The following is a 72,089-nucleotide window of genomic DNA, read 5'->3' as shown; positions in this document are numbered from 1 at the left end:
CCTAGATTCTGAAAACTGACCTGCTCATTTTGCTTGTCAGTAGATTAGAGAAATGGATAAAAAAAGATCCTGGGAAACCTCATATTTTTAATGACAATCACAGCCACATTTTTGTCACAGAATAACTAGTTAAAAGACATAGCAATTTGCACCAATACTTTTTGGGTTTTCCATTAATTACTTTACTTGGTGATCTGTACATATAATATATTCTTTACAGCTTTCTCCTTTAAATACTGTCATTCATCTGTTTTCCTCTTTGACTGGAAGCTGAAACATACTTTTTTTTTTGGTATTCCTTGATTATTCATTCATCAAAGAAGGGCTGCATAACTGGCTCGTCTTTCCTCTGTTGAGGAAGTAGAAATGTTTCCCTCTGTGATCTCTATATTCTGATTTTTTCTCTATTACTTTAATAAGAAAAAGAAAAATCAATCCCTCTCAGTTTCCAATTTCCAGAAAGTTGACAACTTTTCAATTTCTTTGCCGATACAGGATTCTCCTTTTGTGAAAATCTGTATATTTTATTGGTTATTAGCAGGGACTGACCATGTCAATTTCATTTCATTTTCTACTTTGTCATATTCACCTCAATAAATGGAGCTTGTTTTTTTCTTAATTTGCAGAACTTTAGTTTTTGCATTATCATCTTTCATGTGTGTTTAAGTTACAATAATAATGTATTTTTTACACTGCATGTTCTGTCTTATGATTTGAATTTTAGAACACTGTACTTTCTTATTTCTCTTCAACAAGAAGATTAATCTTTTCATGTTTTCATTCATCCAAAGGTATTTCTATTTAATAAATATTTAATATATGTAATTCATGATAGTGTATAGCAGGATTAAAGGATGAAGAAAGACCAGCTTTTACTTTAGAAGAACTCACACAGATGTGACTCTTATGCAATGCTTGTTAGACAGCTAACTTGAAATTTGCACTGTCAATGCAATTTAAAGATCCTGTATTCCAGATTCTATTTAGCTCCCTCTTGACTTTGGTTCCCTTTGCAAAAATTGTCACTCTTGTCTTTCTATATAACTCACTTAACTCAAAGTTGAAAGTGAATTTTTGCCTGTATGTATTAGATAGTCTTCATATTCTTGGAACCCTCATTTATAATGTGATATCCCCACCAGGATAACAAATAGGATGAAGAAATACTTCCAACTCCCTGAGGTTAAAAAAAATCACAGATTAATTGCCTTTTCAGAGACCTATCTCTGCCTTTAATCAGAATTAGTTTTAAATATATATGTACATAAATAATTAAATTAAATTAAATTATAATAAATTGCACATGTTTATTAGGTTAGAGTACTCCCCACATACCTGATGAAGGAGAAACGGGGTATTTGAATAATAGAGATTGTGCCTATGTGTGTGTAAGGAGAACAAGTTTTCTTGATTGAGTGGTTGGTTGTTGTTTAAGATAACTGTAACTTTTATGCAACTTAACCCAATTACATTTTTTTTCATGCTATTTGAACTTTGAATGTCTCTGAATATAACAGTTTTTACCAAAGTCACTTTGAGGTTCAAAAAATTACCAAAATATTGACAAATGGCATTGTTGAAAACCTTTGTTTTGTCAACTAAAACTGCCTAAAAATTGAAAGTAAATATGTTTTCATCAATTTGGTATTTTCTTCATTATTAAATACAAAAGAATGTTTTGAGATATGACAAACAGCAAGAATATAATATAGCCATCTCTTGCCTCAGCAGAATATCAAGTAGCCTCACATTCTGTGTACCAGGTAGAAGGCTATTAGTTATGCACAAAACAGTATTCTGCTCTAGGAAGCATACAATTCACTTTGCTGTTTAAGACAAAAGAAAGCAATTTTCTTACTCTTAGAAAATCCATGTAAGACATAGGAATCACCAGTTTCTTAAAGCACTCTAATATAAAATAAAATATCTTTATAAGGAAGCTAACTCAAACTTGACCTTTGCAACATGTCACATCCTTTTGTCATTCTCTTTATTTCAGGATGATTTTTGGGGAATTGATTTTATGTGCTTCTCCGATAATTTTAAATTTCAATATCATTTTTGCTGTTACTATTTTTGTTTTCACCATTTCATTAATCACGTGGTGGGTGGGTAGAAGCATGTTCCAATTAAGTCTATATAAATAAAGAAAACTGAGGTAAATTTAAAGATAACTTCATCAGTTTAAAGGCACATTCTTCCACATAAATTATCACAAAAAGTACCGCTTTTCACTGGCAATCATGGTGGAGAATAGTAAATACATAAGCACTAGATAGTAATTCTAAAATCAGGTTTCTGAGTTAAGTCTCAAAGGATCTATTTAATGCAAGACTAGATGGTATTGCCTCAGAAAAAAAAAAAAAAAGAAATATTTGATTGGGGCTCAAAAGAACCTTATGGAAGCATCATACATTATACAATGTATGAAAATACGAAAGCTACTTTGATTTATAACCTAGAGATGCTGCATAACTTAAGGTCAATAGTACTTGATGAGAAACACCATTGCCAAAACAAGTAATGAGATATCAGTGGTAAGCCTAGCTTGTCTTAAATGTTTCCTTTGTGATTATAAACACAGCTATCTCATCTTCCATACTGTTAAAATTTGCAGAAGTACTAAGAGGAAAACATGGAAACTTATCCATGTTGAATATTACAAAAAATTAAAAATAGATAAAACTGACCATCACCAAATGGCTCTCCTTTATGTGTGTTTGACTGGTTCTTATTTATTTTTCGGAATAAAATAAAAGGATTCATAACATTATTCCAAAATAGTTTATATATTTTTGAATTGAAAATGTATGTCGTTTGGTGGTTTTCTGATATATGTTCAAGAAATAGAACACAACAAAATCAAGAATTTTTACTCTCTGCTGTTGTATTCTCTTTTGTTATTCCACTGTCATTTTATTGGGATTCTTTTGTGACCTAGCCCGTGTTTTCTAGGACCTTTAAGTTGTTTTATGGGATAAAGTTACTTATCTGCCACTTTCACTATCAGGCCTAGAAAATAACCTGTTTATATTTATTTGCACAACAAATCTATAGCCAGTTTCCCAGTACTCTGGACTTTAAGACTTTCAAGGGTTTGCAAAGGAGTTGGTAAGGGGCAGAGGGAAAGAAAGAGGGGTCTTAAAGGCAGTCACTTAAGCAGTCAGAAATAAACAAGCAAACAAAGAGTGGCCTCTTTTTCTGTTAGTAAATACCATTTCCTTAAAAAATATTTCTAGCACTTTGTATGTTGTCTATTAATTTCCTATGATACAGAGGGAGGTTTACCTAAGTTACACCTCTCCCTTCCTTCTTTCATTAAAAAAAAAAAAAAGGTCTCCAGTTGCCATTTTTGTTTGTTTGTTTGTTTTGGCCATGCCGCACCATCGACAGTGAAAGTGCAGAGTCCTAACAACTGGACCACCAGGGAATTCCCTGACATTTTATAAAATAAGGAAATAAGCATCCCTATGCTTTACCATCCCTTTCTTCTTTTCAAGCCTTTGACATCTTATTTACTCATTCTTGTTTTAATGATTTCTCTAAGTAATTTAAAATGAGAGATTTTAAATTTCTCTTCAGAATCCTATATTATCATCTCCTTGACTACTAGATTTTTTATTGTTATTGTTTTGTGTATTGGTTTCATATTACAGATTTTCTCAAGTCTCTGTTCATTTATGTTGTCTCTTCATATTTAAGAATGAAGCCACATGAAGACTAACCTTTAGTGGGTGAGGGTTGTCTCCTGCAGACTTCATTTTGTAGTTGGATCAGGAATTCTTCATATCCTTAGGAGTCTTTCCAAATGCTAGAAGAAAATGGCTTAATATACAGTAGCTACCTTTTTTCTTTGACAAGTATTTCTTTTAATGTATTTTGTGAGACCCCCCTCCCCCTCTCTCGCCAACCACCTAACACTCTTTTTATTCCTTTAGAATAAATGTCAGGCTCTTGGATATCTGAGGTGAGAAGCAAGGCAGATCCAGTCATTCACTTTCAATTGATTCCTCTCTTATGAGCACCACTTTCACCTTTCCTTGTAACTGGTAACTCTGATTCAAGAACTTTCTTGTTGTTTGTTGTTTTTTTTTTTTTCCAGGATTACTGAGGTATGATTAAAAAATAGAATTGTATATATTTAGGTTTTACAAGGTGATATTTTTTAAAGTGTATAACATGATGATTTAATATGCACGTACACTGGAAATGATCAACCTATTAAGTCACTTAACACCTCCATCATCTTACCCTCATATAGTCACATTTTTTGGTATGTGTGGTGATAATATTTAAGGATCTACTCTCTTAGAAAAGCTCAGCTATACAGTATAATATTATTAACTAGAGGCACCGTTTTGGATATTTGATCTCTAGAACAAAATCATCTTATAACTGAAAGTTTGTATCCTTTGACCAACATATGCCCATTTACCCCACTCCCTAGCCTCTGGCAGCCATCATTCTACTCTTTGGTTCTATGCATTTGACGTTTTTAGATTCCACATACAATCATGCAGTTGTCTTTCTGTGTCGAGGAGCCTCTGTTTTGCAGAAGCTTCCTCTGTTTTAGCCCTTGGCATATGCTCTAGGACCTGGCTTTGGCTAATCGTTCCATCTCTTCCTTGAACTTGCTGACATCAGCCTCTTCTGTCTCCTCCTCATTCTCCTCATCCTTCTGTTTTTTTTTTTTTTTAAACCAACGTTTTCCTTTAGTGTAATTTTACTTAAGCCTGAGGAGTGAGAGGAAATAAGCTCTATCTACCACTGGAAACTTGAGGCATCAGGTTTTATTTCAGGACATAAATAATCTGGACAAAAATACTTACTTTCCAAACTGAATAATAAAAAGTTATACACTTACAGTTATTATCAATTCTATGTTTCCTAAAACATTGAGAATAATTACTTACTTTGAGCACAATCTATATAATATAAGTTTCTACCTTGGTATTTTATTGATTCTTTATTTTTGTAATTCTCCAAGATAATTGATTTATTACTGCCAATAATTATGCACTTAACTATGGGTGTTCAAATTAGGTTCAGAGAAAATAATCTTGATTTGAGCTTATAAGTTTAAGATTGTCCCACTAAAATGGACTTTTGTATGTTATATTCTATTCATGCTATTGTTTCTTTCTTCTCCCACACCCTCTTTATGTTAGTTTATAGGATCACCTCCAATGCATATCTTCTAAACAGAGAAGCTTGAAAATGTCTTCCTTTAGTTAGGCCATCTGTAAAAATTACATCCATTTTTCAGTTTCCCGTTCAGGCAAGACCTCCTAGGCGTTACCATCATGCCCTCTCAGAACAGAGTAAGAATACTTCATCCACTGCTCTCATGACCTGCTATGGAAATTAAATTGTTATATTTTTCATATTTGTCTCAATTTGTTTATATATTTTGTAGTGAGAAATTGTGCTTTTAAGTCATTGATTTCTGTTTTTTCACTTAGTCCTTTTCTCTTAGGATATGGAGAACATATGTATTTAAAGAGTTAATTATGTGCATATGTGTTGCTTGTACATTGTCAAATTAAAATTGCACTGGACAAGTTAGACAAGCAAGAAAAAAATTATTCAAAACTACTGCAATAGGGAAGAGAGATTGAATTCAACTCTCCTGAAACAAAAGGCAGGAGAGTTTTAAACACTGGAGGGAACTATTGGAAGAGTGCATGGATTTTACAAGTCGGCCTCCTTTCAAACCTCTCACAGAATTGCTTTGAGAAAATGTTAATGTGCTGTGCTTTTTGCCTCTTCAAAGGAAGGTTGTGTGATGCCCTTGCCAATTTTACCTATTGTCTCTCTCATTGTGTCCTGTTTTACACCACATGTTAAAACTTATTTTTGAACTGAGTATGAAAAGGTATTTCTTCCGTTAAAAAACTAAAATATTTTCCCAGTAGATAATGAGAAGAATGTGACAGATTGTGTTTCTCTGTTGTGCTTTGATCTGCAAAAAGTTTTCTAAAAATACAATTTGACCTATAACAATTGTACATCCCATCTATATGTGTCATCTTTTTTTTTTTAACATTTTCTCGATTTTAAATCATAATGCATATCTTTCATGGTCTGTATTTATTTTTATTTTTTACTATGCTATTATATCTCCTTTTATAAAATTTCCTGAAAATCTTTCTGATATAATGTGGAGTATAAATATAATAAATCTTAAATACATGAATACTTAAATAAATAGATGCTTAAGGAAATGCTTAAGTAAATAAATATATACTTAAGGAATTGCTGAATTGAGATGTAGTTTAAATACACATCTTCTCTAATGTCTATAAAAATCAACTGTTGAAAGGGATCATATTGTAAAATTGAATTTTGAAGTATTGGGGGAAGAATACCAGCATCTCTGGCTTAATTATTTTATGTTTAAAATCCATGGTTCTAAAAAATTATTTCAAAGAAGACACTGTGTTTTTTGAGTTTCTATATTTTGCAATGTTTTGTCCTTCTGGAAGAACAAAGGGTTGGATATTCATCCCACACACCACTCACTTTGAGGCTATTTTTATAGAAATGGCATTTTACTTTCCATAGGCTGCTTTCACTGTGTGGTTGGTTTATTGTGAAGACATGATGTAAAGGAAAAATTCAATCTAAATCTATTGGGTTTATTCATCTTTGATTGTTTTCTGTTGAGAAAAGTTATGGCCTTATTTGCTTTTTAATTATATTTTATAATTTATAAAAGAATATGTGAAATGTGTCTATTATATCAGTTTAAAGACATAGAGTTATCCCTAGCCCTCCCTCTTGCCCTTTCCTTTGCCTTCTCCCTCTCCCTCTTCCTCTCGCTCTGTGAGAAGAGAGGAGACCAAAAAATAAGTTTAAGATTAAACTGGCTGTTTAGGAAGAAAGATAGTACTATGAGTTCAGCAGACTGGCAGTGGGGACTTCTTTAAAATTTTTATTGGAGTATAGTTGACTTACAATACTGTGCTACTTTCTGCTGTGAAGTGAATCAGTTATACACATACTTATATCCACTCTCTTTTAGATTCTTTTCCCATATAGGTCATTACAGAGTATTGAGAAGAATTCTCTGTGCTATACAGTAGGTCCTTCTCAGTTAACTATTTCATATGTAGTAGTGTGTATATGTCAATCCCAATCTCCCAATTTATCCCTCCCCCCATTACTTCAATAACCATAAGTTTGTTTTCTACATTTGTGACTCTATTTCTGTTTCATAAATCAGTTCGTTTGTACCCATTTTTTAGATTCCACATATAAGTGATATCATATGATATTTGTCTTTCTCTGTCTGACTTACTTCACTCTGTATGATAATCTCTAGGTCCATCCATGTTGCTGCAAATGGCATTATTTCATTCTTTTTATGGGTAGGTAATATTCCATTGTATATATGTACCACTTCTTCTTTATACACCCCTCTGTTGATGGGCATTTAGGTTGCTTCCATGTCCTGGCTATTGTAAATAGTGATGCAATAAAATTGGTGTCCATGTATCATTTTGAATTATAGTTTTCTCTGGATATATGCCTGGGAGTGGGGTTGCAGGATCATATGGTAGCTCTATTTTTAGTTTTATAAGGCACCTCTATACTGTTCTCCATAGTGGCTGTACCAATTTACATTCCCACCAACAGTCTAGGAGGGTTCCCTCTTCTCCACACCCTCTCCAGCATTTATTGTTTGTAGATTTTTTGGATGATGGCCATTCTGACTGGTGTGAGGTGATACCTCATTGTAGTTTTGATTTGCATTTCTCTAATGATTAGTGATGTTGAGCATCTTTTCATGTGCTTTTTAGCTATCTGTATGTCTTCTTGGGAGACATGTCTATTTAGATCTTCCTACTATTTTTTTGATTGGGTTGTTGTTGTTTTTGTTTTTGTTTTTCATATTGAGCCTCATGAGCTCTTTGTATATTTTGGAGATTAATCCTTTGTCAGTCACATCATTTGCAAATATTTTTTTCCCATTCTGTCGGTTGCTTTTTCACTTTGTTTATGGTTTCCTTTGCTGTGTGAAAGCTTTTAAGTTTAATTACATCCCATTTGTTCATTTTTGTTTTTATTTTCATCACTCTAGGAGGTGGGTCAGAAAAGATCTTGCTGCAACTTATGTCAGGGATTTTTTATTTAATCTGCTTAATCCAGCAGTATTCTGTGTCAGATTCAGTGAGATTTTTTAAGGTAAATATAAATGAAATATATTCTTGGGTAGGCAGTATTTTGTTTTAATTTTAATTATAATGCCCTATCAATAAGATTAAGTTTTCTTGAGAGGGTAATAGATAGATCACACAACTTATTTCAAGTAGACTTTCAAAGCTCTTGTTTGATTTCTGTTTTTATTTCTTCTCTATTGTAAAAGACTCATATCACTACACAAGCATGTAAAATGAACAAGGTAATAATCTCTACATGCAATTAAATGAAGGCAGTAGAAATAGTACCTTACCCAATGTTAGCAGGCATTATTACATAGTTAAATAGCCTATTGTAGGTAGCACTCTTTTCTGAGACAAGAATATACTGGGTACATTCTGTGCTGCATTTACTGAGATTTTCCATATGTGGTAGATTTATATATGTATCTATGTATGTATTTATTGTGGTAGTTTTAGACATTGAAATAACCTTCATTCCATAGCCATCTCTGTGTCAACAGCTAATTCATTACAAATTTCCCCAAGGTACTCTTTTTTTGTGATAAGTAAATAGAGCTATTTTTTAGAACAGTTTTAGGTTTACAAAAAACTTGAGTGGAAAGTACGAAGATTTCCTATGTACGCTACCTCCATATGTGCATAGTCTCCCCTATGATCAGCATCCCCCACCAGACGGGCACACTTGTTAAAACTGATGAACCTACATTGACACATTATAATTACACGAACTCCATAGTTCACACTACAGATTACTTTGGGTACTATACTTTCTATGGTTTTGACAAATATACGTTATGACATGAATCCGCTATTATAGTGACATAAAGAACAGTTTCACCACCCAAAAAATCTTCTGTTCTTGGCCTGTTCATCCTTCTTCACTCCGAACACCTGGCAACCATTGATCTTTTTACAATCTCCATAGTTTTGCCTTATCCATAATGTCATATAGTTGGAATCATACATTATGTAGCTTTTTATTATTGGCTTCTTTCACTTAGTAATATGCATGTAACTTTCCTCTATGCCTTTCCATGGTGTAATAGCTCACTTATTTTAGTGCTGAATAATATTCTATTGGCTGGATGTAGCACAGTCTATTTGTCCTTTTACATACTGAGGGACATCTCAGTTGCTTCTAAGTTATGGCAGTTATGAATAACACTGCTATAATCATCTATATTCAGGTTTCTGTGTGCGCATAAGCCTTCAACTCTGTTGAGTAAAGGAGCATGATTCCTGAATGGTGTGATAAGAGTATGTATAGTTTTATAAGAAGTCACCAAGCAATCTCCCAAAGTGACTGTGCCATTTTGAATTCTCACTAGCAATGAATGAGATTTCCTGTTGTTCCACATCTTCCCCACCATTTGGTATTTTTAATGTTCCAGATTTTTGCCAATATAATAGATATGTAGTGGTATCTCATTGTTGTTTTAATTTACATTTCTTTTATGATATATGATATGGAACATATTTTCAGATGCTTATTTGTCATTTATTTATCTTCTTTGGTGAGATGTCTTTGGCCCCCATTTTCTAATTGCCTGATGTGAAATATTCTCCTTCCTCCTGGGCTGGGCTGGTGTCTGTCTTAGTCTGCTCAGGCTGCCATAATGAAATACCACTGTCTGGGTGGCTTAAACAACAGACATCTATTTTCTTACATTCTGAAGACTGAAAGTCTGAGATCAAGGTATCCAGCAGGGTTGTTTTCTGATGATGCCTCTCTTACTGGCTTGCAGATGGCTGTCTTCTTGTTACGTCCCCACACAACCTTTTCTCTGTGTGCACACAGAGAGAGGAAATTCTGATATTTCTTAATTTCCTTATAAGGACACTAATCCTGTTGAATTAGGACCCCACACTTATGACCTCATTTAACCTTAGTTACCTCCTCAAAGGCCCTATCTTCAAATACAGTCACACTGGGGATTAGAGCTTAGATACATACATTTGGGAGTGGTACATTATTCAGTTCATAGACGCTTCTAATGCAGACAGGTTTTATACCCTCTGAATCTATTGATGCTGGATATGACCTACAGTAGTCTTGGGAAACTGTACACTTGGTTGAACTTAAATTAGATCCTCTGGGGGTGTTGCAGTAATGTTTAGCAGATTTATATTTATATCATGCAATAGGGATAAGAACCAAATCATACTTGTTTCACTGGTTGTCAGGACAGTTAGAATCTCAACAAAATGATATGTTTATTATGTACGGGAACTGTACTGAAATATTTTCTGGGTTTTCCAATTTAATCTTGACAACAATCCAAGGAGGTCACCCTATTATTAATGGTAATATTCAGATGAGGAAGCCAAGCCTCTAAAAAGTTATGGTCCTTGCCCAAAACTATGTTCTATGGTGTTTCACAACCAACATTTTATTAAAATAACTGAGTTCATACTTTGGTGCAATTATCACCTAAACAATTTAGACATCTAATATATCTAAGCTTCAGCTACATGTGTCTCAGAGATAAACAGATTTGTTATGTCTTTGCCTTTATTACTTGACATGTTGATGATTTCCATCCTTTGAATCACTGGGTCAGTATTATTGTTTTATTACTTGTAGTATCAAATATTACCACATTCTAATAATCGCCACCTGTATTATAGGTGTTTACATATATCAGCATAATTCTCAAAATAACTAATTAAGATAGTGGAGATTATGGCTAGTATGTAAAATAGCAAACTACAGTTTCAAAATATCAAGCAACTAGCCCGATGTCAGATAAAAAATGTATTTGGACATGGATTATTCAAGTTCTTCCATTCATTTATCAAATACATGTTGAATATATACAGTATCTGGATTTTTTTTTTTCCTGGATGTTGGGGACAGAAGGAAAGCCCTACCTGGCTAAAGCATAGTGAAGGTCTAAGGCAGAAAGGTGGAGGTAGAGATGAGGCAGAGCCCAAATGCAGGTTTCTACATGTGATGGTGAAGATTCGGATGCTATTTTAATTGGCAAAGGAAAGCCAGTAGGTAATTTAAACAGGGGACTGTTATAATGTGATTTAAGCACTTAAATGATTATGCTGTGTACCAGCTAGAGAATGATCTATCTGGAGTAGAAATAACATTAAGAAACCATTAAATTTGCAATATGTGGATACAAATATTAGACGTCTGGACTGTAGTAGTAAAAATCTTAGTCAATTCTGGAGATACTTTGGAATTAGAACAACTGGGTACTCTGTAGATTTCAACATGGAATGCATGGAAGAGAGGAATTAAGAGCGACACCTTGGGTTTAACCTGAGCACTTAGGGGAATTAGGTGACATTTAAGGAGAAGGGGAAATCTTAGACAAAGGATAAGATTTTGTGGGATAAAATTTGATTCTGATATGTAAATTTAAGCTTATTAGGCAATTAGATTTGTTAAACTGACAATTGTGAATGCCAGTTCCAAAATGTGATCAAAGCTCAAGATACAAATGATTAATTAAAATTGTGTCACTAGATAGAATCACTCAGAGATTGAATGAAGAGCAGATGAGAGGGAAAGAATGAAGCCCAAGAACATTTCACTATACAGTGTTGATCTGAGGAGGAGAAACCAGCAGAGGAAAAATAAATCTTCATTGAGATATGACCAGGACCAGGAGAGGGAGTCATCGTTTGTAAGGGACAGGAGGGTTAGAAGAACTGATGATTTGGGGGACTTCCATGGTGGCACAGTGGTTAAGAATCTGCCTGTCAATGCAGGAGACACAGGATCGATCCCTGGTCTGGGAAGATCCCACATGCCATGGAGCAACTAAGCCCGTGTGCCACAACTACTGAGCCTGCAATCTAGAGCCCATGAGCCAAAACTATTGAGCCCCTGAGCCACAATTACTGACCCTGCGTGCCACAACTACTGAAGCCTGTGCACCTAGAGCTTGTGCTCTGCAACAAGAGAAGCCACTGCAATGAGAAGCCCGTGCAACACAATGAAGAGTAGAAGCCACGACTAGACAAATCCCACATGCAGCAATGAAGACCCAATGCAGCCAAAAAAAATATAAATAAATAAGTAAATTTATTTTTTTAAAAAGTGATGATTTTGTAAAGTGTTGCTGAGAAAGTGGAAGGAAAGGGAAACTAAGAAGTAACTACTGTATTTCATGGGATAAAACTATGGGTGAATTACTTTGAAGGCAATTTCAGTGAAGTGGTTGGGTTTAAGTCCAATGTGGACAAGAATGGAGAGAGACAAGGTAGAGGCAGCAAATACAGTGAAAGCTTTCAAGAGTTTTTCTGTGTAAGACGCCTACATTCGAGAGTCACAATTGAGAAATATTTGGAAAGGTTTCCCTTTAAATTAAGCTATGTTTACTGGTTTGTAAAATCTGGAGGTCGTCAATAAGTATCTAATATCAATTAAGAATTCAATGTTCCAATATCTCAAAAAGGATTTCTGGTTGGGAAGTTAACCATAACACCAATAAGAATAGTGTATATCTGTGAAATACTTCTATATATTAGGAAGTTCCAATTTTTTAGAACTGCATAGCCACCTGTAGACTAATTGCAGCTATGGCACTATGTCGATATTGCCTTCTTCACTGACAGAGAAGTTATACACAGAATAGATAACCATATAATATTGATTCGTTAGTTAACTCTAAAACAAATCAACTATCTCAAAGAATAAAAAATAGCTGATAAAAGAACATTGTGTCTTGGCTGTGATGTGCATGAGTTAGTATTTGAGACTCAATCCACAGCAAATAACAATGTTGAGACAGAATATGATGGAGAAGTAAATCTTTGAGTTCTTCATCTCCTTCCTGCCCCCATCTCCAAAAAATTTTATGTCCAGGTTTGGGTTTCTCAAAAGCAAATCTTGAGATATGGATTTGAGGACACATAATTTTGAAGAAAGGCAATTTCAGGAAGCACTATGAGATGCTGGGAAAGTGAGACCAGGAGGGGAGATGGCAAAAAAGGGTACACACATTACCACTATGAGAAAGTGTGGTTCAGTCCCTCTGGCCACCCTCTAAGATCAACTGTGGAACATGCCTCAGCATTTTCTCACTGAGGGGTGGGGAAGCTGGAATATTTCTTAACTGTCTCCTGTCTTTCAGTCGTTGTCCTGACCCACAGCTGGTCAGATATGATATAGTGACATACACAAGAAGCATCACTTCTCCAGGAAACTACATGCAGCCTGGAGAATAGGCTCAGCGATAGGGAGACACTGAGGCTTGGCTATAACCACCTAGCATGTCAACCTCTTCTTAGGATCTTTCACATTCTGTGGTGAGTTTTTAAGGATAAAAAAGACCAACATTAATTGTTCTAATTTTTTAGAGATTTTAAAATGAGAAAGCACTGGATATACTGCTTTTATTGTATATCTAGACACATAGAAATACACTGTGAAGATGTAGACTATACAAGCTAGACAAGATATGGCAGAGTTGCAACAGCATCAGAGCAAATATTTTTAAATGCTGTGCTCCACACACTCCACTTCCATTTATTACTTTTATGGTGGTAACAAAAGTGAGAACAGTATATGTACAAAAATGAACTGTCTCAGCCATGTTATCTAGACCATCCTTGCCAGCACCCTTTTTGTTAATTGATATATTTTGTGTGTACTTGAAGTTTTTAAAGTTATTATAGGAGTATAGTGAATGGTAGATTAGGAGGAAAATAATAAATGGAGCCATCAAGTAGATTTTTTTTGTAAGTCATAGATTCAGGAAGTGTCATGACATTTATTAAACAGGCTTAAAGAAAGTTCAAATTTAAGATCAAATTAATTATGCAAAGTGATTGACAGAATAATCAAATTAAATTATTTCAATCCTTTGGATCCAATGTAGTTTTTTGCTTGTAAAAGCTACCCATGTGAGGTTAATAATGGAGGTGTGAGGGGAAGGTCTCCAGGGGAAAAAATGGTGCTCAAGAAACTTATTTTCAATCGCTGTACCATTTAGTACTGTAATTCTCCACTCAAAGTGTTTAATGTATTGCATCTTTGTTTCTAAAAATTCTCTTAATGTGTTTAGACCAGTTACCTCTTCAAATACTGAGTAAACTATAATTGATGTTAATTAACCCACTATCAAAACATATTGAACAAAATATGATGTATTAATTGATGCATTATTTTTATTTATTTATTTATTTTTATTTTTGGCTGTGCTGCGTGGCTTGCAGGATCTCAGTTCCCCGACGAGGGACTGACCCAGGCCACAGCAGTGAAAGCCTGGAATCCTAACCTCTGGGCCACCCGATACATTATTTATAAAAATATGTTTTTATATTTTTATCCCAGATAGGCTATATTAACAGCCCTGGAATATGTTGCCACACATTTTATTTTTATCTCAAATTAAGAATGCAATGTAAATAGAAAAAATAATTGCCCTTTATGAAGCTTATCTAATCAGAAAAGTACTATAGTTTAGACAATATAAGAGTAATATATTAATCTGACAGTGTTCTTTTAAAAACAAATCCATTCTGCCCTGAGGGGATAATGGGCTGCCCGCTAATTAAGGCATTTGTTCTCCCACATTCTGAATCACCTGTAGCTTCTTGTGATAGGTACATCCCTGCATAAACTCTGAAGTGTACGTGCAGCTATGTAACAAATCTCTTGTTCTATAAAAAGAGATCCAGTAAATAAGGGACTAGAGAGTCACAAGATAACCTTTAAGAATAACTTTCACACTAATTCTCCCTATTCAGTTTTGTTACATGACTCTTCTGTTTTAACTTTTTAATTACAGGAGTTCTAAGGTTAACTTTCCTTAGGACACTTTTCTGTTTTGCTTTATAAAATAGCCCCCCACATGGGCATGCATCATTTAAAATAAGTCAGTATGATTTAAAATGCAAAAGTTGTCTCCTAACGCATGACCCTCTGAAGCACTTGGCAATCCATTTTTGAAATGAATATATATTTATAGATAGATGGATAGAAAGGTAGGTACGTAGGTAGATAGAATAGATACCCCTGTAGAATGTGTAATACATATCCTTCTATCTACTATCTATAGATTTAATCTATTACATCTATGTATGTATCTATGTATCTATCTATCTAATCTCAGATGAAATACTGAATAGATTAGCTGTTTGTTTTGCATTTGCTTGAGATCAGAGTAAGATAAATAGGCTTGCCTTTTGTAATGCTGTGAAATATGTGAACATTAAGATTATAAGTGGAGCCCTAGAAAATAAATTTACTTTGACACACCATGCACAAGCCTTTTGATATATCATTAAATATGTGTATACATATGGATAGTAGTTCTCCTGTCTTTCATAGAACAGCACATCACACTTTCTTCTTTCTTGACTATGTAGAAGTGACATACTTTACTAAATTAAGATGTTGGCTTATAACAGAACCTTGCCTAATGTATGCGCTCTGTGATTTATAGTGGAGTTCAGGATAATGCTAACTGAAAATTTCAAGAACTGTCTTTTCTCCAGGTATGCAGCCAAGGTCTCACAATATGTTACAGATAGGGTATTACTTAACATTATCTAAATTAAACTGACAGTACACATGAAAGACAGTATATATGATTGCTTTGTTTATACATAGAAGTTTGTGCAATAAAATTGTCTGAAAATGACAGTTTTCACAAATCTCTCATTTTTTTACTTTTACCCACTGCTGCTATTTCTTTCCATAATTTATACTCATTAATGTGCATCCTTATCATTTACTCTAGAATTAATATATTGAACAAAATAGTAGATTATAGTTTTCTGACAACAAATCTAGACTGTGTTTTACTAAAATTATTATTTACCTCACACATATATTTAATGAAACAGATATTTCACATAATTTTTGCCAGTAAACATTTTTCTCAGGTGCCCTGATAATTTTATCTTGTACTTTAGCAATTGTATATAAGTTGAAAGATGTCAAATAAATGAGAAAAATAGAATGAGTATATTTTACACATTATTTTTGCATCATTTAAATATATAAAAGGAGATATTTATGGATTAAAACATAATTATTAACAATCATACATATGCTATCTTCAAGACATATCTTTATTTTTCTGAATGTTTACCAAATGTTCTAAAATAATGGTCTGAAACTACAAATTGTAGAGATTTGTACCCTTATTTCAGTCTTAGTATAGATTTTGTTATGACCCTGCTATTCTTGTTTCCCAAGCACATCCTGAGTCATCTAGGGATCTATATTATAGCAGTTTTATCTGTCTTTACCTTGTCGTACATGTCTCTTAGTATGTTAATTCTTGTCACACAATTTCAAACAATTTCATGGCTCAAAGTGGCAAAAGTATGACCTGCCACTGCTGAAGCTAAAGATAGTTCTAGCTGATTTAAATGCTGTTTCAGTGGCTTTCTGTCTACATAATCAAGATAACCCAAGAACATTCTTTATAGGCAGAGTGGCCCCTGTATTGATGGATATTGAGCCAGCAAGGCAGATGGCTTCTTTAAGTCCTTTGAACTACATTGCTTTAAGTGTCTCAGCACAATGACCTAATCAGTTTAGGGTAAGGAATCTGTCTTCCCTCTTTGCATACATATTCACCTCAAAGTTAGCCAGAAGCACCTTGTAAAAACCCATCATAAGTTCACCTGTTCAAACAACAGACAAGTAAATGAAAACTCATGTTGCGTTTTGTGTGTGTAGGTGTGGAGACTGGTATAGTATTTTTGCCACTTCTCACTAGAATATAGTTAACCCTTAGCTTCCTATAATTAAAAAAAAAATGATGGTTACCTGTCACCTCTTTTTCCAACATGACACATATGATTCTCTGACATTTGATGATGTGTTATACTACAGGGGATTTTTTTTTTTTTTTTTTTTTTTTTTTTTTTTTTGTGGTACGCGGGCCTCTCACTGTTGTGGCCTCTCCCGTTGCGGAGCGCAGGCTCCGGATGCGTAGGCTCAGCAGCCATGGCTCACGGGCCCAGCTGCTCCACGGCACGTGGGATCTTCCCGGACCGGGGCACGAACCCGTGTCCCCTGCATCGGCAGGCGGACTCTCAACCACTGCGCCGCCAGGGAAGCCCTACAGGGGATTTTTAATGCACTCAGTACTCACTCAGGATGGATGATCTGAGATTACAATATTGTGGATGCTCTTTTAATCTTTGTACAGAATGTGACAGTTCTTGAGCTTATAGGAAAAAATCTGGTCTTTCTATAGAGTGAGAGTGTCTGGAATTATTCTGTAGAATTAGTTCCTGTGGCCAAATAATTTTATCTCATTATATACAGAACCCATCTATCCTCATCAGTTATCTTCTTGTCATTCTTTTGGCTGTTTCATTTTTCATCAGATTTTAAACAATGGGAATCTCCACTTGGGAACCTTGTCTAATTTCACACTGCTATGGATGAAGGGAAGGCAATTGTGATGACTAGGAGACAACCTAGAAGAAAGAAGACAATATTGACCCAATTTTTGCCTAATTATTGTCTTTTTTCACTCCTTCTACATATCTTTCTTTTCAATTCTGTAATTTTTGGACAAGGAGAAAGAGAAAAGTTTTGACTTTTTTCCAGATTTTTTGAAACATAATTGACATATATCATTGTGTAAGTTTAAGGTGTACAGTGAAATCATTTGATATGTATATATATTGCCAAATGATTACCGTGGCGAAGTTAGTAACACATCCATTACCTCACGTGGTTAGAGTTTTGTGTGTGAGAATGGTGAGAACTTTGAAAATCTATTCCTTTGGTAATTTTCAAATACACAATTCAGTACTGTTTACTCCAGTCACCATGCTTTACATTACAGCCCCAGGACTTATTTCTTTTATAACTGGATGTTTGTACCTTTTGACCACATTCACCCATTTCCCCTACCCTCCACCCACTGCCCCTGGCAACCACCAATCTGTTCTCTATTTCTGAGTTTTGTTTTTTTTTTAGATCCCATGTATAGATGAAATTATACAGTATTTTATATATTTATATGTATATAGGTATTTTCTATATCATAAACATGTAATTATTATTGATTTGTGTGTTACTTATTTTAAGGATTTATATATATGTGTGTGTGTGTGTGTATATATATATATATATATATATATATATATATATATATAATCAACATTTTCTTTAATCATTCATTCATTAATGGACCCTTAAATTGTTTACATATCTTAGCTAGTGCAAATAATACTGCAATGAACATGGAGGTGTAAATATCTCTTTGAGGCAGTGATTTCAGTTCCTTTGTATATATAACCAGAAGTGGGTTACTTGATCATATGGTAGTTCTATTTTTAATTCTTTGAGAAACCTTCATACTGTTTTCCATAATGGCTTTACCAAGTTACATTCCCATCAACAGTGTACAAGAGTTGAGATGGAAGTGTTTACATTACTGATTTGTCCTGGGTCACTAAAGTTTCTTAGGGGTGCCTGTAGCTGCTTGTTAAGAAAAAAAAAATAAGTGTATTTGAGGTGTTTTCATTTAAAAAAAACTGGGCATGTGGTTTGAAATATGTTTACAGGTATTAACATTGATGCCTAGGGAAAATATCTTAGAACCAAAGATTTATACTAGGACTATAACTTAACTTGGAAACTGTGAAATTCAACATCATCATTTTAGATATAAGACTTCTGAGGTTAAGTCCATTAAATGTGCTTAACATAATGAGAGCTAGTGTGTAGCAAAATTGTGAACAGAGCCTAGATTATCTTTGCTTCTTTTGTTAATTTCTTTCTGCACTGTAGGTTCCCCAAAGTGAAGAAAGTCAGAATATTTCTTCTTGGGTAGTTTTCATATTAACTTTTATTTTCCTTTTGGTAATTCAGTATTAGAAACACTGACCCCAGTGCCCATGTTCAATGAATATTAATCTAAGAGATCATAGTTTAATTATTAACAACTTTATTATTAGTGTAAATGACTGTTTTGAAATAGTCACCAAATATTCTTAAGTCAATCATTAATTGGTGAAGATTGGCTAGAAATTTTGGAACTCTCACTGTCTCAATCATATAAATTTAGTATCTCAATTTGCCAGATTTTCTGATGGGCTTTTTATAGTCAATAATAAACAGGAAACATAATACATTACAGCATTCAATATAATTTTTTAAGAAATCTTAAAGCTGTGTGTGTACGTGAAACCAGAAGAATCACATGCTACATTGCTGGAACAATCTACTCAATTTTGCTATATTCAAAGGTGTATAATTTATTCTCTTTTTCTGTGAATAATATTAAGATGTTTGTTGGTAATGTACAGGTCTTTTGTGCATTATCTCATTTGATCCTCCTATAAACCCTATATCATGTCTGATGTAGGCATTTTTAATCTGTTTGGCCCTTGAGAAACAATGGCTAAAAGGTAAAGTGTTTGCCTTGAGTATCAGAGTAAGCTAGATATAGAGGTGGAGAATAAACATAATTCCCCTGGTTCCAATTTTACTTCTCTTTTCCCTTAATTGAAGAATTGTAGGAACTGAGAGTTTTCTTTGACCTTATTAAATAAATTACTAGTAAAATCATTTTTTTTTTCTATTTGAGAAGACACACAGAGGAAAATGCCTTGTGAACAAATCATTTTTATTGTTATTTGCCCATTTAGATGTTACTGTCAAAAGTCATCAATGCCGATAAACATAAAACTGAAGTCAAACATCTGTGAATTCCACACACACTTTTGCAAAGAGTGTTATAATCTGTATCATAGGCATCATTAACTTAAGCAATTAAGTTCAATGTCCTAGTTTCTGTTGACAAGTGTTACTATTTTTAGAATTTCTTCATGTCTTACATTGCTTTGCTGCTCTTGCACCTCATGAGAAAAAATAATCACATTTATGTTAATTCTTTTTAAAATTTCCCACTGCAGCCGAAGGGTGATAAACATGAACTGCCTCAGTAATTAAGTCAAAGTGTTACTCTTAAGGAAGTTCACTTAGAAAAAGCCATCACTAAAGGTGGTAACTTTAAATACAAACCAATCATTAATTTCAAGGCCACTTCTGGGGATTCTCCTGGTGATTATAAATCACTGAAATTGGTTTACAATTGCATTAATATACTCTAAAATAACTTAGTAGAAATCATTATTGAACGGCCGTGTGGCAATCTGAACCACTTTTTCTTCTTTACATACTTATTTTCTGCTAATTATTCTACAAGAAGTGATTGGTTGGATTTCAGAGGCAACATGTATAATTATTTACTAAAATGGAAAATAAATTTACTTTTGTAAACAAGGTAGAATTCATGTAATAGGAATTTGTATGTCAGCAGGAACATCAGAGTTTGTATTAAGAGAGTTATGAATAGTATCTTTTCTTATTCTAACCTGCAGATAAAAATATTTTGCAGTTATTAATATTGATTAGACATTATAAATTAAAAGCAAGATCAGAAAACTACCGTCTCTTAAATGTAACGTAGTCTTTCTTCTAAGGTGTGTCCTCCTTTCAAAACTTAGCAAAGTGTTATATAAAGGTAACATAAGGTCAATGAACCTCATCTTTAGTGACTTTACAGTCTAACTGAGCAAATACAAGCAAATGCCCATGAATCATTTCTGCTCAATTCAAAAGAAATATACCAGTAAGTCATAGGGTATTGACACTAGATTCAAGTCCTGGAAGAGTCAGAAAAATCCTCATTCTAGTCCTAATTTTGGCAGGTATGTGTCTTTGGAAGAGCCCTGAAGCTTAGATCCTGATTTCACCTACTTGTAACTTGAGAAGCCAGGATTCTATCTCTATCTATTCTATCTCTATTCTGTCTCTAAGGTCTAGGTCTCCAGTCTCTCATTTGTATCTGTGGATGCAAGTGGGTTTTGAAATCAAGACTTTGGGCACCTCAAAATGATAATGGGGCACACACAAGGAGTTTTACATAGCATCACCACTAGTCTGTGAGACTGCACCTTCTCATCAAACACATTATCCATTTCATCAAACACATTATCCTTTCTACAGGGAACCATGAACAACCTCACTAAGGAGTCACTTTCACTCTGCAATGACCTTCCTTCTGATGAGGTTTTGCTACCAAGTGAGTTGGTGCCAAATTTTGAACAAATATTTTCACCTTCAGTACATTGGAGATCTTGGAATTTTAGGCAAAACATGGTGTCTCACACCATACAGCTTGCCAATTCTAAAATTACACCTATTTTAAATGTTAGGGCTTGACATAATTTCACCCAGTGTTGTGCACTTAATCTCACAATTCATGTGCAAGTTAAGAGGCAAAACCATGAACTGAAGAGTGTTTGGCAAACTGCCAAAGCCTCGCAGCAGCTGCATGTCCAGGTGAGACTTTATGGGGCTTTGACAGGGGAAGTGTCACTCAAGTGTCTGACATCATTGGCTTCTCACAGCAAGAGGTGGGACATTTGATGGCTTAGTGGGCATGAGAGCCAAAATGAATCCTCCTGGCAGAAATGGCTTTTATCCAGGACTTATTAGTCACTTCTAAAAATACACCCTAAATACCAAGAAACAAATGACTTCCCCTTGGAGACCAAGAGACTGAACATCTCTTCTCCCTTACCAAGATAATCATACCAGTAAGAGTGAGATCATTTTTACATCTCAACTGAGAAATATTTAAAATATAGAGACTGCAAATCATGAGGCACAGGTGTGGGTAATTAATTAAAACTTTGAAAATAATTGCCATATATCTAAACACATGTTCATATATCCATACATAACTGATGTGTCACTCATCATATGATAATTTTGTTTATCAGAATTAATACTTCTCTTTCTAAAAAAATTTTGAGTCTTTCTGTTAAATTACTTTCTTGAAACTGGTGGTGAACAGATGCCAGAGCTGTACAAGTGAACCTGGCTTTGCACATTAAATGTATTCTTTGAATTTGAATGTGGGTGGATTCATATTTTAATTTCACAGAGTAGCAGGTTACTAATTAATGAAGTGATACAGAATTTCTCCCTCTCTCTCTCTCCATTCATAATATATACATTATGTACATAATGTATACATAACATATTATATATGTATAATGTATACACATACACATATATATCAGGACATACTCACCCTGAGGCTATATTGTGTGATATTTTGGTAATTAAAATATAAAATTGCTCTATGCTAAAAAAATAAACATTTTGTCTCTGTCATTCAGCATGCACATGTTTTGCTGTTCACTTGGAGTACTGGCCTAAAAAGAAGAAATCACAGTAGAATATCTCATTGACATTCAATAGGAAAATAGTGCTGACAGAACGTTACAAGAACTAGAGTGGATCGAGGCCAAGAGAGTAGATTAAAAACAGTCTGATAGCTGTCTTAACATTTTACAAGGCAAACAATATGATCAAGTTGTTGAGTTGACATCATAAAATCATTTGAAACCAAGATTTGGTTCTGTTTCAGAGATACAATTTTTATAACCTTGCTACTTTGATTAAATAGTGCAACTTTGAAGCTTTGGAAAGTAGGGCATCTATACAGATGGCATGCATGCAGACCACTCATTCATTCATACATACCTTTATGTACACCCTCAAGGACAAATGAGCAAACTTTCCCTGGAATTGAATGTTGGCCTCTCCTCATTTATTTGGCCACTTATCTGTATCTTGGTTTATAAACATCACATATTTACACCAACTTCTGACATGTATTTTCATACAATACATCATCTTGATGGTGTAAACCCTGTGGACAAGCAAAGGAACTTGTCTGCTGTACCACCTGTTACAGAAAGCTTTTTCACCATCCTTTTCAGGAAAATCTTGTATGCCATCAGTCCTTTATTCCCTCACTCATTCATTTATTAACTGGCAACATGGTCAAAATGAAATTAATAAGACACTCTTTAACTTGATACATATTAATTGAGCAGTTATTGTGTGCTCAGCATCATTCTTGATGATATGCAGATTCAGCCTTTGCTCTAATAAGGTCCCACTTTGATAAAGTATCTTGCATTGAAGCCACCTACTTTCATAGATTTAAGGAGGAAAACTTCTAAGTGACCTTTTCTTTCACTCATGCATTCAAGAAATACGTGTGTGAATATATAAGTAGGCACTGCTCTGGTATTACACAGAATATCAATATGCACAAGCATTGCTAGCTCTTCTAAAGAGCTCACTCCCTGACATCTTGTGTGCAAGCTCTGCTTAGACCTGAGTATGGATCTCTACTTCGGTGTTGTAATATTTTTAAAGTTGTCGCATGCATTGTTATATAATGGATTAGTACAACTCCTGACTAGAGATCCGTGGTGCTCCATTTTAATGTCCATTTATAAGGACTACTCCTCAAACATTTTGATATCTGAAAGAACTAGACATAAACTGAGCATCAGTGTTGCATAAATGTTTTTATAAAGTTATCAGTCTCAAATAGATCGGAATTTTTTTAAAAAATTGGTCTTCCAACAAAAAATAGTTTGAGAAGTACTGCTCTGGACCAATGTTTCTCAAATGGGTGTGACTTTGCACCCTGCTTCTCCCTTGAGGACATGGGAAAACCTCTGGAGACATTTGTGGTTGTTACAACTAGGAGACAGATGATGTCACTGGCATCTGGTGGTCAGAGTTCAGGGCTACTGCTTAGCACCCCACAATGTACATCATAGTTCCACACAGTAAAGAGTTGTCCAGTCTAATATGTCAGTGGTACTGATGTTGAGAACCCCTGCATTAAAGCTAATCAGGAAAATTTGGAGTTTATAGTATAGAGACTACACCATCTGTGATAAGGGTTTTGAAGAGAGAATTTCCCTGAGGGAAAAAAAAATGTTAAAAGAGTTGTAAGGGAAGTGATATAGGACTGAAGAGAGTAGAATGCCTGAGAGAGTGTTGCAGTAATTCAAGCGTGAAGAGATGTAGGGTTTTAGATTAAGGTAGAGATGACAGTGAGCAAGAGAGGGGAAAACAAATATGAACTGTATGGGGTGGGGTGGGGTGAGGGAAGGAGGAGTTTCATGTCTCTTGACATAACAACCCCTCATGGCCATGGGGACATGCTGCTTAGTGTACTGGCAGCAACTCAAAGAGATGGAAGTAAGAAAGATGAGCCAGGTGTTAGATGTCTGTATTATTGAATACTGCTTAGCGTCCTATAATACACAAGGCAGTCCACAAGAATGGATCATCCAGTTCATAAAAGAGCCATGGTTATAAAACCTTGCTGCTATGGACTGAATACTTGTGTCCCCATAAATTCATATGTTGAAGCCCTAATCCCCCCAGTGTAATGATATTTGGAGATGGGATCTATGATAAGTAGTTAGGGTTAGACCAGTTCATAAGGGTGGGACCCTGGTTTGATGGCATTAGTGCGCTTGCCAGAAAAGTCACCACAGAACTAGTTCTCTCTCCCTCCGCCATGTGAGAACACAACAAGAAGGTGAGCATAGAAAAGCCTGGGAAAGAGATCTCACTAGAAGCCAACCATACTGGCACCTTGATCTGAGATTCCCAACATCCAGATCTGTGAGAAATGAATGTCTGTTATTTAAACCATTGAGTTTATGGTATTTTGCTTTGGCAGCCCAAACAGAGTAATACACCTGGTCTAGAAAATTGCAGACTACTATACACAGTAACCATTCTTGTCTTTTCTTAAAATTTTAAGATGTAATACCACTATATTAACTGCTTTTGAGATTTCATAAACACACTATTTTTATTTGGAGTTAACCTTTCTCCTATATCAACTGGAGTGGATTTAAGTTTTTCTTTTTCCTGTTCAAGCAGTCTCTTCAAGTCATCTTTAGTGGTTGCTTTTTTTTTTAAGTTTTTGACCACACCTCACAACATGTGGGACCTTAGTTCCCCGACCAAGGATCGGACCCACGCCTCCTGCATTGCAAGGCAGAGTCTTAACTACTGGACCACTGGGGAAGTTCTAGTTGTTGCTTTCTTAACATAACAATTTAGCAGCCACATTCTCACCCAGCTGATAATTGGATATAAAGAATATTTCTTTACCAATACTTAATCCCATTGCCTTCAAAGTTTTGCTTGATGTGCACACTACCAGAAGTTTCAGCTTGCTCTAATGCTCACTTCTATTAACAGCACACTAAGTAAATGTCTGTGTCTCAAGGTCATAATAAAAGGTGCTTATTTGGTCCACAGGATTTGGAAGCAAAGGCCCTCAGTATGTCAGCACTGATGAGGTCAAAGCCCAAGGGTTAGGGCTTTAATCTTTTTAATAAATTTTGAATATTCTTTTTAAAATGCAATGTTATTCCTATAGGTCACACAAGAGGCCATTTACATCAGGAAAATTATAAAAAAAGAAAGCTAAGGAGAGGTCTTTGTGCACTCAAGTGGATGCAGAGCTGAGCTAAGCATCGGAATGTGTAGCTTAAAGTTCATACAATTAACCTGCAATGTAAATAAACAAAAAATAGTTCATGGTCCCCAAATAAATTGAATTTTTGATCACTAGGTTAGTGGTTTTAGCCCTACATGTTTACCTATGCATGTTTCCTAAAATCAAATGTTATTTTGTATACTATACAGAATTTCTAAGGAATAGGCTTTTAGGTAAGACAGTCAGTACAGCCATACTTTATCAAAGTCATATATGTTATGGGCTGACGTAACACATTAGCACAATTCTCAGTAAGTAAATAACTACATTAGGACCTGTAAAAGTACCATACCCAATATCTAGCAAATAGAATGCCTAAGATAGGTAACAACAACAAAAATTGCTAATATTTATGGAGCACATGTAATATGATAATTACTATTTTAATCTTTTTACATTTACTATATTAAAATCCTCATAGCAGCCATACAAACTAGATATTCTAATCACTTTTTTTTGTAGGCAAAGAAAATAAGACAAAAAATAATGAGACCGCTTACCCAAGATCAGACGTGGTATCTAGACACCCCGAATTGTGATGGGGTAAAGTTCAAAGTGAACACAAAGCAAATATCTGCCACTTGAGAATAAAGGATATACATTTTCATAGTCTCATCCCACAGTTAATGATGTCACTCTAGTGCCTGTAGGCAGTTTAGTAAGAAAGGGTTTTGTGGTCAAATAAATTCTGGGAACATCTTGGTTTATATTTGTCTCTTGGAGAATCACAACATATTAACATACTAAGGCTTACCTGTCCAATTTATAATTTAAAAAAGTTTCATTTCACTTTAGAATACCACAGTTAAGGTATTTTTTTAAAACATCTTTATTGGAGTATGATTGCTTTACAATGGTGTGTCAGTTTCTGCTTTATAACAAAGTGAGTCAGCTATACATATACATATATCCCCATATCTCCTCCCTCTTGCGTCTCCCTCTCACCCTCCCTATCCCACCTCTCTAGCTGGTCAGAAGGCACCCAGCTGATCTCCCTGTGCTATGGGGCTGCTTCCCACTAGCTATCTATTTTACAAAACCCTTTTATCTCATATACACAAAAATGATATGTAGAAATATTCATATTTTGAATCTACAGGTAATCCATTGCAACATATTTAATTAATAAATGTTAGTCTAAAAATGTCATTTATGATAGATAAAAATACAATAGGAGTGATAAAGTGGTCTAGTTTAAAGAATCATACAACATGTATTATAAAAGTTATTAATGGTAATTAGATTATGCAGCAGTAAATTTTTAATAAAAACTGTTCACTATCTTTTGGTTATGTAACCATTAACTACCATGTTTTAGTCATCTAATGCCCTTTAGCAAACTACCCAAAAAGTTAGTGGCTTAAAAAACAACAATTGGCTTATTATTTCTTAGTGGACAAGTGTCTTAGGGTTGTCCAAAGAAAGAGAACTGATAGGATTTATATATATATATATATATATATATATATATATATATATATATATATATTTAAGAGATTTATTTATGAGGAGTTGGCTTATATGATTTTGGAGGCTGAGTGAGAAGTCCCATGTTCTGCCATCTTCAAACTAGAGACCCAGGAAAGCTATTGGTATATTTTGCTCCTATTCTGAAGCCTAAGAACCGGGAAGCCAGTGGCATAAGTCTCAGCCTGAGGTCAGGAGATGACAGATGTCCCAGCTCATTCAGTCAGGCAGAAAAAGGGGGTGAATTCTTTCTTCCATTGTCTTTCACTCCATTTACGCCCTCAGTGGATTGGATAATGTCCACCGATATTAAGAAAGACAATGTGCTTTACTGAATGCACTGATTCAGGGGATGGGGAAGAGGAGACTATAGGTGATGTCAGTCAAAGGGTACAAATTTTCAATTATAAGAAGAATATTTTTTTAAGAATCTAATGTACAGCATGGTGACTATAGTGAATAATACAATGTTATACATATGTATCCCCTACTTTACAAAAGTTCTTTTTAGATCACTTCACTTTTAAGAAATATCTATGTTAGTACTTGTTTTAGTTAACCAAAAGAAACACTAAGGGGATTTTTCCTTTTAGGAAAAAGATCAAAAAGTAAAAATAGCACTCAGAGCAGCAAGAATGGCACCACCAAACTCCTTCCCTACGAAGTACACTCAGAATCTTGACATCAAGCTGCCATAAATTGGAACTGTGTCAATGAGCATCTTCATCTCGATTTATTTTGTGGTCTGTTAGCAAGAGGTGTCCTAAGATAATTGCCTCTTCACCTTACGCTGTTTTGGCTTATGAAAGGTTTCATAGGAATGCTTTATTTTTGGATACTGGGGGAAACCTGTGCTAAATCATTCTCACCACATAAAGTAAAAAGAAAGTTAACTATGTAAGGTGATGGATGTTTTAATTATCCTGATCTTGGTAATCAGTCCACAGTGTATATGTCTATCAAATCATCACATTATACATGTATACATTTATATTTCTCAATTATCCCTCAATAAAGTTAAAATATTTTTTAAGCTAAGACTTTGGCCTATCAAGAAAAAAAAATGCTAATCTCATCCAGAAATTCTCACATACACACTCAGAAATAATGTTTAGCAAAATATGCAGGCTTAGTCTAGTCAAGTTGACATAGAAATTTATAAATTTTACCATTATAACAGGGGCAGTTGTATGCATTTTCTGTTTCATGGGGTCCTGTCTTCACTCACAAGTCTGAAATCCTTTCTTTCTCCACACAGTGTCTGTCTGTCTGTCTCTTTCCCCCTTCCATTCCCTCCATGAGGTGTCTCTTTGTTCAGTAGTCTAGCTTGGACTTTCTCATAGCATGGTGGCAGGTCTTCAAGAGGAGGACATAGAGGCTGCATCTTTTCTTAAGGTGTTGTTTAGAGGTCCCAAAACATCACTTCCAGGGCAATCTATCCTAGACAAACTAGATTCTACTCCTTGGTGTGAGAGCATATGCACGTCCATCTATTCAGTGCTTTGAGGAAATCTTAAAATCAACAATAAACCATGTTTTAATGGTTTTAGACATGTTTAAAGCATAAGGAGAATCAGACAAGCAAGGGCTTTTATTGCACATTTTATGGAATTTATTCTAAAAACCTTTCACAAAAGCAAGGACTACAACTTCTAAAATTTCAAATATGAGAAATATAGATATTATATATGTATATATTTTTGAAATTTATATACATACCTGGAAATATCAATATATATATATTAATCTAACAAACAAGCACCTAAAACTCCTTTATATTTAACTCATAGATTTTATTAAGTTTTTATTCTTTCTCAAAATGTTTCAAATATCCCAATAGCACAGAAGTCTTCAACTGTGCTCAAGACACTCTTGGAATTACCATAGGGGTTACTATACTTGAATTCTTAACCAAACCTCATTTCAGCATGGGAGGGGTATATTGATACTTTGATCTGTTTTATTTATTGGGCTTTCAACATGAGGTTTATTTAATGAATTACTTACCTAAAAATCACGGATAAAATCTAACCACACGACTTACACTTGGAGAAACAAAAGTCACAATAGATTTAATGACTTATTCAAGGTCAAGTAACAAGTCTACAGGAAATATACAAAGAAAAGTGCTCCTGACTTTGAATTTTAACTCTTCAAAACCACAATGTTTCTTTTGTTATAACAGATATATTTTGACGATAGTAGCATTACACAGGGAAAGAGGACTTGGAAGAAAGATGAGAAGATATAGAACAAACTTTCTTAACCTTACAACTATGGAAGTTTTTCCCAATTAATAATTTTTGTGGGGGGCTGTCATATGAATAGTAGGATGTGTAGCAGCATCCCTAGCTTCTATATATTAGATGCTAGAAGCATCCCTTCCTCAAGTTGCAACAACCAAAATGTCTTCAGACGTTGTCAGATGCCCTCTGGGTGGCAAACCCCTGCCCCCAATTGGAATCACTGGTATACAAAGAAAAAATTCAAAACTAGTTGGTGGTTCAGGAAAAATACAAGAGAGAGACAGGGTACAAAACGTGGGAACATCCAGTTCCTTTGATAATTCAAGGAGGGAATTTTCAGGATACACTTCTTTAGAGCATCAAGTAACACAGTGATTTGCCCTACATATTTTTGTACTATGATTACAATAGTTTCATTAATGTCATTTGTCTTAGATATTTTTATTATTAAATGAAATAATGGCATTATGCAATGTGTATGATATGTTTATTATTTGATATTCTAAAATTTTGACTATACATTTGGTTACAAAAAGTCACATAACCACGCTTCAAGAAGTTTTTAAGCTTTACTATAAAATCTCCATCAATTCTAAGACTTTTGGGGATCAGTTCCAGATTTTAGTTATACCATGTTAATATCAATTCACATCTGAGACTTTGTAAACCAGAAGTCATCAAAAAAGTTAAGTGTAAGAAAAACTCAGCATACTGTAGATTTAAAAGTCAAAGCTAAATATATACTTCCCCATGGTGAAATTAAATCAAGTCTTAATTCAGCAGAAGTTTAAATTAGCAGAATTAGAGCTTGATTAAGTTATTTTTGAGCTCTGGGAGACCTGTGTTTAAAAATCTGGTATATCCAACATTGATTGAAAACAGATTTTTCATAAATTGCTGAATTTTTCTTATGATGAACTCTGAAACTATTGGGTAAGGACAAAGTATGAGATATCTATCATTTAACCATCAGAATTGTCTATACTAAAGCAAATCAGACAAATCAGACCATAGCTCCCTTCCTACATGTGTCATAGTCTTACAGGTAAAATCCTCTCAGTATGAATGAAGACGCTTTGAAGAGGTACAAGTAGTATAAGCCAGTTACAGTAGGGCCACATGTGATTGTACACGAGTGGCGGGTCAGAAAGCCTTGCCAGATATGTTTGAGCACATCATGGTTAATGTTTTCTCTTTTTTTTCTCTTATTTTCTGTTTCTTATTTGGACCTATTGTGCAGCTCCATGTCGTTTGCCCCTAATAGTACCTGAGATATTGACCCGTTTCCACATTTCATAGTACTGACTAAACCCCTCTCAGCATGGCATCCTCATCCTCAGGCCTACCTGGTAGCCCGGAGTCCACAGACCCTCTGTGGCAAAGTCTCCAGGTGTAACCTCACGATGTCAGTCATGATGAGGCAGGAGCTGTTTCCTGGCTGCACAGGAGCTCTAAGGGAACTTGGGGTCTAGTGGCTTCTCATAGAGACTTTAGCCAGTCTTTCTATTTTTATACTTATGTGTCTTCTCACATTCAGAGGTACCACTTGCCTTCCTTTCTGAATCTTTTCTAGATTCTTTGGTGTGAATTGGCATCTGTACCTGCAAACTCAGTATTATTTTTCAGTGTTCTAAGTTCTTTATCACTGTCCCATCCACTCTCTAGTATGCCATATTTTTACTGTTTTCTCTTCCGTTCTTTATAACTTTGGAGATGTATGTTTTTGTATAACATTCATCTTACTTACTTTTTCAGGAAGGAGTAGAAATAAACATGTGTTTATACCATTAGGGTTAGCTCTCATTTAAATTTCTGAGTATTTCTTTTGGGCAGAAAATTTAGAAGATAACTGAAAAGTTTTCTTAAAGTTAAAACAAATTGTTACTTTGAGAGAAGTTTACACCTTCATGTACTTACAGTGTTATTTTATTTTAGGTAATTAAGAAATTTTAAAAAATTAAGAATATTCCCATTTGATATGTTGGTTGTTGGACCTATCTCTCTCCATGTTGATTTATATGAGCTGTTACTCTCATTTGTATTTGCATTTTATAGTATTACTCAGTATTACTCAGAAACTCATGATAATAGGTATAATTATTTTTATAAAAAATCTGACTATAACGGTAATGATATTTTACACATTTTTACACAATATGTTATACATTAGAATATATAATATTCTAAATACAAGGTGATATTCAACCCACCCCTCACCAGGTACATTCCATGCTTTACAGATGAATACACCAAGGATTAAAGGGCATATATTCAGCAGATCAGGTTAATGAATGTGATGGCGACATCAGACTTTCAAAGTATTTAAAAATAGCATAATTCATTTATCCCCCATTTTGTCATATTCTAGGCTATTTATAATGTATCATTTGATTATAGGAAGTTAAGATGAAAGACAGTGAAAAATTTAAAAAAGAGATAAACACTAAGATGGCATTATTGCATCTATAACTCTCATCCATCCTCCCCCAGCTAAAGAGCCTCACTTTCCAAAAATGATTGTATGCAGCATTCTGTGATTAGACAAGAAAATGAAACTGAATTGCACTGTCTTTAGCACATTATGTTTAGTTCTTTTGAAGGTGAGATGTGGGCAACAGAAGAAGATAAAGAGGGGAATCAGAATTTGGGGAAAAAGTTTCCAAAGCACACACATACACAAAAACATTTATGAGATGAATGTGTCAATACATGAAAAAAGACTCCAGAAGAAATATTAAAGTTCTCTAGTAAGGAATATAATTTTCAAAAAAAATTAGCTGAGATTTATAACACCTGTTCAGAAATAAAAATATATAAAAATTGCTTTGATAATTTAATAATTAGTATAACTATAGATTAACACAGAGAATAATTAAAAATTTGAAAGGAGCTATTTACTATTTTATTTGCATAAGTACAAATGTTATTAAAAAGGTGTAGTTATCCCAAAGTTATTTGTTGCTGGTGATAAAACTTTGAATTTTAAAGTGTATTATTGTTTTCATGACTGTTAGTTTAAGATGGTTTAAGAAATCCATTCTGTCATTTTTGGAAAAGTTCAATTTAAACCGTTAAATATAGCCATTTTTTACACTTGAAAAGAAATTGCACTTTAAAGTTCAAACTTAGCAAACTGAGCATTTTAATGAGACAGGTATTTCTATTGGGTCAAGTTCCTTCAAAGAAAGAATACTTCTATGCTTTTAGCAAAATGTTAGACATCTTTAAACTCTGCCCTTCTAAAAACATCTGAAGCCAATATATTTTAATGGACTTTAAGGATAATTTCTTGTCCTTTCTTTCAAATGAGTCCATATAAAATTCATCTAGATTAATGTGGAAGTTAAATGTATGAAAAAGCAGAATTAGGACAAAGTGAAAAATATGTATGCTTTTATAATTATTTTCTTAATATTACCTCTTCCCACAATTCCATTCCCTGGAATAAAGATGAGTTATTTTCAAAGTGCAGTTTCATTAAGTATCCCATTCCTGCAAGACCCGTTTCTCAGGAGGAATTTATGTATTTCTGGGTGGTTTGAATTTTACTTAAACCTGACAGTTTTAACTTGATAATAGCTACCAATTTGAAGCAGGAATGACAAAAGTCTAAATCAAAATAGTCAGATATTATAGTAGATGGAGACCTTGAATCCTAACAGCTTAATTTCAGTCTTTTAGTATTTTGTTTTATCTTTGTTGTATCCCAGTGTGCTGCTACTCAGAACTTTCTTCAAGGACCAGGCTTGACCGTCAGAAGTCTATGGGTCTACAGAGAGTTCTTTCTTGCTGACCTCTGATCCTAGAGTAGCATGATCTTTTTGCAGTAAAGTAGAGAGGGAAATTTTTCTCCCTGTTGCCAGTGGCTGCTGGCACTGGATAAAGATGGCCAATGTCTCTAATGTCTTGCCCTGGTGAAAAGGAAACTGTGATGATTAATTTTATTTGTCAACTTGACTAGGCCCAGGAGTGTGCTGGTATTGGGTCAAATATTGTTCAGAGCCTGTCTGTGAGGGAGTTTCTGGATGAAATTAACATTTGAATCTGTAGATTGAATAAAGCAGATTGCCCTCCCTAACGTGTGTAAGCCTCACCCAATCAGTTGAAGGCTTGAAGTGATGCATGAATTTAGGAGTTATAAAGTCATAAAGCAAGTAATAAAATGAAGAAGTATGAATACTGATCTGCAGGAGTGATAGGACAGGAAAGAGGGCATCGAGTATACATGATATTGCAGGTAGAACATGAAAATTTTGATATCTGGGGAAATAAACTGTAAGAGAGAAAGAGAATGAATAAGAGGAATAGTTCAAGACAACTTTGAAATTTGAGCCATAGAAGAGAAAAAAAGATTGGTTTCTTGCATGGATGTACGTGGGGTGAGTTTGTTTTAGGCCATATTACATTTTAATGGTTAGTTAGTGATATATTCATGGAGAGGTATCAGACAGTCTGTAGAAAATGGAAGGAAAAGAATCTGGAACTTATAGAGCAGCTATAGATATAGAATCTGTGTAGAATAATATTTCAATATGTGAAAGTAGGTGAAATTCTCATGGAGAAGTGTATGAAGAGAGAACAAATATTCCATCAATTCAGCACTGGCACTTTCTTTTTTTTTTTTTTTTGCGTTATGCGGGCCTCTCACTGTTGTGGCCTCTCCCCTTGCGGAGCGCAGGCTCCGGACGCACAGGCTCAGCGGCCATGGCTCACGGGCCTAGCCGCTCCGCGGCATGTGGGATCTTCCCAGACCGGGGCACGAACCCGTGTCCCCTGCATCGGCAGGCGGACTCTCAACCACTGCGCCACCAGGGAAGCCCTGGCACTTTCTTTAAGGAAAGCAGAAGTTAAAAGAAGGCAGTCACTGAAGGAATCCAGGGAAAGAACAAAGAAAAAGACAATCAAAGAAAGAGTTTTCAAAGTCAGGAGGGAGATTAACAACATGGATTGTCACTGAGATATCCTGATACCTAGCTCTAAGGCCCATCAGGAGGGATTTTCTCAAGAATGTCAGGGAACCCTGGAGTGGTCCATTTCAGCGAGTAAATTTGGCTAGAGTACCCAGGGATGTTTATGAGTGGGTGGCAAAGTTGCTCAAGGCATAGGCTTTTTTCAGAATTCTGCAGTGAAATAAATGGGGAGCAATGGAAAAATATTTGAGGGATTGGAGCATTAAGGTCAAGCTAGAAGAGGTTCATGCATGTTTGTACACTGAGGATTAGAAACCAGCAGACGGGAAGAAACAAAGTCATACCTGAAACATGATTCTGGTGGGGAAAGATAGACTCAGGAAGGTTGCTTAGGCTAAGTTAGGGAAGTAGCCAGGACACTATTTTTGGAGAAAGGAACAAAAGAAGGTAAAAAATAAAACACTTCAAAGCTACTAGGAGTAAGTAGCACTGAAGTTAGAGGATCTCCTGTAAGATGGTCTTGCAGTTGAATGAATCAAAGGCAGCTTCACTGCTGAGTCTAAGAAGGGGATGGAGAAAATCTGAATTTGGAGGACAGCAGAAATGAAATAAAGAAAGATGACCAGGATGAGGGCTCAGTGAAATTTGCAGCAGCTGCAAATAGCAAGTAATTTTCCCAAACCAATCGTAAATAGACCAGAGCTGAGGCAGACAGCATACAGAGTTGAGTAGTATGTAAAAACAGAGCATGGGCTTTTGAGTTGGACAGATTTGAAATCGATATTTGGTGCTCCAGCTTAATTTACCACCAGTGTGACCTTGGTCAGTTTATATATTCATGCCAAGCTTCAAGTACTTAATCTATAACCTGGGAATAATTCTTCTATTCTCGTGTGCTTGTTTTATTACCACATAGTAATGTGCATAAAGGAGCTACCAACCACAGTCCTTATCTAATACTTATTCATTTTCAAATGGTAATTGTGTCCCTTCATAATTCGAAAGCAATGGCTCTCTCATTGTGAGAGCTTTCTTGTCTAAAGTAGTTGATAGCAGGAGTCGTTTGAGAAATGTAGTAATTTCCTGATGCACTTAAGGGCACACCACATTAATTATTGTTAATTATGACTAATAGGCAATATGGGACTATAAATGTTGTCTTTCTTTGCAAGAAGAAGGACAATCAATTTGATTGTGTCTTATGGGCTTAGATTTTGATTAGTGCATAATACAAATGAGTCTCATATTGTGACAGTTGTGACAGAGACCATACGGCCTGTGAATCCTAAAATATTTAACATCTGTTCTTTACAGAAAAGTTGACTGACCCCTGCCTTAGGTGACCAACTAATATTGCTAGTAAAATAGTGCCAGAATGTTCTAGGTCACCATTGCCATAGATAACATTTATATTATTCATGAAGAATCACCCTCACTTTGTAGTGTGCTATAAAATAAATTAGATTTCCCTTTCATCTGGAAGTTGATTGAGGATAAATGTTACATGTCCTTTCTACACTGTTTGTTAAAGGCTTGACCATAAATATGGACTCCAAAATTTTAATATTGCTCCTGTTTACATTTTACTTATCACATTCAAAAAACAAAATGTTAAACATTGTATATGCAAACTTCAGGACTTCCAAGGGACTAACAAAAACGATGAGTTTAGAAATGCAATTAATATATATTACTAAGATAAAATATCATTAAATATTAAAATAATAAAATATTAATGTCTATCAAAGATTCAGCTTCTCCAATTCAATCGCCCATTAAGTTCCAAACACAGATAAAGTTCAAAATGCTAATTGATAAAAGTAGTAACAAAATATGTTCCTATAGGGATTTTTCTTTTTAATGAGCTCTATGTTACCAGAAGCATATTAGGAACGTAAAACACATGATCTCCTTTCCTCTTCCCACCTCCTCCCTAGATAAAGAATAATTACAAAGAATATGCTTTAGTGAGAAAGAGAAAGGATAAGAAAGCAAGCTTGATTGCTTGTCCCACAAATAATGCAACAGAGCATCTAAAGGTAGACAGCAGAACTATACAATAAGTAATTAACCCAAACCAAGTGCAATATATTTACGTGTACGTATAATAAAACGAGTGGTCCTCTTAATCTAATTCATGTCTAGCTGCCAGATATTTCACTACAGTATATATCTTAGTCACACAAGTAGTTATGTACAAATAACTGCATTGTCTTTCTAACACATTGACTAAGAAGTTCCTTTTTGCTAAATATTAGGATCACTGAAGGGTTACATTTTACTTACACTTCAATTGATGTCATTAATTAAAACCCTGGTGTACTGAGCTCCTACACACTCTGTACAAAGTCTCTTTCTATCTTATGCTCCAATAACTACGACTCCATATTTCTTTCTATGCTTAAAGCCAGTTTGGATATGTGAAACCACATGACTGTGTTATTTATACAAGTATTCACCCTCTGCCGTGTAAACTGGTTTTAATGGCACCTCCATAATTGTTCTTGAAGTAAAACTGGGATCTAACTTATTTCATGGATTCCTTATAATAGATGTCCTTATGTATAATGAAGCATTCTAAAGAGTGAAACCTATTTCATTGCTACATGTATATTTGTCTATACCTGTTCAGCTATGGAATTATAAAGTCCCAGTTTCTGCCTTACGGAAATGTCAAGTTTCCATCACATTAATGCAACTAGATAGACTTATATAGATAAATACAAATAAATTGTTATGTAATTAAGTAAAGAAAAATAACATCACCTCTATTCATGTTGTGTGTGTTGCTTTTGTTGAACAGGTGCCAGGATAGTCCAGGTTTCCTTCCTCATTCAGGAGTTGCTTAAGTGATTTTTCTTTATTCTTTGGACAAACCCATGTCTCTGTTCTGAAATCTCACAGCTAAAGTGTAATTTAATTTTCTTTGGTTTTATCTCTTTCTCATCATGGAAGGTAAACTTAACAAAGCAAAAATTTTAAATCTCTTAAATCAGAAAAGAAAAAAAATGCATGCCTATTATTGTATAAGAACCAATATACTACCTCTATAATGTATTGGACATTCTATATTCCAGACACTGTAATTTACAAACATTATTATAACATATTTAAACCTCACCACAACTTAATGAACTGTGTGATATGTCCATTTCATAGATAAGGAAAATGATGTTCGAGCTATACAGTAAAATGGCAGCTCTATGTAACATTAGACACTGTGCTTTGAGACACTCTGTCATCCTAACTCCAAGTGCACAGTGATGATAGTTTGATGGAGGAAATTAAAGATGAATATGGATGTAGAGAAGTCTCTAAGTTGGAGGTGAATGTTTACAAGTTGAATATGAAAGAATTCCACTTTATATCTTCAGTGTTCAAACTAAAGTAGAAATTGACATGATCTATAGAGAGTAAAAATTGTGATGATGAAGATATAGGTTCTTAAAAGAAAACACAAATAGATTTAATTGAGCAGTACTGCCCTACTTTTGGGCAAGGAGGGCCCTGCTCTTAGCCCTATACCTCAAGAGGCCCTCCTCCAATGCCTGAAACCAGCCAACAATGACAGTATGTCAGGACAGGGCACACCAGATCTTGTCCCACCTGTGTTCCTGTCACCAAAGTGTCTATTGCAAAATCTTCTGCCTCCCTCTAGTGGCCTGGAATACCTGGCACTGGCAAAGCCATCTTGGAGGAGTGTGCCCCTGGACACTGGCACCCAGGAAGGTTACCAGTGCTAGGCAAGGTCCAGACCTCACGTCAGGAAGTCCTCTATGGTTGACTGAGCCTCTCTCGGTGGGCTCCTGAAGACCATTTCTCAGTAATGACAACTATCTATTTGCTGGTTACTGTGATTATTTTGCCTTCTCTAGTTTTCGATCAGTGTGATGATACATGCTACCCTGGGTTAGTCTTATGCTGTGTTGAACAAAGGACAAGCATTTCTTGTGCCCGTGGACTGTTCCTCTTGCTCTGCTATGTCCTTTGCCCACTGTTTCATCCAGTGGGAGAGTGGAGGTTCAAGGAGAGGCCAACGCATTTGACCACATTCTAGGAATTTAAGGATTATGGTAACTAGTACAAGAAAAGCCATGGTTGGAAACTGTATTGTTCTACATTTATGCTATAAAATTCCAAATAGCAAATTTAATATGTCTCAGAAAATAATAATCTTTCCCATTTTTCTACTTCATCTAAGAAAGAATTGCATTCGTTGTCATTATCAAAACCTAGACACAAGCTTTGAGAGCATCACTGAAAGCCAATATTCATGGACAGTACGATGGATGAGTAATGATATAAACTTCATTAGTAAGTGGCATTAGGGAACTTCAGAGGCAAAAGATCTGATTGTTTCAATATAAACAGACTCCGAAGAGTCATTGTGAATAATAATACTGCTGCTACCTTTTTCTGCTGGGGAAGCATATAAAATTAGCCAGTAATGATGCATTTGACAGCAAAGGACACCAAGATGGTTCCTGAACCTGAAAAGGTAGAGGAGGTCCCTGAACACTAAGAATAATGTAAACATGCACTGTTTGGGCAGTAAAAAAAAAAAAAAAAATCATTAATACCTCATTTGTACTCTCATTGTTAATCTTTATCAATATGTCACCATACCTCAGATGAGCCCATAGATTTTATAGAACATATTTTTTAAAAATTGTTTATATAGACAGAAGCCCACAAAAATACCTCTCAAAGCCCTGAACACTCTAGGGGTAGCTCTACAGAGAGTTGCTGTGGGAATGATCATGAAAGTTGATTAAAAAAATCCATGAAAAATAGACTTGGAAGCATGGAGAGCCCAGTTCAGGTTGGAGACCAGGCATCTGTACTGGCATGAATCTATAAAATTGTGAGATATTTTCTCTCTCAGTAGCTAGATGCTTGGTTGATGGAACAGGAAAGAATCATGTTGACTTAGATTCTGGTAAAATGTAAATAGAGAAACAAAAGACAAGGAAGGAGAGAGTAGAGACAAGGGAATAATGAATTACTGTACTGCAGTACCGTGGCTAGATCAGGGTTAAAAATAAACGGAAGAAAAATGTAATTGTCTGGTGTTCTTTGCAATTTGTGGCAGCAGATTTGGACCTTTTTTTTTTTTTTTTTTTGACTTGGCTTTGTTGACCACCACTTTGGTAATATTTCAACAAGTTACTCTATTTTGGGGCCATCCCAGAGGTGCACTGATCCTCAGATACCAGTGACCTCTCCACTTGTGACCACATTATTCCTTCCTTCTGAAACCCTTCTTATATTTTCTCTCCTTGGAAAATTGCTATTAATCTTCCAAGATCTACTTCAAAGTTGCAGTTTTTGCAGTGAGTCCCTTTACCCAATTTTTGACAACTACTTGTCCTCAGCTAGTATTAGTCCTGGGTTTTCTTACCTTAGCTAAAATGGTTTCATGAACTGTGTTCTTGCAGGCTGTGCTTATGCTGAACTAATGCCCCTGTCTTGTTGAAGCACAACTATTATACTATCTGTTTTGTTTGTTTGCTTGTTTGTTTTTTGACACTTCCCTCAGCCTATGTCTTTCTAGTGTCATTTATTTTCATTGCTGTACATCTTTACCACTACCCCACAGTGAAGTACGTTAACTAATTACAAGGGAATTTATTTTTATGCCAAAAGCAGGCAGAAGAATACAAGAGAGTTTATCTAATTATTTAATATACTCTCTTTACTGGTAAAATGTGTGTCTGGTCTTACTTCTTTGTCACCGAAGAGCTTTAGCTAAGTATGATATTTCTCCTGACTCTAGTGTTATCCTCTTTTATTAAAGTTCATGGTGCTGGCCCACTGTGTTTTCACATACTTATTTATTTGTAGCTCAACTTAGTAATACATAAATCTGATTTGTTTTTGTGATTGTTCTTGAATAAGTTGGGTATGATATTCTTAACTATGATTACAACATAATAAAGCAAAACTTTACCCTTCTTATCTGACATCGTATATACTTAACACAATGCACACAAACTCCCAAACCTACAATTATACATACATGTTGACATACAGATATCAAAAATAGTTTAAATATTTTCCAATAAATTATAAGTGAAAATATTTCATGATTAAGTTCAGTTGAAATAGTTATATAAGGCATTTAGTTCTATTTGCCTTTGTTATGAATCAAGAGGTTTCAAAAATACTAATTGCCTTAATAATTTGAACAAAGCTGCACCAAACTTTCTTGTGCAAACATTTTTGTGCACATGTGCAAGAATTAGTCTATTATGTACATACAGGAGTGAAATTGCTGGGGCAAAAGTTACCTGCATTTTCACCTTTACCAGATATTGCCAAATTATTCTTCAAAGCAGTTGTGTTAGTGGTCACTTCCAACTCTATATGAAAGTTTCCATCATTTCATTCCCTTGAAATTATTAGTAATGTCAGGCTTTATATTTAACTTTTTATCTTTTTGCTAGTCTAATTAAGTGTGAAATAATATGCCATTGCTTTTTATTTTGCATCTTCCTGATAATGGCTAAAGTTGAAGTTCTTTTTATATGCTTACTGGTAGTCCTGTTTTTATTTTATATAAATGTCCAGCTTATAGCCTTGTAAATGTAATGTTTTTATTGATTATTGAAATTCTTAATATAATCTATACTCTAAACTTTGTTCCATAAATTACAAGTGTCTTCTCAGTCCCTGCCATAGATTTTCCTTTTGTTTGTAAAGTTTAATTTTGAATACATGATTTAGTTCTAATTCAAATGTATCATTTTGATTTGTGCTTTTAAATTTTCACTTAAAGAAAACTTTTAAATTAATATTTCATAAAATATTCTGTATTTTCTTTTATATTTTAAGCTTTTATTTCTCTACACATCTGAAAATTATTTTGTGCATTGTATGATGAAGGAAATCTACTTTCATTTTGTGCATATGCATAGCAAATTGTTCCAGCACCACTTATTTAATTTAGTATTCTGTTATTTTCTTATTAATTTTTATGGCATCTCTTCTCTATATCAAGTTTCCATATAGGTATAACATTATTTCTCAATTATCCCTTATATAGAATAAATCGTTTGGGCTCTATCTGTGCCAGTAGCAATACACTTTTTTTCTTTCTTTTATAATAATTTTTGATATCTGATAGGGAGAACTTTTTTATTTTTATATTTCCAGCATAATCTGTGTACTTCTTGGGTTTTGCTCTTTCAAATGAGTATTAGGATTAGCTAGACATGGCTCATGAGATTGCTTCTAGGTGTGTGTATATATATATATATATATATATATATATATATATATATATATATATATATACATATATATATATATATATGTATATATATATATATACATACATACATATATATATATATATATATATATATATATATATATGGTTCAATTTGTTTGTTATAGTTCTGACATACTCTTACCTTATAATTTTTCTCTTATTTTTTAACCAAGAAGAAATTAAATATATTTATGATATGTCTTTTATGGATTGTTCTATTATTTCTAGTTCTTAAGAAACAAATCTTTCATTTAATTTCTCTGCTGACTTTCATTCAGGGTGTTTTGTTTTTTCTCTGTCTTCCCCTCATGAACCCTTCTGTGGGAGTCTAATGTCATAGATTGTGAAAGAACCTTTTTTAAGATGTTTTGCATTTGCTCTGCTGGGTCTCTACTGGTTTCACCAGTGCCATACCAAGTTTCATGTTCATATTTTGGGTTGGAGTCCCTATACCATATATGCGTATGAATTTAAACTCCATATGCACATTAGGTCCACACTTGCCATCTGCTTTCTCAAGGATGACATCTTTTCTATCTATGGTGCATGGTGAGCAGCTGGTATTTGTGTAGCTTCTCAGAACTGGTGGGTAGAAGATTTTTCTAATTGCATTCCATAGACTGGGCTACTCTTCTACATACCCCTTACATGCAAGTATCTCATCTCTAGTTCCTTTAGTTCATATGCCCTACGATCTGGATTCTCTTAACAGCAGTGGGAATTTAAACCCCACTAAACCATTCATGCCTTTATTTGTGATAATTTCCTGAATTGTCAGCTCCCATTCTTCCTTTATTGCTAACGCCTCTTATTTTATTGCTAGTTACATTCTTAGTGTCAGGGTCCCTTGAAAATTGACCAAACAGAGGAGATAAATTGTGCCAATAGTAATAATTTACAAATGTAATATGTTTCAGAATTTATAAGGTGTTTCCTCTAAATTTTTTGTAAAGGTTTGCTTAGTTAAGATTTTTTCTAAAGATTATAGAGCCATAATTCTGAAACATCAGTTCTGTCATTTTATTCAGTTTACCACAACATAATTGTAGGTTATCAGTGATCCTAGTCTACAAGGAAAAGAACTAATCAATTATTTAAGTTTTATTATTAAGTAATATCCATCTGTCTCTCCAAGAAACTTAAAATTATGCCTATCTTATATTATCTTAAACAGTATTTTAAAACACTTTTTCATTGTGTTTGATTATATTTCTAATGTTACCAGAACTATATACACTGTCTTATGTGAAATAGACTCATGAGGAAATTGTTTTATCCTAATATTTTTTTCTCTTCTATAGAAGGGGATAGGGAGGGAATTTATAAGGTAATCTGTAGTAGGTTGAAAAATAGACTCACAAACTATAGCCAAATCCTAATTCATGAAACCTATGACTGTTACCTGATATGGCAAGGAATGGTCTTTACTAAGGATCTTTAAATGGGGAGTTTATCCTGGATTATCTGAATGGGCCCGAAATGCAGTAACATGTATACTTATAAGTGAAACGATATGGGAGATTTGAAACACACAGAGGGAAAAGCATGTTAAGGAGGAGTGAGAAATTTGACAATGCCAGCCTTTAAGACTGGAATAATGTGGCCACAAGACAAAGCATTACGGCAGGCATTAGAAGGTTAAAACAGGCAAGGAATGTATTCTTCCCTAGACACTGATAGGAGAGCCGCCCTGCTAGCACCTTGATTTCAGCTCAGTCATACTGGTTTTGGACTTCTGACCTTCAGAACTGTGAAAGAATACATTTCTATTGTTTCTAAGCCCCTACCCTTGTGGGAATTTCTTGCCACAGTCAGAAGAATCTGATACAGGTCCTGGTACCTTTTAACCAAAGTTTCAAATAGAATTTAATGACATATAATGTCTGAGAATTTCTTTTGAATTTATTTATTATTTTAACGGTTTTTAATCCTAAAGATTTTTTGAGAGGTATACTTTTATACATTACCAGGTGTCTTCATTTTCTTGGACCACTATAACAAATTACCATAAACTATGTGGCTTAAACAACAAACCCTTATTTCTTACAATTCTAGAAGCTGGGAAGTCCAAGACTAAGGTGGCAGCAGATTTTGTTCTTGATGATTGTCCTCTTCGTGGTTTGTCTTTTCCTTGTATCCTCACATGGGAGAAGAAAGCTCTCTCATGTCTCTTCTTATCAGAGCACTAATCCCATCAGTAGGGCTCCACATTTATAACTCAATTATTCCCCAAAGGCCTCACCTCCAAACACCATTACAAGAGGATTAGTTAAGGATTTAACATACGAAATTGGCGGGGGGGGGGGGGGAACATAAACATACAGTCCATCGCACCAGGATAAACATGATCAAGTTACTTTATTTCCAGAAAATAACAGTCATCCCATATAGATTATCAATCTAGTCTATTGTTATTCATACTTTCCACTCATTTTTTGTGATAAAAATTATGATAAATGCTTCTAAGCAGTCAGATTAGAATTTAGTTGTAATGGCTAATATATATGTATTAATTTTCATTATTATATAAATTTATTAAAAATAAAATTTCTCAGACAGGTAAATTTGATATCTCAGATTTTTCATCCTTTGAAGAAAATCTAATCATATAAAACCTAAACACAGTAATATCAACAGAAGAAAATATATTAGTTAATAACTAATCTATATTTCCTCATGCTCTTTTTATTTTTTCTGTCTATGACATTTGACAAAAAACAATCAGGTAGCTATGGTATGTGCACACATTATTAAAGGTTATTTTCCTTTTCCAAGCATGAGGAACTTCAGTAGGAATGAATAACAGTAAAATCCATGAACTTTCCCAAAGATTCTTCAGAATCAGACACCAGGCATGTATTTTCTCACTTGGGTGGACATTTATTTAGATTCACTCCCACTATATTATTCAAATAGAAGCATTTCAAACAGAAATGTAAGATGTGTTTCCAATAATATATTCTACTAAATCCAAGATGTTGTTTATTTGAAATATATCATGGGATTAGAGTCAGAGATAATAATATAAAACATTGTTTAGAAACATCAGAAACAGTTATGGATATATGAATATACACAAGTTAGTATAAATAACATATTTCCTAGCTCAGTCCCTGGAGGAGGTTTAGAAGCAATGGTGTTCCAGTAGCAAGGAAAACACCTAGTGCCTAGATCTTGGTTCCTAAGGCCATTCTCCAATAAAAGCAACCAGCATCCTTGAAATATTGCTGTGTCTAGGGCATATAATATTAGAATGGACTATCTTAGAGTATCAGAAGTTAAGAAAGGAGTCTGAAAATGTAAGCTCGATAAACATAGTGATGTGGTAAGTCTAAAGGATACAAAGTCAAGTGAGAAGAGCTCACAGAGGCCAAAGCTGGACCAAATTGTGCAACAAAATAGTGTGGAATTAAATTATAACACAAAATACAAAATAAATATCTGTGGGTTCACACTGATATACATAAATTACTGAATGAATAAATACACAAACAAGATGGGGAGAATAGGCACATCTTTCCTACAGAAAAAAATTCAAATAAATTTTGTAGTTATTTCCCCCACAAGGAGGTAGACTTCTTACACTTGAGCATGGGCTGCACTTAGTGACTTGCTTCTACAGGGCACAGTATAGAAAGGGAGAAGAAAAGTCACTTTACAGTACAGAATTGAGACAAAAACTATTTCAGCCAGCTGATCAAGATTAGTACAACAATAATAAGTTATGCTGGTTGACATGTGCCCTTGATATGAAGTGGTGAGAATGGCTTTAGCTCTGTAGTCTTCTTCCAAAAACCAGTCTAATGGAAAAAAAAAATCATTCATCCCCCTTCATCTAATTGTGAGAAAAACATCAGGAAAATTCCAATTGAAGGGTATCATGTAAATGTCTGATCACTACTTGTCAAGATGCATGAGGTCATAAAAAAACAAGGAAAATCTGAGAAACTATCAATGTCCAGAAGAGGGTGAGGAGACATAAAGACTAAATTCAGTACATCTGGAACAGAAAAGAACATTAGGAGAAAAACTTATGAAATCAGAGAAAAGTATATTAGTTTATTTGAGTTCATGGATCGCAGTGTATCAAATGTTGTGACAAATAAACTATTGTATATAAAATACTAACAATTGGAGAAATTGGATGGGAGTATACAAGAACTCTGAGCTGTCTTTGAAGCTTTAAGTAAATGTAAAATATTCTAAAATATATGTTAGAAAAACATATTTGACATGACAACTCTGTGTATGTTTGTCTTTCCAGCTCTGTTCGACTCTATTTGGGAATATAGTCCATTAGGAACTCAATAGCACTTTCGAGTTTTAAAGGATGCCAACCTTCTTAAAGGTAAGTGCCATTTAAATATCATCAAGATGTATGCTTTTAACCTTTTAATAAATACTTTAAAATTCAAATTCTTTTTAAAACTTCTTTACTATTTACAATATATGTTTCATTAGAAATCAGAATATTCAATTGTTTATATACTTACAGGTGGTTGACATAAAATAACAGAACCATGAAACCTAAGTAACCATTTCTTTTAGCAAGGATTCTGTACATTTAAGCTACCTTATTGTATTTTTCTCACACTGTTTCAATTTACATGCAGATTTTTGAGAAGACCTACTGGCTATGTACTTCCAAAAGAACATAAATTGATTTTCTTCCTTTTATATTCTTTTTTATGACACTTTGCCCACTCTCTCATAATTAGTGGATATTACTTTTGTTAAATTGGATATGTCTTATTTCAAAGGCAAACCTCAGATGAAGCTCTGACACAAGAACAAAGAGACAATGTCACAAATTTTCTTGTCTTTATTAATATTAATATGACAGAGTCTAGTTCAATTGTTTCTTCAGAAGGCAATTGTAGGCTGATTTTCCTTTGCTGATGAGAAATCTAAACCCTGAGATTTAGACATTTACAGTTAACCTTCTAGAAACAATAATTAAAGCACCACCTTGACACTCCTTGCTTGGTAAATGTAGCATCTATTCTTAGGCTACAGTCAAAATAAGTTTCATTTTCTCAGTTCTCAATCTGTGATCAATTAAGATTAACCATTATATAATAGCTCAGAAAGAAAAGGTTAAAGAGATAAGGCAACTATATAATTAAGCTAATGTGGCTTTATGGATCTTGCTGTGATTTTGTTCAAAGTCTCTCTGCATACTCATATTTAATAAATAGAAAAATTATACCTTTTCTTTTTGTTTTTAACTTTTATTTTATGAGATACATTCATTCAAAAATGTTATGCTTTTATCTACCTTTACAACATCAATTAATTTCAATTTGTCAGATCTGAGGACAAATTTTAAATTTTTTCAGTATTAAAACTTTGAAATAAAATTATTAACCATTTTATATTTCAAACACTACTGATTCCTAACCCTTGTTGTCATCCATTTATCCTTCAATTTGTTCTCATCAATATTCAGATCTACCTTATAGAAAATATCTTACTTTTACTTTGTAAACTCTTTGTATTTTATAGAAAATTTGAATAATTTTTAAATCTCTGATTTTAAATAATTTTGGAGTGGGGATTTTATTCCAGAACTTATACTAGGATTGATAGGGTAAGAGAGGTTAACACTTCACATTTTATTCCTTTAACCAGCAACAGATCCTTCTTACAAAACCATGATTTCATCAAGCTAAATATTATTTGTGATACAAGAATGAGTAATAAAAAATTAATACCATACCATTCTAATTATTAATGCAAGACTTTGCATCTTTTACTTTAAAGCTTAATGAAACATTAAAACATCCAAAGATCCAGATAAAAGAGAAACATACTCTTTTTAAATGTCCTTTGGTTCTCTCTGTGCTATAACTGAAGATTAAAAGAAATATATGAGTTTGGTAATCATTTTACTTAGGAATAGTTTAGAGATAATAACTTGATAATGAATAAATTTAAAGAAATTAGAATATTCCCTTGTTTTCATTCAGGAGAGAGTTCAAATTAATGCAGAAGACATTTGAAGAGAATGGCTTGAAATTGTTTCCCTTTTAGCATAAGGGTTTTCATAAATTTCACATGTGAAAGTAGACCTGAAAGTAATCTCAGTGGAATGATATAGTAGAATAGACTGAGGGACTTCCCGGTGGTTCAGTGGTTAGGACTCAGCACTTTGACGTGGCCAGGGTTCAACCCCTGGTTAGAGAACTAAGATCCCACAAGCTGCATGGCGTGGCCAGAAAAGGAAAAAAAAAAAAATACACAGTGATATCCAAGAACATTGACAACATAGGTATCAAGGCAAACAAATTTAGTATTAAAATATTTGTCTACTGTTAATTTATTTTTGAATACATTAATGCGCTGGAGCCTGTTTACAATCCCAGCACCTCCTTCTGTAAATTCTTTTCTGAACGAAGAAAGAGCAGTCTATTTCTCCTTTAACATTTCACAAAATTTACCGTTTATTCTACTCACTTCTTACTTATGTCCATGATTGCCTAATAAGTAATTAGATTATTTTTATAAGTTATGTCAAAAGAAAAAAAGAAAAGAAATAAATCGTGTGTGTTTCATATGGTCAAACAGCACTCTTTGACTATTTATAGAATCCTTTTTTGTTTCAATATGAAAAATGCTATGATTGCAGAGAAGTCGGATGGGATTGCATTCTGCATGTTTTCGTTGAAAGGGAAGGGAAAACACAGGAAAAGGCCATTTGAGCTGATTTTAAAAAGAAGTACATACAAATATGTAAATAAAAGGGTATAAATGTATAAAAGGCATGAAGATATGTAATATTATTTCATATATGGTGAATTTTATAACATTTCAATAGGACAAAGAGGTGAAGTGCGGTTGCAAAAGGAAAATGTTGGGAATTAACAGAGAGACTGACAGAGAGGCAAACAAATCAAGGATCTATCTTGAAAAATAAAGTCTTTAGGCCGTGGGTATGAATATCAGGTCCTGACACTGAGAGAATATCGCCTCTCAGCTGTGACGAGGTGAAACACAGACTGATGGACACAGAGGGAGCAATAGATCTGCTCAGCTAGGACTGGATTAGAGCATATCTGGTTTTAGTGCTCATAACATCCTGCTGAGTTGACAGTAGGGTTCAAAAATGAACTGCAGAGCCATCTGTTTAAGAAACAAATATACTTTGTAAGGCATTATTAAAAATCATTAAAAAAATTTTGTTACTGTAGTTTTCCCCTGGTGGGTTATTGTTTGGGTTGCAATGAGCACATCTGAAGAAAATAAATGCTGGAATATTTCTATTTTGGGGTAATTGTCAAAGGTTAGTCATTTGAAACATGCCTGTTAGGATGGCACAATGGACTTGTCATTGGAAATTATGATTCATCATCAGCACAGAATAATAAGCACAGAAAAGATGGGAAAATACAGAGCAAGTTGACTATTTCAACTTAGACTCTGCTAGGTTTTTATTCAGAAGAACGAATTGTTCCAGTTACTCATGATTGTGACATGCTTCCAGGATATTAAAACAGGTTTACTACCAGTGATATCAGTACAAGAAAAAGAAAATCTAAGAAAAGATGCCCCAATCTTCCATGGATTCTCCTTCGTGTAATTTTCTCTTTATTTGCTCAATATTTAGTTTTAAATATCCACAAGATGCTCTTAAAATCTTGTCTGCTTGGAGACTCAGGTCACTTACCTGCATCTTTATTCCATAGCACATATTTTTAGCTAATTTTAAAGGTTACCTTCCTTCTGAGAACCTAAAGGTGGTATTCCTTAAATAAAGAAGAAATATATAAATAAATGGGAGTTTTTTTTTTTTCCTAGCTTTAAAGTAGTCCTGTTTATATGTCATGCTGCTTTGATGTTATGTGACAGGTCACAATTCAGGCCATTGTGCTATCATTCAGTTTAGCTTAAAATTCTTCAGTACACAAGCAAGTAAAAATGCACATGGTCTTTGTTCTAATAAAAAAAAAAAATCCTGCAGGAGAGATGAAGAGAATGCTTTGTTATGGTCTATGGGACAACAATCCATAATTTACTTTGCAGATGTCTGTAATTTAAGCAGCAGGCAGAACAACCACACAGTTGTAGCTGCTCTGGGGGAAGGATACCAAGAGGCTCATAAATCATGGTGAGGATTAAAAGCAATGAACATTCATCTTCTTAACCTCATAAAGGCAATATTGGAAAGCCAAGGATTAGAACACAGAGAGCACGCAATCTTGTGCAGGGATAAAATGTGTCAAGAGTTTTTAAGGCTTCTCTCAGTTAGCACTGACCTGCCATTTGCAAGTCAGCAGAACATAATTTTATAGTTGATTTTAAAAAGGCCCCTTCTACATCCTAATAAATTGAGTAAGTGATGAGATATATTTCGAGAGTGTATTAAAAGTGGAGTCAACTTATGTGGAAAAACTAATCATTTTCTCAGATTGAAACATGTTTCTTCTTTGACAGTGTATGGAAGATAACCTTAAAATATCCAATCCCAAAAGATCTTCATGTTTAGTTAAACATGTTTAAATAGTGAAATGTCATGAGAAAATTGTAAATTCAGAATAGTCAAATGAAGCAGATAAAGACAGCTGGGTCTCTTCTATAACATTTAGGAAACAAATGGCTTGTTACTAATTGTTTATATTTGAAAAATTATTCCAATCAAAGGTCTTCGGATGCAAATGAGTAAATCATGCACAGTAAGAGGTTTCATTTTCTTTGAAGATAGAAACTTTAATCAAATTTTAAAGCTCTTGAAAAGTACGAATTTCTTAATTTTCTCAGTATTCTTTTAAATCACGTTCATAATACAACTGAACTTGGCAATTTTATAAAAAACACCAGGATAGAGCAGAGAATAGTAAAATCACTTTTCAAGGATAATTATTGAGCTTATTAAGGAGACACAAGTAGATTCCAGTTTCTGATTCCCTGGTTTAATATCAAATATCCTTTGTCAATGATTCTTTTAATGTAGCCAATACCTAATTATCTATTTGAGTTAAGGGGAGCTATAGTATTGTAAACCCAGAGTGGCTGATAATTAAAATATATATTTATATTTAGCATTAAAGTGTATTTTGTGTTCATATTTGAACACGATTTTATCTGACATTTTGGAACACCACAACTTGTCTTTGAAAAGCAGAGAAAAATAGCACATCTTTTGATTTGGGCCACCTCTTCAGGGGTGAACCCTCTTCTATACTTCAAGCTTGGGATAAATAACCTTTCTTTCCATTTGGCAGGTAATTCTGTACTACTCTAACTTAGTCCAAATATCTTTTTTTAATATATATAAATGTATTTATTTATTTATGTTTGACTGCGTTGGGTCTTCGTTGCTGCATGTGGGCTTTCTCTAGTTGCAGCAAGCGGGGGCTACTACTCTTCACTGCACTGCACAGGCTTCTCATTGCAGTGGCTTTTCTTGTTGCAGACCAGGGGCTCTAGGTGAGCAGGCTTCAGTAGTTGTGCCTCACGGCCTCTAGAGCACAGGCTCAGTAGTTGTGGCACACAGGCTTAGTTGCTCCCTGGCATGTGGGATCTTCACGGACCAGGGCTCGAACCCATGTCCGCTGCATTGGCAGGCTGATTCTCAACCACTGCGCCACCAGGGAAGCCCTCAAACATCTTTTTAGCTACCACTTTTCCTTCCTCTGGAATGGTGATTAAGCACCATATGCTTTGATACAAGCTTGTGTAATGATTTTAGAGTAAAACAGCTTTGTTGTATTGTATATCTTTGCATTTAGTTGTTCCTTTATATGTTTTCTAACAACATTGTACTGAATTTCCCAGGACCAGCTCGAGGCAAGGGGGGCATAGAACTTTGAGACTCAGTGAGGCTTCGTTGCCACATAAACTAAAACCAGTATCAAGTAAATGGGAGACACTTGCTGTATATTTTTGCACTAAAAATGGGCTAAATCACTTTTGACTTCATAATAACACCTGTTATTTAATCACAAACTTATGGGTCCCAGAGTCTGCTAAAAAACAATAAGCTACTATTTAAAGAGAACAAATATTTGCACCTATGTCTACATATCAAAATTATTTTTAAAATTATTATTAAATAGGGAGAATAGAGAGAAATGATATTATATTTTAAATGTATTTTAATATCATTTTAAAATTATTTTTTATAATTCAGATACCTCTGTAGAGTGGGTGACATGCAGAAAAAAATTAATTCACTTATCCTCTTTATATTTTTCCTTAATGATTATCTCCCTAGTTTAAATAAAGCATCCAATGCCTGGTAGGGAGGGGAGGTAAATTATACTATAGATTCATGGATTAATTTACTCAAAAATATTATTGAAAACCATCTGTACATTACTTTGTGCCAAGGACTCTCTCTGGGTAGTGTATACATTTGTGAAACATAATCATTAAAAATTACTAACCATGTTGGTCCTTACATTTTTGTGAAAAGAATAAAAGTAAAGAAATTATATAACATATAAATCATATTTAAATTATAGCTAAGTCAATTTATAGAACATGAGAAATGCTATACCAAAATTAAGCTGAGAAGAGTGATAGGACGTTTCTGTGTTGGAGGGCAAAGGGGAAATATTATTTTGAAGAATTTAAAAACAGGGTTAAGTGAAGGTCTTCCCAATAAAATGACATTTGGAAAGACGTGAGAAAAATGTGGGAGCAACCATGAAAATATCTGAAGAACAGCATTCTGAAGTCAACTACACATTTCAGGGTGAAAAGGTGGGAGCTATTTGATGTACATGATCAAAACCTAGCAAGATCAGTGCGACAGAAGCAGAGAGAGAGAGTGGGGAAGGAGTGCAGGAAATGAACTCTGATAGACAGTGGACCTCATGGGCAGGGTAAGGAATTTGTTTTTTCCTCTGATGAGACCAGAAGGCGTTGGATGGACCTGGGTAGAGCAGTACCATGATGCATCTTATCTTTTTTTTTTTTTTTTTTTTTTTGTGGTACACGGGCCTCTCACTGTTATGACCTCTCCCATTGCGGAGCACAGGCTCTGGACACGCAGGCTCAGCGGCCATGGCTCACGGGCCCAGCTGCTCTGCGGCATGTGGGATCTTCCCGGACCGGAGCACGAACCTGTGTCCCCTGCATTGGCAGGCGGACTCTCAACCACTGTGCCACCAGGGAAGCCCGATGCATCTTATCTTTGAAGGGGACTTTTCTGGCTGCAGTGTTGATGATGCACTTTAGAGGCACAGCCGTGGAATTAGGGAATTCTTCTTAAGGCAATGATAATAATACAGGTGTGCGATGATTATAGCTGGGAACTGGGGACAGCAGACCAAAGAGTGAGAAGTAGGAAGACTGAGACTAGATGATTTGGTGGCGAATTATATGTGTGGTGTGAAAAGATGGGAGAGGTCCAGGGTAACCCCGTGATGTGTGGCCTGCAAAGTTGGAGGATGGTTTTGCCATTAACTGAGTATGCAAAGTCTGAGCTGCCTTTAAACATCTTAAAGAAATGTTGACTAGGCAGTTGGATATATTTATATGAAATTCAGGAATGAGTTCCTCTGGTGTATAAATCCTATGACATTTTACCTGTATGCATTGTTAAACAAAAATATAAAATCCCCTATATATCAGGTGCTTTTCTAAGCTTCTTTTATGTAATGTCTCATTTAATTTAATCCTCATAACAAATGTATGAGACAGGTACTAATAATACTATCCTCATTTTATAGAGGAGGAAAATGAGACTAAGAGGGTAAAGTAATGTTTTCCAAGATTGCATAGTTGCTAAGTGGCACATCTGGAATTTTAACACAGGCAGTCCAGCCCTAGATACCATGCTCTGAGTCACTACTATGTCCTCACAATAAAATGGGTTTAAACAACGTGATACAGGATTAGGTCTCTAAAGGAGCAAGTTTAGAGAAGAGTGAAGATCCAAGAACTAGGTTTAGGGGTGCTATAGTGAAAAGAAGTCAGGGAGATGAAGAACTGAAAAAAAAGGGGGTCAGTGCAGGAGTGGAACAAGAAGAGAGGTGTCCTGACGTCACATGAAGGAAGTGTTTCAACTGGGTCAAGTGTTGCTGATGAATCAAAAAAAAAAAAAAAAATCAGGACTGAGAACAGGCCATTGGAATTCACGATGTAAATTTTGTTGTTGACATGGACAAGAGCAATGTTGATGGATTGGTGAGCAAAAATTTTATGAGAAAACAATGGAAACAAAATAAAGATAGAGTTAATTTTCAACATCAAGGCAGTAGCTTGAAAGGAGTGGTTAAGAAAAATAGTTTTCTAAATACCTTTAGCTCTCATTTAGTATTAAGGGATAGGTGTGGTGAATGAAATCATTAAATTGCTCTAATATTTCTGTGATGATGAAAGCTTGATGTGCGAAGATGGCAGCACAAATGGTGCTTTCCACAACAGCTATGTCACGAGGCTTAATGCCCTATGGTCAATTGAGAGAAATATGACATAAGGGAAGTATTGCTGGCTGGTTTTATGGGGAAGCATGTTAAAACGGTGATGAGAGAAAGGATCAGGTCATCTCAGGGCATAGAAGGTGATTCATTGAAGGATGGAGCTAAACACAGTGAGGACAAAGAATCTTTTCTCAGTGCTTTTGGGTACTTGAGAAAACACCTGTACAAGGTAGCCACTCCAATGCCTGCATCCTCAGGAGAATGAAGAGGCTGGAGCAGCATGGCTGACAGAGAAAGGGCCTGGCTGAGCTGAGAAGAATAGGTAACATGTTTATTTAGCTGAAAGTGTCAACAATATGTAACAAGTAAGCTCAAGGAAGCAACTCGACTCAACATACCTGAGCAGATGCCGGTCACCCCACAAGGCAGCATCACCACTGTTCTAGAAAGTCCTTTTCCTCCCAACTCTACAAGGTCACATGAGCCCATTCTATCTTAAATACAAGCCCAGGGAGGCATGTGAAAGACTGAACCAAATATTGTGATATACATCTTCACAAACTACTTAAATTTTTAGACATAACAAAATTTTAAACTGGCGATGGTGTTGCCCATGAGAAAAGTCATATCAGGTCTGAAAACAAAGGCGTGACATTTTGATTGCGTATCTGTATCTTATTGCAATACAATCTATGACTGCAATTCATACCACTATGAAAAGAACACACTTAGGACAAGTGCCTTCTTATCATTTGGGGGCGCTGGCTGAAACTAATCTTAAATAATATGCAATATTTGAATGTTTGTTTAATAAATGCCCATGGTGAAAATATAGGTAGATGAAGTTTAAAACGTCTATTTTTAACAGTATAGGTAGGTAGATAAAGGTATAAAATTTGTTCAAACTTATTTACTATATATCCTATTAATGGAACTACACTATGAGATGTCTCAAAGTAGATTTATATCTGATCTTTGGATATCACAAAAATATAGTACTTGAAAAATCAGAGTGCAGTTATAACATAGGAAAGATTACAATTTGTGTGTATAATAAATCTGAAGGAATTACCTGGTTGGTTTATAATCAAAACAGAATCACTCCTTCTAACTCTATAAACATCTCAATATTTATCTATGGTATTTAGAATGGCGAAACATCTGACATGCTTCATTCATTTCCACTGTTGTCATGCTCTGGCTCCTATAGAGACTGAGTAACCTGAGGAAGTTAAGTTGGCATCCAAACACTAAGCAGCTCTAGAAGGCTGGCAGTGATGTACGTTGTTCCACATCCAGTGGTCAGAAACCCTACATCATCATTTCTTGATGATATTCCTTGCATCTTTATGTGCAGAGTCTTTGGCAAGGCTGAGTTTCATCGACTCTTATTACAATTGTGAGTTTCTTTATGACCTTTTATCACATTCCAGTTCCACTCTCTGGATTTCTTCATCTTCTCCTGATCCTACAACCTTACTTGTTACAGCTTCCATGCTGTAGCCCTCCCTCCTCACTTCCTTGTACAAGCACCCTTAACAGGAACAGCTTTCTCACTGATTTTACTTCTTACAGCCAGTCATGCAGCTAATATTTGGGGGGAGATGCAGATTATTTAGGTACAATATAAGTTTGTCTTTAACCCATTTGGGATTCTTATTCTATTTTAAAACACATAGAGACTTACTTGTGGTTCATGGTTAAAACAAACTGTCATATACATTTCAAATTACCAAGGAAAGATTCTATGTGGCGCAGGTCAAAATAAATCTATGTTAGGTTTCAGCACTTTTCCCAGAGCATGCAATTCAGAGTCAAAAAAAACACTTTTTTATTTCATCAAACTTATATGATGAATGAAGCTTTTGCATTCCACTCTGAGTAACAAAGTAGTTTCTACTCCATTGGGCATTTTAGTTTGCCTGGGTAGTTTAGCTTCCAGTAGTTTGATGTCTTAGATTTGGCACAAAATTGTAGATAGTACCAGCATAGGCTTCCTGCTGGATTCTCTATATTTGAATCCAGCATAGCTATGTATTAGTAGTATAAACTTGGAAAAGTTATTTTACGTCTCCATGTCTCATTTCTTTTTTCTATAATATAGAATATTATAGATCTAAGAAGAGTATTGCATTTCACAGGGTTGTTATGAAGATTATGTGAGTTAATATCTGTGTATACTATTTGCAAGTACTTAGAGTAGTGTCTACCCTGTAAAAAATCAATTGAAGTCTGTGAAGTAAGTCAGAAAGAGAAAAACAAATACCGTATGATAACACATATATATGGAACCTAAAAAAAAAAAAAAAAAAAAGGATTCTGATGAACCTAGGGGAAGGACAGGAATAAAGACACACGCAGAGAATGGACTTGAGGACGCGGGGAGGGGAAAGGATAAACTGGGACGAAGTAAGAGAGTAGCATTGACATATATACACTACCAAATGTAAAATAGATAGCTAGAGGTTAGCAGCCGCATAGCACAGGCGGATCAGCTCAGTGTTTTGTGTCTACCTAGAGGGGGTGATAGGGAGGGTGGGAGGGAGAAGCAAGAGGGAGGGGAGAAGGGGATATATGTATATGTATAGCTGATTCACTTTGTTATACAGCAGAAACTAACACAACACTGTAAAGCAATTATACTCCAATAAAGATGTTTTAAAAAATCAATTGAAGTGATTTTTAATAAATAGGTTATGCTCTTCTTTGTTTTCCTCTGGAATTTGGAGAGAATGGAATACTGTCTTCTATATTTCTCTGATGCCAGAAATCATAGGTCTCCTTTCATTTCAAGTTAGCTAACCCTCATTGCAAACATTTAAGAAGTTCATGCTCAGTTTATATATTTTTCCATAAATTCCATTATATTCTCAGTGATTGTTTTTTCTAAACTTTGTTTTTCTCATATTTCCAAATTTATTTCTTATGTTGTTCTGCTAATTACTTCATCATTCATTTAATAAAATGTCTTAAAATAAACATCTTTTCTGACATATAGATGCACACATATATCTATATATTTACATGGGTATATATATATATATATATATATGTGTGTGTGTGTGTGTGTATCTATGTGTGTATCTATGTGTATATATGTATCTCTCAACTTGTCAGACTCATCATATCATAGCAAGACATCACTGTCATATTTAGTCTGCTATTTAAACAGTGGGTAGACACAAGGGCCTTGGAAATAATAAATTATTTGTACATAACACATAGAGCCCTGTAGTCCTGTTAATTTATTAATATCTACAAAAATATAATCTCCTCTTCTAGCTTTTAATAATTGTTTTCCCACATATGAATAGCATATTAACATGCTCAGTGCTCAAATATTCCTAATGAACATTGTAAAGAAATTTTTCCGTGAAGAGCAGTAGGCTCCTCTAAAGTTTTTGCTGCTTATGACAAGACAATTGGAGAAATTCATTTTTTAAGCATGATATTTATTCCATCTTTCTATGTTGTTTGAAATCCATTCTTCTTCTTGCCCCTAAGGTATGCCTGTCTTCTAAGCACACCTTTGAAACTAGACAGAAAGCATATGTGCTGTGTATCTCTTGGATCTGACAGAAGAGGTGAAATATAGGATAACTGCTCTGTTCGTTGTGCAAAAGGGGGTTCCCTTTTTGCAACCTGTATTCCTTCCATAGTGCAAGATGCTGTGCTGCGGCCTTCTGATAGTTTAATTATCATCCCCTTTCATTTCACAACAACCTGCATCCTCTTAAACCTAGGGAATATTGAAACTTGGCATAAATGTCTCTGGAGTATGCTTATGACTTAAATCAGAACTCCAGCCATGTCACAGAGCACTCCTTGTGTTTGCAGAGCAGCAATAGACAATTCTACTGATAAATTTATCCTGACCTTACATATTTTACAAGGCTCCTCACAGGCCTTATTCGTTTTGTAGCTTTATTTAGAGCCACTCTCTACCCTGTACTCTGTGCTAAACCATATGCACTACAAAACCTTCCATTTCTCAGCTACAGCCTTACTCACTTATGGGGCTTTCACCTGCTCAGACTCTGCCCAGAACTCCCCTCCTCGCCTGCCCATCCACACACCCAGGGCCCCTCACCCTGGACCATCTCACTGCTCACAGTACGGACCTCAGTCACTCTGTTCTTCACACCTTCCTCATCCCCAGAATCTGTCAGATTCCTTTTGTTTGACCATCTCATCATGTTGGTTTATTGGCTGTATAAATGTGGGTATCTGATATTAAATTGCAGATTTCAAGGTCCCTTAGCCTCATCTCCAGTCCTGTCTCCGCTCTGCCCAGTGACCCATTCTCTGTCCAGTGTATTCCTATCACACTGGCCTTCTTTCAATGACTCAGCCTTTCCTCCCACTTCAGCAGATCTATATAATTTTCTATCTTTAAAGGAACAAATGTATGCCCTTCCATCCTTGATTACATGGCAGAATTTTACTCAATTTTTAGATCACCTCAAAGGACATTTATTCAGGGAAAAATAGACTTTAAAAAAGGGTTCATCTAGTGATTTACATAAAATGAGCCCAAATTATAAGCAGCACTTACATCGCATTAACTGTTCCACTTATAATTTGAGTTGAGAGGTATGATCATCATCAGTGATTCTGGGACCCAGAAGATTTAGGTCTGATTCAAAAGTATATGAAATGTGGCATCGTACTTTAAGTGGGTTCAAAAAGTTCAATCATATAAAATTAGCCTTTGCATCACTGCAAGGCAGTGAAATTGTGAAGGTAGAAGTAATTGCCAGTCACAGTAACACCTAAAACTGTGTTGTTGAGGGGTGCATAATCGTGGTGATTCACTCCAATAAACTAGTATAAATCGAGAGTTCAGTCAAACGTAACAGAAGTCACTGTGTTAAGCAGAAAGTTAATTTTTATGCAGAAGTACATTTAAAAATATGTTAGGGTAGGAGGTGCAAGTACTATCTGGACTTCCTGGAATGAGACTTAGAACATCATCAAAGGAATGGTCTGCCCAAGGCTTTTCTCCTTTGGGTACAATAAAGAGACTACAGGAAAAGGGCTGGCTCCAGGACCAAACCATCTTAGTCAGGATTCGTGGATCAAGAATCCAGCACAGGGCTTCCCTGGTGGCGCAGTGGTTGAGAGTCCGCCTGCTGATGCATGGCACACGGGTTCGTGCCCCGGTCCGGGAAGATCCCACATGCTGTGGAGCGGCTGGGCCCGTGAGCCATGGCCGCTGAGCCTGCGCGTCTGGAGCCTGTGCTCTGCAACGGGAGAGGCCACAACAGTGAGAGACCCGCGTACCGCAAAAAAAAAAAAAAAAGAGAATCCATCACAGCATGGTTAGATGCAGGAACACATGACCTTCAATACAAGCAAGTATACGGAAGCTGTGATGGAAGAGTTGGCCTAGACCTCTGCCCTCTTGCTAGATCTAGACCAGTAACTGGGTGATCCTAACATCACTGTCCTTTCTCTTTCTGCGTAACTTTGTTCCCAGATGAATTAAAATATCTTAGAGGACATCTCATTGGCAGTAAATAAACCACTTAATGTTCTAGCTTCAAAAGAATCCAGAAAGTGGAGTTTTACTTTCCAGGACCTGCTAGACTTAAAGCAACAGTAGGAGGAATCTGGATACCAGCTGCTCAGTAAAGTAATGCAGCATCTTTACACACTGTTATTTAGCATGAAAAAATATTTTTCAAATATTAAGTTGAACCATTCATAACTGCTGTTTGTGTAGAGAAAAAAAAATTAGTGAATAATGGCATTTTTACTATTCAAATTATATGCATATGAAAGGCACTAATTATGAAAATTAAAAGAAATACTTGTCATTGACTGTTAATAGGCTGGATTAGGATAATAGACCATTGGATAGGGATGCTATTTATAAGTTTTAAATTTGTACTCTGAACACATATAAACTATTCCCCATAAGAAAGAATATTCACAATGATCACATGTTAATTGTGTTTTGATTTCCTTCTTTTCACCTTGTCGGTGGAGGAATCTCTGCCCTGGAGTTAAGGTGATAGCTGGAAGCAGAACACCTGACACTGGACAGGTGAGATTGACAGTAGGTTATTAGTCCCCTATACTGGCAGCCTGGGACAGGAGGACACTGCGTTGCACAGGGCCAAAGGGGGTGCACTTGGGAAGAATGAATGGCTAAGGGCTGTGGTAGGCAGGCTTCAAAATAACAAGGGGATGAGATGGTCTCTGGTTCCTGAAGGAGGCTGTGATTGGCTTGTGTGAACAGTCTTGCGGGCTGTCAGGACACCGACATTTGCCCCTCAGGGAAAATCAGATACTGTTCCTGGTCCCCATGACTAGAAGGGTTGTTTGAGCAGGAATCTTATCCCTAGGTACACAGTTGGGAGGGGAACTTGCCATTAGGACATTGGAGGCCCTCCAGGCTTTCCTCCGATGCCCATGCACACATAATATCAGGACTTGATTTTAGGCCTCTTACCACATATGGTGATACGTTTGCACATTACCTAATATAAGGGAATGGTATATATATATATATAGATATAGATATAGATATAGTTTTTTTTGTTTTTTTTTGTTTTTTTCTGTATGCGGGCCTCTCACTGTTGTGGCCTCTCCCGCTGCGGAGCACAGGCTCCGGATGTGCAGGCTCAGTGGCCATGGCTCACAGGCCCAGCCGCTCCGCGGCACGTGGGATCTTCCCGGACCGGGGCACGAACCCGTGTCACCTGCATCGGCAGGTGGACTCTCAACCACTGTGCCACCAGGGAAGCCCAGGGAATGGTATAATTTTTAATAGGAAGCAAATTTATCATTATCAGCAAAGTAATTTTCAAATTTTTCTTATGGAGAATCTTTTACATTGCTCCAAGTTTTAAGTTTAAATTAACTAGTATCAAATGAAATGAAAAATTAACTCCTCAGTTGCACTGGCCACAGTTCGAGTGCTCAATACCTCATGCACATGGTTAATGACTGTTGTATAGACTACATTTTAGATGAAGATATGGACACTTAAAAAGTTAAGTTCTTAGCCTAGAGAAAGCAGAGATTACAACTTGATTCCGATCTTGCTGAAAGTATCAGATATTTACATTTCTTCTTTTAAATCATAGGCCTAGCTGAACTTGAGATGTGGAAATAGATACCTCCTTATAAGAGAAGGTATTGGAAGAAACACATACATATTTGGAGGTCCAAATTAAACTTAGAAAAATAACTTAAATGAATAGATATACTGAATCTTCTCTACCTAAATTGAAAATCATATTCTAGTTTCAATGGTAATGGAAACTTTGAAATAATGTGTGCTCCTTAAACCTTAAACTGATTCTCAGGGCCAAGTATAGCATCTAGTATATATTCATGTATGTATAAATGAACTTTATTATGTGCATTCATCCAATGGTTCATTCATTTATTCCACACTTTCCCCCCTGATGTATTCCAAGCACCAGTTTGATTGCCCTGGGATAATGTTGAACAAACCTGATATTTTTCTGCCTTTATGAAGTTTACAGTGTGACTGAGAGGGACAGAAAATCAACAAATGAATTATTAATTTATAATAAATGATTAGAGTTTAATAAAGTACAATGAAGTCAAACTAGCAAGTTGATGTATTAGGAAGACACTAGGAATTAACTTCTGATTGGTGGTCAATGAAACTATCTCTAAAGTGAAATAATTTAAGTCCATATATGAATGGCCAAGAGGAATTGTGATGTGATCACTTATAGGGCGAGTTCACTAGGGAGAAGCAAGAGCTAGTGTAAAGGTCCTAGGAGGAACAAGCTTGTCATATGTGAGGGACAAAGGAGAATTCCAGGGTGGCTGGATTGAGTAAACAATGTGAGTGAGTGAGAGGATGAAGTCCAAGAGGTTGTCAGGAACCAAATATTGCAGGTCTTGTTGGCTATGGTGAGGAGTTTGGATCTTCTGTATGTGTTCCCTGGTCATAAGAGTGCATGAAGCAAAACAGTGGCATGATGGCAAAACGCAAAATTATTGGTAACTTCTGAGGAGAGCAGTGCAGGGGTATGGGAGTGATAACATGACATCCTGGAAGAGCTAATCATTGAGACAGATCTTGAAGAATGAGCAGTGTTTTTGAGAAGTAATTTTGAAACAGAACTTCATAATCTATTTACACTATATAAAATATTTAAAGCAATATAAAACAGTCTTTGCGCCTGGTTATCTTTCTCTGTTCTCATATTCATGATTTTACCCCAGAAGTGGAATCTAAGTTGGGAAATAGTTAATGAGTGTCTGCGGTGAATCCTGGATATTATATAACTGTATTTTAATGTATGCAAATAAAGAATGTGATAGGAATTTTATAATGGCTTCAACATTAGAAAAATCCAGAATTTTTATGATTAATATAAAAATTAATGGGGCATTAAAATGGTTAAACTGAATAAGCACAAAAACCTCAAACATCAGAAGGACATTTTCTCAGCTTGATGACTTAAGTGGCCATTGCTTCATCTGTATTATGGGAATCTTAAATTTTAGAAAAGGGTAAAATTTCCTAAATAAGATATCAATATAGCAAGAGGCACCATTAGAAGCAACATTTTGCTTTAGTTAAGTAGATTAAAAAGCATTTATTTTCAGGTGTCCAGAGATCATCAGTGAGAATGTTACAGTAGAAATTAAAAGGACATTCATTAAAGATTTATTTCTCCAAAAAACAAAACAAAACCTGCATAATGGTAGAGGAATGAAAAATTGAACATTTTAGGAAATGGAAAATTATCTATAATAGGTGATCTGCATGCCTTTTCTAGTGTGATGTTTGTCTACAAAGAAGTCTGGGAAGGTAAATTCAGTGTCCTATTGTTGTCTTCACTGGATGTCTCTGTAATAGAGTACTTGCCTGGCTACTTCTCTTTTGCATACCCCACACACTGAACTCTGAAGGTAAGAAGGAAATATCTGCCATGGACCTGCTATCTCTGTTTCTGCAAGACAGTTTCTTGGTCACAGCTTCCAATAATCAGGAATGCCATCTGTTATGGACTGAATTTTGTCCTCCTCCATATATTCTGAAGTCCTAACTCTTATTACTTTAGAGTATGATAGGAGATAAGATCCTTAAATAGGTAATTAAATTAATGAGGTCATTAGAATGGGCCCTAATTCAGTATGACTTGTGTCCTTATGAGAAGAGGACCTTTGAACACAGACAGGATAAGAGAGAAGATGATATGAAGACACAGGGATAAGACAGCCATCCACAAGCCAAAGAGAGAGACCTGGAACAGATCCTTCTCTCATGGTCCTTAGAAGTAACCAACCATGTTAACAATCTGGGACTTCTAGCCTTCAGAACAATGAAACAATTACTTTCTGTTGTCTAAGTCACCCAGTCTGTGGTACTTTGTTATAGCAGCCCTAGCAAAGTAATACACTCTCTGTAAGTCATGACAGTGGTTTGTCTATTTCAATGGAATTCAGGTAGTTTTATATGCAAGGGAAGGGAAGGAGGATTGAAGAGTGCCGTGCTTTTACCTCCCCAGTCCAAAATGCCAATCCTTAAAGAGTTTTCTGCTTCTATACAAAACCTGTAAAGTTGTATAATCCGAGGTATTATATCCTTTCTATGTTTTTACTATAGAAATCTCTTTACTTCTAGAGGAAATAATGTTAATAGTAGCTAGCCAAGTGAGATTTATTAAAATGTTTATATTAAATAGAAAAAAGCTGGCAAGCTAGGCTCATCTCCACATTTTTAAAACATTGCTGATTAAGGAGACTCCATCCAGAGTTGAGAAATCTGAAGAGGACTTCTTTTCTCTTCTTTTCCTCTATGGATTTTCTCTTTGTGGAATGAGCAGTAGATATTTATTAGCACTTCTTTCTTGGTTCTCCTATTGTCTGACCTATATCCTAGTATGAGATGTCTTGTTAGGCAGGAATTTCTTGGTTTGATTAACATATTACTATTCGGTACAATAAGGAGAAAGCAGTGCTCCATGGAATCTAGACAAAATGGGTAAATATTACATTTATATAGTATACATCTCCCCATCACTGCACCCAAGTTTGACTTGAAATTAGTAAAGTTTTCCTTATGAGTGAAGAGCATAACATCACACCACCATAAGAATATCAGTTCTGGGCTTCCCTGGTGGTGCAGTGGTTGAGAATCCACCTGCCAATGCAGGGGACACAGGTTCAAGCCCTGGTCCGGGAAGATCCCACATGCTGTGGAACAGCTAAGCCCATGTGCCACAACTACTGAGCCTGTGCTCTAGAGTCCGTGAGCCACAACTAATGAGCCCGTGTGCCACAACTACTGAGGCTGCACTCTAGAGCCCGCATGCTACAACTACTGAACCCTGCGTGCCTAGAGCCCATGCTCTGCAACAAGAGAAGCCACTGTGATGAGATGCCAGTGCACCACAACAGAGTAGCACTAGCTTGCCACAACTAGAGAAAAGCCCGCGTGCAACAACAAAGACCCAACACAACCAAAAATAAATAAAATAAATAAATAAATTTTTTAAAATAGTATATCAGTTCTTCATAAGTGAAAATATTTTTTCTAGGTATAGTTTAAAAGAAAAGTAAAACCAATGTATTTGTCATTATTGTTTCAGCCCTTAACATTTTGCTAATTATGTTAAATGATAATATAATTTAAAATCATACCTTTCATATCTCAGTAGGCAAACTCAAATGTATCAAAGGACAGTATGAAACTAGGATTTGACATACATTTCGTTGAATGTGTTTCACTGCACATAAGGCGTCATGAAGAAGTCTAAAAATGAAGTCTTTAAATTTGTAACTGCTACATAGAAACTTGTACAACTAATGAGTTTGATAAAATAATGTCCAATTAAAATTTAAACTCCTTAAAATTATTTTTGTGGTCATATCTTCAATATCTAAATTGTAACCAACATTTTTTTCAGAAGCAGAAAGATATTTTAATTCTATTATCATTATATGGACCAAAAAACCCCTTGATAACCCTGTTATCAAATGGCCTTTCTTTTTAAGATTTAATAGAAAATAGTACTGTTTTAATAGTTCCTGGAGTTTGTTTTAATCAGGTATGATAAGATATGCAGACACGGAAACAGCTGCCATGAAGCAAGTTTTTACTCATAGTTCCCTAGAAACAGGAAGCATAGACATCATGCAGGGTAACATGGGGAGGCACCAGGATTGGTCAGAAGGTAGAGGGAATGAGGGAGAATTGTAGGAGAAGATAACATATATGGAAACATTTGTGGTTTCCGTGGGAAGGAATGCATGAGGCATAGCAAGCAGATTTAGGATTGGCTAGTTTGAGTAATTTTGGTGGACTTTGAGGCGTAAGGGCTGTCCTTAGTTGTCTGGTGCCTGACCCTATGTAGGTAATAGCTGAGAAGGTGGAATCCCTATAAAGAAGGTGGTAAGGGGTATGGGGTCTGGATTGGTTGGCTTGCATATGAAAGATGTACTTCTAGTGGGTTGTTTGCTATTTTTAGGAATTAGGTTACTCTGCAGGGTCAGCAAGAGCCCTAGATATCAAAGCATCAGAATATAGAAAATAAAAGGCATAATTCACAAACTGCACTCACTTGATTTACTTTAGAAAAATTATGATGTTTAAATCTATATTTTTATGTAGTTACTATACTGGAAAAGTAAAAACATTAAAATAATGATAAGGTAAATTGGCTCAAATGGGATGGTCCTTTTATTTCTTGCTATATTAGCCATTAAAGTCCTTCTATTTATGATTTAAATGATTAAGCCACTTTTGCTGCATAACTTAAAAGTAATTAAGGAAAAGCAGACAAAGAATACTGTCAGATTTTGTTTGAAGACTTACTTAGCTGTCATTTTCAGTACTTTTCTATATCAGGTATGTCAAATCATGTTAAATCTGAACACTACATTGGTACGTTTCTTTGTTACAAAGTACTTTCCTTTGAGTTACGTCATTCCCAATTCTAGAACATATTACATGATTTTGCTTTTGCCATTAATACTTTACTGTGTTGGATATTGTATCAAAATAAGTTATTGAAACCAATTGACATGTATATTACCAGACATCCCTACTACATGAAATAAATATGATGCATTTATGTAAATAGTCAAGCATATAATATTTTTTAAAACTAAACTTTAGTATCCAGGATTTCATGCTAATATTACATGCTATTCTCAGATGCTCACATACAGTCCTATGTTTGTGTGAAGTGTTTGCTTGTATGTTTATACACAATTACACATATACACATTTTTGCTTTTGCTTGCCCTGAGGAAAGCAGTTTTTACCTTCTTCAATGTTGCACCTAATTTTTAGCCATTAATCAAAGAAGAGTAGGCATTTTTATAGACATTTTTCATCTCAACATACGTCACTACATTTCTTCCATTCCAAGATTCAAGATTAAGATTGTTTGGCTTAGCTTTATGGTTTTGTTGTTTTTGTTGTTGACTATTTAATGTATTTCCTTATATTTGTTGCTTTCTGTGTCCTCAAGTTTCATTTTCTTTCATCTGGCAGCAGAATTACAGTGATTTCTTTTATTCAATTCAGGAAATCTCTGCTTTTTTCTTCTATCTTTCATTGTCAGTCTATGTGATTTATATTTTACTCCTATTTTCACCTTATCATCCATAATATACTTTATTTTAAAACTCAATATTATTTCTTATCTTGATTGTTTGACCAAAAACACATTTTTCTTAGCATGCATTTAATCTTAAACAGTCTCATTCATGGTTTATCCACAGACATGGCACTATCTGACACCAAAGTTAGGTCAGAAAATCCTTACAAACAACTGAACTTTCCAGACATCAAGGTCTAGGTATAGAAAATGGAGATAATGGCCTCTTCACTGTAAAATCTTTATTGTGTATACATTATAACTACCCATAGTCACTGTGTATGGTGTTAAGTAAGGCTTTTCAAACCTGTACCATAAAGGTGCAAACATTCAGCTATAAAATGAATAAGGTCAGATGATCTCATGTAAAACATGTTAACTATAGTTGATAACACTGGATCATAGAATTGAAATTTGCTAAGAAGAGAACTTAAATGTTCTTATCAAAAAAAAAAAAGTAAATATGTGAATTGATGGGTGGTCTCATTTACTATTGAGGGGAATCTTTTCACAATGTATAACTATATCCAATCACCACGATGTACACTTTAAATATACCACAATACAGCTAAAAAAATTCCCAATGAGAATTTTTTAAAAAAACTTTATTTATCAAAATTGTTAGTTATACCCCCTCATCCTTTTACCTCACCTGCAATTCAAAGCATATTTCTACGGGTATTGATTTAGATTATGAAAGAGGAGATTTTCTTTTGTCTATACTCAATCTGGAAAGCAAATAAAGTGATAATAGTTGCCAGTGGTTGAAGATTTTTATGTGTAGGGACATGATGTCCTAAAAGTACTAGTGTTGGGGAGGAGAAGAGACAGTTTCAGGGACTATAACTAAATCTATGTTGACCTGAAGCAATAAGGAAGAAGAATGAGATCACGGGATGAAATAGGAAGGCAGGTCTGGCTGGGTGACCTACAGAAGAGGTCTGATGAAGTCTGATGAGAAGAGGTGAGGGCAGACATTGGCAGCAGCTGAGGGAAGCTAGTAGTGAATGGCACTCTACCTCCTGCACCGGTACTTCTGTCCCTCTGTAAAAGCTCCCCAACCTGTCAATATTGGACAAGAAGTGCTTGAACCTTCTTGCCCTCTTGGGCTGTATACCTTTGTTGCCCTGGTATCCCCTTAGTGAAGCGCTTCTTGACAAAAATGTTACAAATGTATGAATAAATTTAAAAAATGGAAAGGTAGGTATTAACTTCATTATTTTGCCATGATTAATTCTCCCCTGTAACAAAGGTATCTTTCTCTATTTCCTGGAAAACTAAAAATGGTTTCTTACAAGCTCAAAATGTTTCCTGAGTCCATGTGAGTATATAAGTTGAGCTAAAATCTCACTTAGAGCTGTATTTTAAACTTAAAGCTAAAGTCACCATGAAAGGAAATGGAAGATAAAACTACAAATATACTAGTCTAAATTTAATTTGATCAAAATTTAATTAAAAATTCTCAAGAAAATCTGGAAGATTTAACTCTATGATATAAAAGAGAAAATGTATAAGAATACAGGAAGGAAGCAAGATATGTTTTTTAAAAAAAGATTACAGAGACTACAGAAATATTCCATAAATAATAAACTGTAAATAACATTCTGCAAATAATCTTGTAAAAATAAATAATTGACAATTTTTTTTGTGCAGCTAAGCAATATTCACATTGAAGATATTCACATTCTTCACTGAAATATCAACTAGGAGAAGAACATCAAACTTTCTTTACAGAAAGTAAACTTGCATTATACATTTTCTAAAATAGGTAAAATTTTATTTCCTCCAGTATTCTTTAGGTATTTTACACTGTGTATCCAAAGAATCTTGAAGAATATAATACCATATTATGTGTAAATCAAAACTTGGAGAAATATGCCACATTAACTTGAGTAAACACATTATTTTGTTATTTGTGAAATATGAACAATAGCTAGATTTGTACTATTTTTTGAAGTTCACATGTACCAGGAGTAGCCTGGATTTCAGTATGTTTCTATATTTCATCCTCTGTGATTGTGTTCTTCTTTGCATTTTAGTTGTCGTGGCATCTCCTTGTTGATTAAAGCTCTGTATTATTTGAAACCAAGTTCACCTTTACTTTCTGAAAGCCTGTGGGTTTGAAAAACTAGAGTCCATGTTAGCACTGACCATTCCAAGTTAACAGTGGTCATCTGTCCTTCACAATTCAGTGTTTATTGTCTACACTATTCATTAGACAATTCTCACTATGCTTTCAAATTCATTACAAGTCACAAACAGAATGACCACTCTATAATAAAGGAAGTAGTGTTGGAGGAGAGATTTCAGATCTAAATACAGCCAGAGCTGGGCTTACTCTTTTTAACACCCCAGTTTACTTCTCCACAAAATTATCTTTTAAATAAGTCTCATGTAGTTATTATGCTTTTAAGACTCACCTGTGGAATCACTTCCTTACAAGAAAACAACCATCGATAAGATATCAGGTATTGAATGTTATTTTAGCATAAATATATTTTGCAATACAGTTTACCCTTGAACAATGCAGGATTAGGGGCACTGATTCCCTGTGCAGTGGGAAATCCATGTATAATTTTATAGTGGCCCTTCATGTCCTCGGTTCCACATCTGTGGATTCAACCAACCATGGATCAAGTAGTACTGTAGTACGTGTTTACTGAAAAAGATGCTCATGTAAGTGAACCTATGTAGTTCAAACCTGTGTTATTCAAGAGTCAACTGTACATGATTGTACACATTTTAAATTATAGATATTAAATTTTAGACATCTGAAAAATTTCTAGAGGAAGAAAATAAGATATTGGATACAACTCATAACCCAGCATTGAAAGATACAATATTTTGTGTAATTTCCTTGAATTTTCTATATATTCCTCCTAATATTTAAGTTTAGCACCATGACACAGCCTTCCTTTGATAAATCATGAATTATATACACCATTCCTTTTTAGAAACACTTGTTTCTAAGTTTGGGGTTCCCCTGACATCTTCTGCTATCACCCACTTATTCTCACTTTCTATACCCAAGTCTTACTCGATCCTGAGGGTTGTACATTGTTGTTTCCTCTGCAGGTAAATTTTCCAGCAGATATTCACAAAGCTTGTTCCTTCGCTGTATCTAGATCTCTGCTCAGATGTCTCCTCCTTACAGACATCTTTCATACCACAGTTTTAGAACAGCAAGCCCAGCGACTATCTATTCCCTCATATCACTTTGCTTATTTGCTTTGTATCATTTGTCTTGCACCATCAGAAAGAAATCAGAAGAGCAGAGACCATGTCTACTGCTGCCTCCAAATGCCTAAAACAGCCCCTGGCACAGAGTGAGTGTTCAACATAGTTATTGAGGTATAAATGAATATGTTTGTATATATTTTTCCCTTTCCTTTTTTATATAACCTTTGTTTCTCTAACTGGATTAAGAGAAACTTGAGGAAGTGAGAGGGTCTTACATTCTTTTTATATCTCCTCATACACTTAGAAGAATTGTAACTGAAAGTGGGGTCTGGTTGCTCACAGCTCAAAAGCCAATAAAGAGGCAAGGTTGGTGGAAAGGAACATTTGCTTATTTTGGACGCTGGCAACTGGGGGTGGGGCTGGGGGAGGGCCGACTCCTGTCCATAGGCTGACTTCCCACCCCCCCCACCGACACTCAGGAGGCAAGAGTATTTATAGACAGGGGGAAGAGGCTACATGCAGAAACAGCACGGTCAGCTCTGACAGTCATCTTGAAATTGGTCATGCAGTGGTCTAACCAGTATCATCTTGATTGTTTTAAGTACAATTAATCTTCAGTCCCAGGGTCGGTTTGTTCCCATTTCTTTGAGACCAGTTCTCAGAACTGTGGCAGCTTATGTCATGGCTACAGTCTGGTCATCCTGTAGTTAATCTCTTCCACTTGGTGGGGTTTTCAGTACCTATAAGACAGCTCACAGGATATGGCTCAGAATATTACCTATAGCCCTTGAGGAGGAACTAGATGTCCTTGACTATGCTTAATGACTAAACTAGTATTATTTGGTCTCCTTTGACTGTTTTTCTTTGTTTCTGCATTTTCTCACTTCTCTGATTAAACGTATTCTTTGGCTAAAGTTTTTCCACAGACAAAAGGCAGGCTGAGGACAGGGGGGACAAGGACCATAGGGTCCTGCTCAGATTCAGAATGACTTGATAGGCAAACTTTGCCATGGCATGGTATCAACTGATAGTTACTTTTTTCAAAAACTTTTCTGTATGAAGACTGTATTTCCTTTTATAACTACAATAATTAATTTTGAAAAAACTATACCTTCAAAAAAACAAAGAGAAGAGAAACAGTGGTAGCTGAAAATGAGATGTGTAGGAGTGTCTTCTTATATACCTTCTCAAAGTCACTAGACAATTTTTTAAGAAAGTTGAATGAAGTACCAGCTAAGCAAATGAAGCATTAAATTGTCAGAGGGTGTCCGTCACTGAAAGAACGCTCTGGCCATATGGATGAATTGACTGCATTAGTCTGGACATTTTACGAGGGACATATTTCAATTCATCATCTTCCAAGGTGAATGGTATTTGTTGGGAAAATCTCTGACACAATCATATTTATTACCTTAGTAGAAATTTGATGATTATCTATAAGCTTAACATAGGATAGGGAGGAAAAGAAAGAATATTCAGAGGAATGTATTTAGGTTGATTCCATGACCTGGCTACTGTAAATAGTGCTGCAATGAACATTGGGTTACATGTGTCTTTTTGAATTATGGTTTTCTCTGGGTATATGCCCAGTAGTGGGATTGCTGGGTCATATGGTAATTCTATTTTTAGTTTTTTAAGGAACCTCCATACTGTTCTCCATAGTGGCTGTATCAATTTACATTCCTACCAACAGAGCAAGAGGGTTCCCTTTTCTCCACACCCTCTCCAGCATTGGTTGTTTGTAGATTTTCTGAAGAGGCCCAATCTAACTGGTGTGAGGTGATACCTCATTGTAGTTTTGACTTGCATTTCTCTAATAGTGAGTGATGTTGAGCATCTTTTCTTGTGACTCTTGGCCATCTGTATGTCTTCTTTGCTGAAATGTCTATTTAGGTCTTCTGCCCATTTTTTGATTGGGTTGTTTGTTTTTTTTAATATTGAGCTGCATGAGCTGTTTATATATTTTGGAGATTAATCCTTTATCTGTTGTTTTACTTGCAAATATTTTCTCCCATTCTGAGGGTTGTCCTTTCATCTAGTTTATAGTTTCCTTTGTTCTGCAAAAACTTTTAAGTTTCATTAGGTCCCATTTGTTTATTTTTGTTTTTATTTCCATTACTCTAAGGGGTCGGTCAAAAAAGATCCTTCTGTGGTTTATGTCAAAGAGTGTTCTTCCTATGTTTTCTTCTATGAGTTTTATAGTGTCTGGTCTTACATTTAGGTCTTTAATCCATTTTGTGTTTATTTTTGTGTATGGTGTTAGGAAGTGTTCTAATTTCATTCTTTTATATGTAGCTAACCACTTTGCAAATACTGATAATCTACTTTAAAATTAGAAAGAAAATATTAAAAGAACCTTAAATATGTGCCATTACCTTCAGGTCTTTGTCCATCTAGTCAGGCATGTGGGCATCCACAATGGAACACCCTACAGCAGTCCTAGTGATCAGAGTAACTTTTGGAAACTTTGATTTCCAGAAAAGCTGTGCACTTTTGTTAAGTTTAGGCTTATGCACTTTAGGCAGTAACT

This window comes from Mesoplodon bidens, assembly GCF_964165515.1.
Source record: "Mesoplodon bidens genome assembly, chromosome: 4".
In the NCBI taxonomy this organism is placed as follows: domain Eukaryota; kingdom Metazoa; phylum Chordata; class Mammalia; order Artiodactyla; family Ziphiidae; genus Mesoplodon; species Mesoplodon bidens.
Note: the sequence above shows the minus strand (reverse complement) of the source record.